General features: G+C 38.0%; 2 protein-coding genes across 3 annotated transcripts; one reads left to right on the forward strand and one right to left on the reverse strand.

Annotated features, from left to right (window-relative positions):
- The first annotated feature begins 18,213 nt into the window (after positions 1-18,213).
- On the forward strand, positions 18,214-40,145 carry LOC114308508 (protein NRT1/ PTR FAMILY 7.3). The gene is made up of 11 exons (XM_082895569.1): positions 18,214-18,296; positions 19,103-19,136; positions 20,079-20,227; positions 22,163-22,217; positions 22,322-22,468; positions 23,833-23,886; positions 23,971-24,063; positions 31,203-31,317; positions 37,512-37,729; positions 37,882-38,441; positions 38,935-40,145. Exons 1-11 carry the CDS (start codon positions 18,214-18,216, stop codon positions 39,803-39,805), a joined length of 2,379 nt encoding a protein of 792 aa, XP_082751695.1. The 3' UTR covers positions 39,806-40,145.
- A 1,673-nt stretch (positions 40,146-41,818) lies between these two features.
- On the reverse strand, positions 41,819-53,701 carry PKP3 (plastidial pyruvate kinase 3). 2 transcript variants are annotated; one of them, XM_028254118.2, is made up of 12 exons: positions 53,108-53,701; positions 50,720-50,968; positions 49,345-49,510; positions 48,969-49,103; positions 48,731-48,841; positions 48,530-48,618; positions 47,434-47,496; positions 46,561-46,736; positions 43,135-43,237; positions 42,514-42,662; positions 42,207-42,315; positions 41,819-42,116 (listed from the first exon to the last, which is right to left on the reverse strand). In XM_028254118.2, exons 1-12 carry the CDS (start codon positions 53,327-53,329, stop codon positions 42,000-42,002), a joined length of 1,689 nt encoding a protein of 562 aa, XP_028109919.2. In that variant the 5' UTR covers positions 53,330-53,701; the 3' UTR covers positions 41,819-41,999. The 2 variants fall into 2 exon arrangements, with proteins under 2 accessions (XP_028109919.2, XP_028109920.2); XM_028254119.2 differs by lacking the exon at positions 48,969-49,103 and having other exon boundaries at positions 53,108-53,659.
- Between the last annotated feature and the right edge of the window lie 18,388 nt (positions 53,702-72,089).

Here is a 72,089-nt window from a genome sequence, read left to right on the forward strand (position 1 = left end):
AATCAGAATCTTGGGGACACCAAACCGCGTTACCACATTCTGCCAGACAAACCGCTTGATGTCTTTCTTCTTGATAGTTGCTAAGGGCTCAGCTTCAACCCATTTGGTGAAGTAGTTCGTAGCCGCGATGAAGAACTTCCGGTTGCCTGGTGCCGTTGGGAGTGGTCCCACTATATCCAGCCCCCACATCGTAAAAGGCCAAGGGCTTGTGAGGGGAAGAAGTTCTCTAGCCGGCTGGTGAATTTGGTGGGCGAACTTCTGGCACTTCTCACATTTGCGAACATATTTCTGAGCGTCTGCTTGCATGCACGGCTACCAATATCCTTGCGAGATAGCACGGTAGGCCAAAGATCTTCCCCCGATGTGACTGCCGTATATGCCTTCATGAATCTCGTACAGGAAAGCTTCTATGCTGTTTGGGTGTACACACTTGAGGTAAGGACCGGTGAAAGACTTCTTGTATAAAGCGGCAGATGAAGAGAGCCAAAATCGCTCTGACTTCGCTCAAACTTTATGCGCTTCCTTTTTATCGGTCGAAAGGGTCCGCTCTTTTAGGAAGAGGATAATAGGGTCCATCCAAGAAGGGCTAAGCTCAGTGCAGAGTACTTCTGTTTGCTCGGGTTCCTTAACACTAGGCCTTGGAAGAAACTCAATCAGGAAGGGACTGGGAGATGTTCTGTCAACCATGGAAGCCAGACCGGCTAACTCATCCGCACGGCCGTTTTCTTCTCGTCCAATTTGTTGGACCCTTATCTCCTGGAATCGCTTGATGTGGTCTCTTACCAGAACTTGGTACTTTGCCATTCTGTTATCTTTAGTTTCGTAGACCCCAGACACTTGGTTGACAACAAGTTGGGAATCGCTGTAAACCATCAGCTCGAATGCGCACAACTGGAGTGCGCTCTTAAGTCCGGCCAGCAGCGCCTCATACTCTGCCTCATTATTTGACGTAGGGAATCCGAGTGTGATAGAGTGTTCAATGGTTAGACCATCTGGGGAGATCAAAACTATGCCCAGCCTGGCACCGTGACGATTTGAGGCTCCATCTACAAAAAACTTCCACATTTCACCGACAAAGAGCTTCCAACACTCCGAGGGGTCCTGGGAGGCTTGAAGGTTGATGGGATCACGGTCGCTCGGCTGTTCGGTTTCTGGTTTGCTGCTATTCGGTTCCATTTCATCCCCCCTCGGCGATGCAGCACCGGACCCAACAAGTTGATCTGCTATGCCTAAGTTCGGCGTCGTATCGTCGGGTTGCAATACTATGCCAGCTGGAGGTTCTATGGCGGGACGCGCAAGTTCCGCGTCGCCAACATTGCCTTGCTGTTGTAGACACCCCATTTTTGACCGTCCTCAAGACTTGGACGTCACCATTTGAACACTCGGTGATCATCTATGTTTGTGTTCGTCCTGAGTTCTCGGAGGTCTCGGCCACGCGCCTTGCCTCAAGACCACTCGACTTGCCTGTTTCATGTTTGATTTTGCACCAAACACTTGTTGTTTTACTTCTAAAGGTGGAAAATGGCTTGTTGGCCATCCCCACACCTCACCGGCCATGGCTTGAGGCCACCGGCCTTGTTTTGTTGCTACTGGCCATTGGTTATGGCCGGCACCCTTTATGGTCGGCCGACCATTGTTTTGGTCAAATTGTCATTTTTGACTAGCCGACCACTGTGCATCTACTTTTGGCAGATATTTTATGCCAGCTGTGATAGTTGGCATCCACTTTGCACCCCTTCCATACACGTCTATGGAGGGATTTCCCTCTTGCTTAGCTTGTTTTGTAAGCTTTGCAAGAGTGAACCTCTATAAGGGGAGGGCTTCTCCTCCCTCATCAAGGGTTAGAGGTTGAGCTTCAGAGGTCTGGATTAGGGTTAGAAATAGTGTATCTATCTATCTCTATATCTCCCTCTCTTTTTGCCTTTGTGTGTGTTTTAGTGTGTTTTGTTCTTACTTTTGTGCATAAACACCTAGTATCACACCTTACCTTGGTTGCTGAAGTGCCAAAGGGTTGTTGTTAAGGTTTTTTGAGTGGATTTAAGCTTGGAAAGGCTGCTGGAGCTCCATTCTTGAAGAGGTCTACAAGGGTAAGAATCTTACCTCTTTATTCCCCATTCTTGCACTAGTTTTTAACCTATCTTGCATCTGTTTTTGAGCTTAGTGTATAACATATAAAAGTTCTGATTTTGTTAGTTTTAGAACTTTGTTTAAGGTCTCTTTGAGGTTTGGGGTTGTTTCCCCCCTCCAAGGCCTTATTAGGCCTTGTTTAAGGCCATCTATCTTGGCCCTTTCTTTGAGCTTTGCATGACCTCTCTACCACTGAAATCCAGAGGATTTTCAGTGGTGGAGAGGTGGTTTTGAGGTCCTAAATGGGAGAGGGTCATCCCCTCTCCATATTGCCTTTGATGCTCACACAAATGGCTTGTGTTGTAGCTTGTATGCTTAGCTTTGTTTAGCTTCTTTTCAATGCATATTTGTGTTTATTTTGTCATGATATAGCACTGTTTTAAGTTAGTTTAGACACACCATGCATGCCTTGCATACTTGTCTTGTAATGCCATGAAATTGCCTTAACATGCTATGTGCTTTGAGCCTTGTTTTTAGCATGATTTTGGCTTAGCTTTGTGAAGCTTTTATGCATATTTTAGTGTGCTTGAGGTCTGATTTTGGTCGTTTGGGTCATCCATGACTTGCTTTGTATAGCTACCATGCAATCTCCTTTGTAGGCTTTGAGTATTGGCCCCTCTAGCATGCTTTCCTTGCATCATTTCAGTGGTTTGGAACCACTTACCATGTCATTTCAGTCCATATAGCATGCTTGTATACTTGCATTTATGACTCCTTTGATGTTTCAAAAGGTTTGTGTTTTGTGCTCCATGTTTGGGTCATTATGCATGCCTTTAGACTTAGGCATTTGGAATGCCATTTAAGTTTGTTTTTGGTCTTGTTTAGACCTGCATTGGGACAGTTTTAGGTCCCCATGGCCCTTTGGGGCTTGCTTCATTTAGCCTTGGTTTGAGTCCCGTGGCTAGCTTTCAAGTTTTGGGCTTGGTTGCATGCTTTGCTTGCTTTGTTTAGTTGGTTTGGCACCATCCTTAACATGATTTTTAGAGTTTATCATGCTTACCATTTGTCCATATTTGTTTCCTTTTAAGTGCGCTTAAAAGGTCATCTTTTATGCTCAAGTGTTGGACCATGTTTGCATGCATGTTGGTATGTAAATTTGACCTCATTTCTATAGCATTTGGCCATTGTTTTGGGTCTAGTAGAGAGTTGTCCATCTTGGTGTAAGTCCATCATTCGCATGTTGTTACATGCTTGCCTTGTATGTTGTTACACACTTGGCCTTTGGCATGTTGTTGCATGCTATACATGTTTGTATGTTTAGATGCTTAGCCTATTAACATGTTGTTGCATGTTTAAGTGGTATTGCATTTGACATGCATCTTGTGTTAAGTTGCTTTACATGTTCCTATGCTAAGTCCCCCTCACATGTTGTTGCATGTTGGTCATTAGCATTATTGTTACATGTCTAGCATGCTTGCTTGCTTAGGTTGTATGCCTAGTACACATTGCTTATTTGCATGCTCATATTGTATACTTAGCTCGCATGCTTAGCTTGCATTTTGCATGCATACCTTGCCTCTTGAATCACCATGATAGAGGTTAGGTCCATTATTTGTTTATGTGTACTTCATTTGACATTGAAATGGCACACTTGGCCTCTTTGGCCATCACGCATTGAAATACGCGATTGATGGTCCGAGGGTCGAGTACCAAACTCCTTTGAGTCACAAACATGATAAGGAATGTGGTGGTGTAGACATTTTCTTTAAAATGCATTGCCATGTCTTGTTTGCCCTCTGCTGCTATCAAAACAGGGTTCTGCAGGAAGATATGGTCGACCGACCATTCTCAGTGCCGGCCGACTAAATATCTTTGGCCGAGAGCTATATAACTGGTCGATAACCACTTTACCATGGTCGGTGACCATTCCTTATGGCCGGTGGCATCCCACAATGATCAGGGAGTGATACTGAAGCATCCTTAGGACTTGTGTATTTTTTAGAGGCACAGAGCAGTGTAAACAGAGGCAGCTTGTGCATGGTGGTGGATTTCCGAGCGGAACCGAGCACGCATGCATTGGACCCTTTTCCCGAGGCTGTTTTACCGCTTTACTAGCTTAGTTAATTTGCTTAACTAGTTAAGTGGTCTGTAAGTATTTAATTAGCTTGTTAGTTAGTTAAATTTGTATTATTCTTTTGGTCCCTCCGAGAGAGAGCGAATTGTGTAATAAGTGTGGGTGCGCGCGTGCATGTCTTCCAACCCCCACTTCTTTCTCCCTTTTACTTACATGCTTTTGATGGTTAGTATTAGGGCATATTTCAATTAGCATCCTTATGCTATGCATGTGTGCATTCATTCATTTGTATTGCATGCATCCGGCTCGGCGCATCATACTAATTGCATAGATTTCAAATCTAACTTGAATACATGTTATCTGTTGCATTTCACATGCCATCCATAGATTAGCCGAGCCTATTCTAGTTGCACTTTGCCTACGATGCATTAGCCATCTTAACATGGACTTGGATCATACATTTGATTACTAACATGTTCCTTGTTTTGGCTTGGAGTACTAGGTGAGTGTTTATGCTTTAGCATCTCGCATGAGTGTGAATGTTAACATGAAAGCATGCTTGCCATGAGGCTAACCGCTTAGTTTATTTACTACCTGAATGCCTGTGGGTGAAGGTTGGATTGTTTGAATTGGAATAATTCATCGAAATCCATATTTTAGCCTACTTGCGAGTAGCAAACCTCAAATCATTTCCAAACAATGGATATGCGATGCTTTGTTCCAAATTAGGCAATCTAGTCTATACTTTTGTGTTATGCGCATCATATAATAAGATTAGCTAAATAACCGGAATAAGAACGCACAACGTTTTCAAAACTTGATATCATGATTAGTAGAGGCCAATCTTTGATCGGGCTAGCGGGGGTGCTCATAGCTGACCTTTTCCAATCATACCCAAGTTCCCGAGCCGAGGCAACTTTGGTGATGACGGACACGTGGCCTTAGGCAAATGAGTCAGGGTTTCCTAAATTCCCTCATAAAAAATATTTAGGTGGCGACTCTGTATTTGGCAAAACAGTCCATGTTTGACACTTCTTTCAAAAAAATCTGTTTTCAAAAACGATTTGCCAAATTTAGACTCTTTGGTAATTTATCAATCTCACATTGCACATTGTGAGATCAGATTAAGAACCATGACAATTTGAGTCTGAATTGTAGTAAGCCCCAAATGAACAAAACGGGATTTCCCTCCCGGGACGTTCGGGGACGTCTACAGTTGTGCAATGTCTGGCGAGCCTGCATTCACCTCCTCGGTTGCCGTGGCAAGATCCACCGGGCATACTGGATGAATTTCAGGTGAGAATTTAGCAACGAAATTGGCCAATGTCTGTGCTTTTATGGCAGTTCAGGGTTGGAACTTGACGTCGAATTGTCCCAATTCGACCGCCCACTTGAGGATTTGATCGGAGAAATCCGCCCGCTCGAACAAGGCTTTGAGTGGGAACTCGGTCAAAACGATGATTGTGTGAACATGAAAATAGTGCGCCAGGCCATCATCAACGCCAAGGCAAGTTTTTCTAGCGGCAAGTATCTCGACTCTGCCGGTAGTAAGGTTTTGCTCACGTAGAAGATGGGGAAATGCTGGATTCCTTCTGACCGGACAAGCACTGCACTAACTGCATCCTAAGAAACGGCCAGATAAAGGTAGAGTTCTTCGCAGGGCTTTAGTGTCACCAATAATGGAGCAGAAAACAGATACGCCTTTAGCTCGGCCAAAGCCCTGTTACATTCCTCGTTCCACGAAAATTTGGATTTTAGGGCTCGAAAGAAATGGTGGCAGCGATCTGATGACCGACTTATGAATCGATTAAGCGCGGCGGCCATTCCGGCCAGATGTTGCACGTCTTTCGCTGAGTTGGGCTGCTTTAATTCTTGTATGGCTTTGATTTGTGTGGGGTCTGCCTCGATGCCTTGGTTTGTGACTAGAAAGCCTAGGAATTTTTCGAATCCCACCCCGAAGGCACACTTGGACGCATTCAGGCGTAGCTTATGCTGTTTGAGAATGGCAAACATCTCGGCTAGGTCGGACAAGTGGTCTGCCTGATGCCTGCTTTTGACCACCATGTCATCGATGTAAGCCTCCATTGTCCGGCCTAGCAGAGGGGCGAACATTTTGGTTACCATCCTTTGGAAAGTTGCCCCGGCGTTTTTCAAACCAAAAGGCATGACTCGATAGCAGAAGAGTCCCCTTGGAGTGGTGAAAGAGGTTATCTCACGGTCGGCGCAATGCATGGTAATCTGATGATAACTGCGGTAGGCATCCAAGAAACTGAGCCTTTTATGTCCGGCCGTTAAATCCACTAGCTGGTCTATTCTGGGCAGAGGAAAGCTGTCTTTAGGGCAAGCTCGGTTGACGGTCTTGTAGTCGACGCAAACTCGCCACTTCCCATTCTTCTTGGGTATTACGACCGTGTTTGAAATCCACTGAGGGTAGTGCACTTCCTGAATAGCCCGTGCTTCAAGCAAGTTCCTTACCTCCTCCGCGACTACCTCGGCGTGATGAAGAGCCGATCTCCTTGTTCTCTGAATGACTGGCCGTGCATCAGGGAAAACATTCACTGTGTTTGGTTTGAGTTTTCTGGATTAAGTTTTTTGAAAATTGACTTTTTTGGTTTTTGTGTTTTTTTGTTTTTAGTGAATATTTTTTAAATTTTAAACATTTTTTTTACTTTTTTAGATGCACCTTACTTAGATGTATCTAAAAAGTAAAAAATTTGTGAAAAAATATTTTAAAAAATTAATAAATACATAAAAATACAAAAAATGTACTGAATTCGTGTATTTTTTTTGTATTTTTGGTATTTAGTGATTTTTTAAAAGATTTTTTTTACAATTTTTTTACTTTTTAGGTGTATTTATGTTAGGTGTGTTTAAAGAGTAAAAAAATTGCTTAAAATATTAAAAAAATTCAGTAAAAACAAAAAAACACGAAAAATAAGAAAGTTAAATTTTCTGAAAAGTGTTTTGGAAAACTAGAAACCAAGCAAGGTGATTGAGTTGGTGGAAAATAAAACTTGGATCGATGCCAGGCATGTCGTAGGGCGACCATGCGAAGACTTCGATATTTGCCATCAAGAACTCTACCATCTCGATCTTTTCTTGAGCGGTCAGCTTGATCCGAGCAAAAAGAACTTGTTTGGACTTTCCGTGTCGATTCGTACTTTTACTAATTCTTCAACAGCTTTGTCTTCGGCCCTAGTGCCCACGTCATCAAGGACACTCTGGTCTTCTGGGCCTTCAATCATTTGCACGAAGCCTTTGGCAGCTCGGCTCCTGTTCACTGCCACGAAGCATTGCTTCGACATGACTTGATCGCACCAAATTTCCTCAATTTCCCCTATAGCCGAGGGAAATCTCAAAACCTGGTGGTAGGTCGACGCTACAGCCTGCATAGCGTGAAGCCAGCCCCTACCGAGGATCAGATTGTATGTAGACGGCACCTGCAATACCCAGAACTCCACCTGCTTGACCACGGATCCGGCTTTGACAAGTAAAATTATTTTTCCCAAACGCCACTCCGGTTGCAAGTTGAAACCTACCAATGGCGAAGTTGCCAGAGCCAAGTCTGTATCTCGGAGTTTGAGTTGTTTGAACGCGTCGTAGTACATAATTTCAATCGAGCTTCCCTGGTCAATCAAGATGCGCTTGACATCGAACTCTTTGACGCGGAGGGTGACCACTAGGGCGTCATTGTGTGGCGTTTGAATACGCTTTAGGTCCCTTGTGGAGAAACTAATCACGTCTTTTTCCTCGATCTTCCCTCTTTTGATTGCGGGCTGGACTGACAAAACTTCTCTCATGTGTTCCGCCTTTTTTATCATTCCTTGGAGCTCGCATATACGCGCCGGCTCCACTATGCTGTGGATCACATTAACCACTCCTTGAGGGGGCGCCTCCAAGTCATCCGGTCCATGCGGATCAGCCGGGATGGATGTGCGGCCTTAACACCCCCATCAATGTAAAGATCTAAGTGTCTGTAATAACCCTCCCCACTGCTTACCGATAAACATTGATTACCGCTAAACTGAACTGATTATGACTGCTAATTGAACTGATTAAAGTACTGAACTCACTGACTGAAAACTGGAACTGAATTGACTGCGTACGTATGTTAATTTGTATTCTATCTGTTTGATTGTTTATTTGATCTGTTCATGTTTTATGTTTCAACTGCTAATTGAAGGCCTTATTGGCGGCCGAACCGAGAATTGATTGATGTTTTATGATCCTCACAATTAATGTGACTTTATGGTAAATTTATCTGAAAACTGATTAGGTATGATTAAATTAGATTAAATATTGATGGATTGCAAGTTGACTTAATTACCAAACTAACCCTAGTGGTCCACTATCTCACACACATTTGAGCCTTACACTTGATCATAACATAACTCCTTCAGCCTTTCTTCTTGAGCCTTAGCCGACCAAGAGAGGGAGAGAGTGAGAGAATTGGATTCCATCTTGAGTTTTGCTTGCTAATTGAAGAAATTGAAGGTTGATCGTTAATTTGAGCTCCTAAATCTTGAATACAAGACTAAGGTAGGAAACTCATCTTCTTATTGTTGCCATTGAGCTAGTTCTTGCATGATTCATGCTTCATTGTAGAACTAAGTCATGTTTTGGTTCATTGTTGTTGAATTGAAGCTCAATCCTTGCATGCATGGTTGTATTGTAGATGTTGAGTTGTTTTCATGGCAAAATGTTACATGCATGTCCACAATTATGTTTAAGTCCATGATTTCATCATGTTTTGGAAACAATTGGCTCCTTAGAGCATCAAATTGAAGCTTTGAATTGATTTGAATTCATGCGTGGTTGCATGTTCTCCATGTTCATGAAATTGGTTTGAAATTGGGTTTGAATTAAACACCCTTGGGCTTTGATTTCTCAAATTGAGTTTTGAATCATGTTATTCCATGTGTTTACAAGTGTTTTTCCAGAAATTAGCCCAAGAGGATTGAAAATTATGCTTTTGAGCTTGAGTTTGAGCTTGGAGGTGCAATCTGGAATTTCCAGATTCTGCACTCCCGCTCGAGCGAGTTAAGTGACGCTCGAGCGTGGAATCCGAGCATCCAGTATCTCGGCACTGTTTTACAGTCCGCTCGAGCGGAGGATTGGGCGCTTGAGCGGAGTCATGTGTCTCAAGCTCGAGCGGGCGTCGAGCGTCCGTCGAGCGGAGATTTCACCCATCCAGTACTTTTACAGTACGCTCGAGCGGGATATCTGACGCTCAAGCGTGTACCTTTGTTGCATGACCGCTCGAGCAGGGAAACCTGAGCTCGAGCGGGACTCTGTTTTTCTGAAAACTCCTGAAACTGTTTTCTGATCACATCTTTGCATCTTCATCTCATCCTAGGCATTCTTAGGCCTAGTTTAAGACATCTTATTGAGGATATAGATGTAGAACACACCGAGGCAAATTAGGGATTAAGTTATTATCTTTCCTAGCTGTGTAGCTTAGTGTGTTCAATCTGTTAACTGTGTAGGGTTGGCGACTGGGGAGACACGCTCTAGCATACTGTAGCCCAAACTCTGTGAGTAACGATTGTGTAAAGATATGTTCACAAATGATTATCTTCTGAACAACTGAACTGTACTGTTTTCTGAACTGATTACTGTTAATTGAATGAATGTATGTCCTATATTCTGAACTGTATTGTGGCATCCTTAGCACCTACTGTTTACTGTTACTGTGACAGAAATCTTTGTCGGTTCCCTTGTTGGAACCACTACTGTTACTGACTGATGGCCATCATTACTGTTCGGTCTTTTAAGACCTACTGTTTACTGTACTGTTATGCTTATGGGTGTACCACATATGACTGTATTGACTGAACGACTGAAATACTGATTTAATGAACTGTTTTCATTACTGTAAGGACATTCATTCTTAACCTCTTTACGCATTATGTTATTCACTGGGCTTTAGCTCACTGCTCATATATATATGTAGGTGTGCAGGCACCAGACCGCGGCTAGGAGCGTCAAGGTTACTCCAGTTTTGTCAAGCCAACTACCGTGCCTCACTGCGAGGTTCCAAGCCTATCTTGCTAAGGCTTATGGGTGTTTTAGGACTCCCCTTTCTGTACTGTCTCGCTGTTTTGTAATAACTGAATGGATTGTATAGACTGAACGTTTACTGTACTGCTAGGTAAGGGATGGAGTCCCTAGTCTGAATAATTGTATATACTGTGCATACTGTTCTGTACTGTTCATGTATATATGTATGAAAAGTCTTTTTGCATATAGACTGTCACAGCTCATTGGACATTGTTTCTTTACTGTTTTGGCTTCCGCCAGGCCCTCTACTCTGTTTTACTGTGCTACTGTTAAGCAGGCCTTTGGTAATCTCGAATTACTGGCCGGTTACGGTGCTAAACCCATAGGGCCGGGTTTGGGTCGTGACAGTGTCCGACTGCGACTAACTCCTCCAAGTGTTGCTTCAGAGGCAAACAGTCCTCTGTCCGGTGTCCTCGCTCCCGGTGATATGTGCAGCGGTACCGCGGATTGAAGCCCTTTTGCACGTTGCCTAACTTAGCAGGAAACCAGACGTAATCCTCGGCACAGATTTCACTAAGTATGCGATAGATTGGAATCTTAAAGACCGTGGTGATACCCGTCCGAACTTTCAACCTTCTGTTAGCATCAGCTACGTCATCGCAGGGGTATTCACTCGGTCATTCCGATGACCCCTTCCCCAGTTTCGATGATTCGACCCACGGTCAGATTTCTTGGCGCAATCATTTGGATGGTTAGTCTCCTATCCGACCGCATGTACCTTGCTAGCCGACCTCTTGTCTATTACCACCGGAGTTGTCTTCGCGGTGGACGCCGCCACATCATCCTCTACTCGGATGTGCTCATTGATGCGCTGCATTAGTTGGCCCATGGATGTCGGCTAGTTCATGGTAAGCGAGTCCCGCAGCCTATGTCCGACCGGGAGACCGCGCTTATATTGGGTGATTGCCAGGTTGATCGGGCAATCTAAAATCTCATTGAAGGTTTCCTAGTACCTGGAGTTGTACGCCTTGAGTGTATCGCTCGACTCCATTTTGACACTGAGAAGGTGGTCCACCTTCTTTAGCGTTTTAGTGTTGGTCTTGAAACGAGTCACAAAGGCTTCCGCCAACTGCTGCCACCTTTCGATGCTTCCCTCCGGCAGCCTCTAAAACCATTTCAAGCCCAGCTCGCCCAAACTCGACGGGAAGATAAGGCACATAAGAGCGTCATTGCGCCTATGTCCGGCCATGACCTGCCAGAAGTGGCTTACATGCATGTATGGATCGGTCTTTCCGTTGTAGAGCGTAAACTTGGGCTGGTGAAAGCCTGCGGGGAGTGGTGTGGTTTCTATCTCAAGGGAGAAAGGGGTGGTGTTCAGCCTCGCCAAATCTGTGTCTAGAAGAATAGGCACGGCTGGGCGGGGTGTTGGCATTATGACCTCTTCACTGGCGTGACCCCCGTAAGATAGCCGCTGGAGCGCCGGCACCCTGTGAGTCTCTCGCTGACGAGCCCGCTCCTTCAAGACTACCCGCAAATCCTCTGAGTGAGCGGAGTAGAAATATCTCGACATCGTCGTCGGACGTGAGGGTTGGTAGGTACTATCTTGCGCACTAGACTTCTCTACAGGCGCGTCGGAATCTCCAACCATGTAACTTCTGATGACAGAAAGGGAGGGAGTGTGTCGCTGGCTCTGACTGCCTGAACGGCATGGTTGGGTGCACTCACTGTGGTCTCCCATCCTAGTAACACCCTTCCCTTTGACATGCCGTTTGAGAGCTTCTATCTCCGCCGCCATTCTCTGGATGACGGTGTCTTAGTCCCTTAACTTGTGCTCTAGACGCCTAGCGTGCGATTCTCTTTGCCGCCAGTGTTTGTCTGGGCTCCGCAAGTGACCAAAACTTCTAGCGCGCTTATCACGCGCATCTTTTGAATGTCTGCCTGGGGAAGTCTCCAGGTCCGCCATGTTCGGAACGGCGGGGAGTCCGTCTCTCCGTCTGGCTGACTCCGGGGTGACACCATTAATGGCGGACAACGGTATTTCGTCGTTGTTCGCCATGCAAGACGATCAGATGAGCTTGGAAGACAAGGTTTTGTCTGTTGAACCCTTCCCACAAATGGCGCTAATTGTACGGGGAACAAATATTCCGCGGAGCCCGTACTCTTTTCGTCCAAGCTCTTTGTCTATCCGATCGACCTGCGAGCACAACGGCGGTGAACTACCCGGCGGTGTGTGGCCGGAAAACCCCTCCGACGGTCAAGTTAGCACTCACACTCAGGGAGAGAGAGGAAGAGAGAGATATATCACAATGAGTGTTTCTCACCAAAATGATGTTCCATACCCAACATGGGGCGCGCAGTCATACTTTTATACTTTCTGCGCTCAATTCTACACCCATTAGTCTCTTGATACGTGGAGCTGCTCTTCTATCTGTCAACACAAATCCAGTAAACACCACTTAACCAAACCGCCAAACAACATTACTGGGAACTCGGCAGCCCGGCAGTATCACCTCGGCTTCACACTACCGGGCTGCATAACGAGTCCCAGTGTCCACTCGCCGAGCTCCATAACAACCGAGCTCAGTAACATTTCGGTAGAGCCGAGTTCTAGACAGGTCAAGCCAGCAAACAGAAAGCCTTCCCGCCGAGCTAAACGTGCGAACCGTGGAACCCGGGTTGGCAGGTGACCAACTCGGCTAAGTAAGCTCGGCCCATACACGGGGCTTGACCCTCGGCCGAGCAAGACCGATTCTAGACGCAGACAAGCCCAAGTAGCTCGGCCCTAACTTGGTCTTGGACCTCGACTGAGCAAAGCCACCTCTAAATAGGCCCAAGTTAGCTCGGCCCAAACGTGCTTGGCCATCTTCTGTCCGGCTTCTACCACGGCCCAAAGTCAGATTATAAATCTCCTTCTAAAAAAAAAAAAAAAAAAAAACTTTTTAGTTAAAACTAAAATAACCAAAAAAAACTTTAAAAACTAACTTAAAAAAATCACATGCCAAACAACAGCTGATCGTTTGAGGGAGACACAAACCAGTTGTAGTCCAAGTTCACAATCGAAAAATGTTTGGTGGCCACAAATTCTGTTGCTCAAATGGCCCGAATATGTCAAAACGACGTCGCTTTGGGTGTTTCGAGCCATTCGAGCCATGTATTTTCGGGCCACCAACTATTGCTGTTCACAAACACACTTCTTCAAACTCATTGGTTGCCCCAACTAGGGCTACAATTTTTAAAAACAAAAAATTTGTGGACGTACACATTAAAAATATATATACATATTTGTTTTTATATATAAACTTGTTTGTGTTTTGATATAAATTTGTTTATATGCTCACATCCTTTAGATATTACAATTAAGAGAACAACAAATATTTAAAAGTTTGAATCTAATATACACTTGATCCCTGATATACCTATTTGGGAAGCGGGTTTAATGGCTTTTTTTAGGTTAAAATTCACAAAAAGATAAAATAGGTTAAAATAGTCAATAAAACAAAATGTCACATTAAACTCATAATCATTTTACTTTTTCTTTCATAAATATCACATCAGTCAAAAACTAAAATAACCTACTTCTCAAATGAAAATCTTCGATTCTCTATTAATCTTCAGATGCTTTTGAAATTTTTCTGTCTACCTTACATCTCTATAAATCCCTCAATCTCAATGTCACATTTACTCCTAGAATTTTCATAGATTCCTAATGGTAGGTAACCCTAAAAAATTCTAATCTACATGCAATTAATAAAATATATTGAATTCTTGACACCACCATCCAACCTAAATACATGTAAAAAAAAAGAAAATAAAATTTTTACTATAGCCCCATGTTCACTTACGTCACTTATCTTGTTTTTATGGGGCTGTTTTGGGAAGAGCTAAAAATGTCAACTTTTGATTTTTTATTTATTTTTGATTATATCATTTATCATATTTTTTACTCATAAAAAGATAAAATAGATTAAAAAAGTTAAAAAATTAATTTTTTATCAACTTTCCAAAACACTCTATAATTTGCACAAGTAGCGCAGGGTTGGTTTGAGAAGTGGATTGGCTTTTTAACTTTTTGACTTTTTTAGCTATTTTAGTTTGGACTAAAAAGCTTGGTTTGGAAAGGATTTTTTGACTTTTTTTGTGAGAGAATAGTGTAATAATTATGGATTAGATGCGATATTTTATTTTTTATGACTAAAATAATCTATTTTGTCTTTTGTGACTAAAATAACTAAAAAAATCTCATATTCTTCTTCCCAAACGATTTCTCAGTGATAAATAAACTTGTCCTGAGAAAGATTGTAAATTAGAATGTTCTAGTTGGATTGTTCCTAGTGTTACACACAATATAAGTAATTGATATACGTGTATTCAAAGTATCGTGTGAGTCTAATGTGATTCTATCTCAATGTTTTTCATCCAAAAAAAAAAAAAAAATTAAATTAAATTAAATTAAATTTTTATACCATATATAATTCGAATATTGAAACTCACTCATCAAATGCATCATCATAATGGGTTGTGTCATGTTGGTACAAGATTATGAAGGAGATAATCATTAAGATGTGACATACTATTGACGAACTATACCACGAATGTGGGTTAAGGCGTGCTGACCACTATGTATATTTGCCTAATCCATTGTATTATTCACTCATTTTCCCACTAAGTACTTAGGACCACAAGTTTTTACATTTTTTAATTTTCTTTTGGTGGTAAAAAGTGAAGCTATTTACATGAGTAAGACACAGTTAGGTCTTGATCAGATTGCTAACCTTTTGTTTGATCTGCAAATCTTATTTTGGGTTCAGAATTTGAACAATCAAGGGAAGCATTGTTGTGACCATGTTTTTCAATGTTAAAAAAGTTTAATAACCAATCATTAAATCACTTAATGGTAGACATAGACTGACTTGGCTAGCCACTCCAATGGATATGTCCGATTAGCTCTCCAAATGATCATCATTCAGTTAGGTCATGACTCATGGCACTAACAACTTTTTTTTTTTTAATTAAAAAAAAATAAAAATTGGGAAGAATCTTTTTTTTTTTTTATTTTATCAATGTAAATCATATGGATGTAAAAGAGCACAAGTAGAACTCACAACAAAAAACTTGATGCTAGGTTATGTGTTCCAAATACATTTTCACTTATTCATTTGAGTGTAGTGTTTGTTTTAAGTTTTTAAATTATAATTTCACACCTACTTTTAAAAATTCCTTTCCAGGTGAAAAATTTTGGCTAACCCAGTCGTCCTCCCAGACATCTGACCGATTGACCGGAACAGTGTTTGTGTTTTTTTTTTCTTGGGCACCTGCTATTTTTATATTGTAAATAAAAAATATTTTCGGAATTTTTTAAATTTTTATATGAGCTTTAAATAGAATTTTGAGATATGTGTTTAGTTATAAGTTATAAATTTTTGAATCAAATAACTTTTCTAATTTCAAAAACTCAAAACTCTCTCCAAAACTTAATTCAAAACTCATAACCAAAATCAAATCATAATTCCAAAACTTACAAACTCAAAATACGACTATATTATCAAATTATATTTAGAAAACTCTACCAAACAGTATCTTTAGAGATCAAAATTTAAGAATAAAATTATTTTTTAAGAATCAAATATTTTTATTGTGAAAAGTATCATTATATTTTTAGTAAAAAAAATTAACCATTAGTGATAAATTATTTTCCTTTTAGAACCAAATTTTTTGTCTCAAAAAATAAACCATTTAGAGATCAAGTTATTTTGTCTCTAAAAGTCTCTTTATAAATGATATTTTTAAAATTTTATCGCTAAAAGTCTTATTTTTGACTTTTTGAGATAATCTTTTAATGACTATTCTCACAACAATAAAAATTAATCTCTAAATGTTTCTAACAATAAAATTTTCATTCTTAAAGATAAAAAAATTAATTTTTAAAACTCTTATATGATATAGTGGTTGGTCGAATAATAAAATGCCCCATTGTTAGAAAACACATCCCAATTAAACTGACACAACTTCCCAGCTCAATCCTATATGCAATACCCAGACCAGGAAAATAAAAATTAAAAATCAAAGAAAACAATTATTAAAAAAAAAAAAAAGGGTTGGAAGTTGGCAAGACACCAACCACTTCTTAGCACTCCCAAACCAAATGATTGTCTTATTTGAGCCCCCCAAGCAAGAAAAGCATTCTAAGATCGTTCAAATCTCACTACAAAAAAACACATTTTTACCGATCATTTTTAGCTATCAAAACAAATTTAGTTGCCAAAAGTATGAAAATTGGCTGTCAAAATTAATTTTAGTCGGCAAAAGTCAACATTTTAGCAACTAATTTTTTTTTAGTAGGGGAATGTTGATTATTGGCGACTAAAAAAAATTTAGTAGCTAAAAAAAATACAATTGGCGACTAAAAGAATTTTTAGTCGCCAAAGAACTAGTTTTGGCTACTAAATAGTTTGGTAGCCGAATGAAAATAAAAAAATTATAAAATACCTTTGGCGACAAAAATTTTAGTCGCCAAAAACAGGGGATTCACCGACTAAATTACTTTTTAGTCGCCAAAGACCCACTTTTGGCTACTAAATAGTTTGGTAGCCGAATGAAAATAAAAAAAATTATAAAATACCTTTGGCGACCAAAATTTGGTCGCCAAAAACAGGGGATTCACCGACTAAATTACGTTTTAGTCGCCAAAGGACTACTTTTGGCTACTAAATAGTTTGGTAGCCGATTGTTTAATAATGGTAAAGTGTTCCTTTAGGTAATGGTAATTTCTGTAGGGTTGTAATGAAAAATTAATATTATTAAAATGTAATGAATATTTTTAAAATGTAATAATTTATCATTTAAATAAAATTTTCAATTTTTCAATATCATTATCAAAAGGAGGGTTAAGTGTGTAAAAAAAATTCACTCATGACTTATAAGTAAATAAATCTGATTTGTAAGACTTATTGATATTATTTCAGATTTTAAAATTTTTCTTAATTTTTTAATAATTAATTTTTTCAACTTTTTTTAAATATTTTAAGCAAATTTGTTTATTTTTTAGACTCACTTAATTTAGATATATTTAAAAAAGAAAATATTTGTGATTTTTTTAAAATACAAAATAAGTACTCACTTAATTCACTTAATTTAGATATATTTTTTTTTAAATTTGAGGGATCTATAAAAGTAATTGGCAATTTGATGCTAATTGAACTGAAGGCCTAAACTGGGACTGTGCGTATATATTTTTTAGTTATGCGTTAATGATTTTGACTGCTAAGATATGCTTGAGAAAATGATTTTGACTGCTAGTTACAACTGAATAATAAATTAATTAAATTCACTTGACACGTGATTACTTCATCTGTCGTTATCTATGAGAAAATATACATATTGCATGTTCTAAAATTCTAAAAAATTGATTAGTGCCTAGTTAGTCATGCAGGAGTCCCAAAAAAAAAAACACGGGTTGAGCTGGCTCATAATTTTTTATTAAAATTTTTTTATTAAAAATATAAGAATATAAGAAAATATAAGAATATAAAATATAAGAATATAAAATTTTAAAATATATTATTATATTTTTCAGTACAAAAAATATTAGGACAAATATTTAAGATAATTTAATTTTTGCTTTTTTTTTTAATTTATAATTTTATTACTTATATTTTTATTTAAATATAATTTTAATATATTTGTTACTTTTATTTTAATTTTTTTTGAAGTTGTTATTTTACTTTTACCAACTAAATATTAGTCAGCGATTATAATTACAAAATTTAAAAATTGTGCTTCATATCTGAGGGAAACTTCGGAGGGAAACTTTATTACTTCTTTCTCTTCTCTCTCTCTCTCTCTCTCTCTCTCTCTCTCTCTCTCTCTCTCTCTCTCCACCATTTCACAAAGAAACAGAGTAAGTAGTGTTTTCTTCGTATTCTTTGCGAAGCTCTGAATCGCGAGACTACAAAATCGAACGAAGACAGGTCTTCATTGGCCGTCGAATCTGCTGGGCAAAACCCTAGATCTGAGTTGATCTGTTTTCGATCGGCCTCAGCATTCTAAATATTAGATCCATTAGATCGGAGACCATGCCAGTGGCTGCTTCCACCATATACTACTTGAATCTCCACGGCGATGTCCTCATCAATCGTCTCTACTGCGACGACGTTGGGTTAGCTCCTCTCTCTCTCTCTCTATACATACATATATATATATATATGTATATTTATTCAATTATAGGTTTATATGCTTGAAATGTATGAATTACATATGAAGAATAACTTGCATTGAGTATATATTTGACTTCCTTGATGTGGATTGACATACATATATATATTTTTTTCTTTCTTTCCTCTTTTGCATAGTAACTCGAGGAATTTTGCTGCTTAAGTACTTTAATTTTTTCAAGGACCAAATGTATTTTCCTTAGTTATGGTTCGTTAGTTTGTTCCACTCTTTTGACTTACCCTTCTTTAACTGAAGCAGATTTATTGTTATTTATGGATCAAGTTGGGATAATACTTAAGATTTTTTTTTCTTTAGCAGACGGTATAAAGAGAAAAAGGAAGAAGTGGCAGAGATGGAGGTTGATCCTGAACGAGATCAGCGGATGGTTTTTGCTTATGAACTTTTTATTGCTGTATCAATTACATTTTATGTCTTGGGCAAACCTAAATAAAATCCAAAATTTGGGAATTTTTTAACTGTATTTTTATACAAGAAATTGGAACTTGCCATATTTTATTTAAAAAAGTTCAAAGGGTGCTAAATGAAATTCAATTACTTAGTCTTTACTGTGTTTGAACTTTGAAGATCTATTATTTTATTTTATATAGGTAAATGAAGCTGGCCAAAATGAATCAATTTTCACATTGATTTTAATTTCTATTATCTTTAGCGTACGATTTATAAGATTTTGGTAGGCAATCAAAGCCATCTATTGAAGACCCACTTACTCTGTGCATGCTTGCCTTGCAGCTGCCTTGCAGCTGCCACCACCCTCACGCGAAAGGTATGCTAAAATGGGCAACTTGTTATTGTCTGTTTGTCGATAGTTTTACATTGCAAAATTTTAAAGGCATAGTTACAGGTCAGTCTGATGAATTTAATTTTTAATATTAAATTTATTATTTTTAAAAAGTACAATTAAACTATTTATACTTTTTACATCATCATATTTCAATAACGCTAATAAATTAAGAATAAATCAAAATTCACAAATAAAAGACAAAATATCCCAATTATTTATCATTTTAATAAATTTTTCAATATTATTACCAGTACTAATGAAATAATCAATTCACAGACACAAAACATATATTTTAAAAGTTTGAAAAAAAATTTCATTATCAAAACGAGGGTTAAGTGTGTAAAAAAAATTCACTCATGACTTATGAGTAAATTTATAAAATTTTAAAATATATTATTATATTTTTCAGTAAAAAAAATATTAGGGCAAATATTTAAGATAATTTAATATTTTTAATTTTTAATTTTATTACTTATATTTTTATTTAAATATAATTTTAATATATTTGTTACTTTTATTTAAATTTTTTTTGTTACTTTTAATATATTTTTTTAATATATTTTTTACCGACTAAATTTTAGTCGGCGATTATAATTACAAAATTTTAAAATTGTGCTTCAGACTTCGGAGGGAAACTTCGGAGGGAAATTTCATTGGCGACTACAAAAATTGGTCGGGAAAGAAAGGTTTAAGATTTCCGATTTCATTGGCTTCAGATTTCAGATTTCGTTTTTCTGTCTCTCACTCTTTGACTCTCTCTCTTTCTCACTCTCTCACGCCTCTGCCCTCCTCCAGCTCTCTCTCTCGCCTTTGTCTCCATCGTCGTCGGGTACGGCAGGTATGTCCTCTCTCTATTTTGCCCTCTCTCTATCAGTCTCTCTTCCTCTAATTTCAGCCTCTAGGGTTTTCGTCTTCCATTTGCAGCTCTGTTCTGATAGCAGCTCTGTTCTTGACACTGGCGAGCTCGGACGCCCCTTGCTCAGAGGGGTCCAGTGGCGTATAGATTTGGGAATTTTGCCTTCTTCCTCCTCCATCGATGATCTTTGCCGAGTCACCACAGATTCACGTCGGAGGTATAAATGGATGTTTTCTTGATTATATATATTGGGAATTCTATAAACGTATATATATATATATATATCACTACAACATTTTCTTAGTTTAGTGACATTTGAAAGTGCCACAAAACTATTCTTCTAATGACATTTTTTGGTCTTGTGACATTTTGAACAAGTGCCACTTCTATTGGTGCCACGGTAGATACGAGTGCCACGGTAGATACTTGCAAGTGCCACTGCACCATCATGACTGAAAACTTTTAATGACATTTTAATGTCATGGTAGATATTATTTGTGGCACTATCAAGCGCCATTAAAAAAAGAGTTAGTGACACTTGTAAGTGTCATTACACCATCAAGACTAAAACCTTTTAGTGACACTTTAATGTCATGATAGGCACTATTCGTGACGCTATCAAGTGCCATTAATGACGATAATTCGTTGTAGAATAATTTGATCCGCTTTTGTGGAGACTCGAACCGCCAACCTTCCGCACCATAAACCTTATACACCACACTCTTCCCACTACACCTCTATAGCACCACATGATTATATATGCAACATATATTATTTATATAGTACATACATCCATATTAATATAAAAGTATATGTATAAACATAATTATGTTATTGAACATAATTTATGTAAAATAAACTATTTACTACCAAAATAAAAAAAGGACCACTTTTGGCGAATTTTTAGTCGCCAATTCTATACTTTTGGCTACTAATTATTTTTTAGTTGCTAAAAAACTTAACTTTTGTCGACCAAAATCGGATTTGGTCGCCGAAGATGCACTTTCAGCTACCAAAATTTTGGTCACCAAAAAATTTTATTCCCGCCTTAGGATTTTGGTTCTCCCGTGCTAAAAATGACCACTTTTGGCAACTAAACTTATTTTTTAGTCGCCAATTATAGACTTTTGGCTACTAAAATTTTTTTTGGCACCAAAAAGTTTTACTTTTGACACTTGTTCATTGAAATGTCACTAGAGCCTTTTATGTTTGTCGTTTTGTGGCATTTTTCAAAAACGTGCCACTAAATATCATTTTTTGTGGCATTTTCTAAAAATGTGCCACTAGTATAGTGCCACTAAAGTATGTTTTTGTTGTAGTGTATATATATGTCTTTGTAACTTGGAGGCATAATTTGTTGTTTTCTTGAAATTACTCTACGTAATCGTTTGTGTTTTGTTAATGGGTTGAAATGATCACCTGGGTCAGCTCCAAAATACTTGAAATTTGTTGTGAAAGTTTCCATGATGAGCTCGTTTTAGTTTATAGAATTTCCTTATCAATTTGATTCCGATTGCAGTTTAGTTATTTACATGTGAGTGCATTTATAGTGTGCAGTTTTTTATCATTACGGTCCAGTGGCGTATTTTATTTATGGAAATTAAGGATTCAATGTCCTCCGGGTATAATCTTTTAGTGTATGTGTTTGTTTATATATGTTTTCGTGCTCCTCTTAGCTCAAAATCAAGGCAGACTGTGAACTTTTTGGGGCCCTAAGCAAACTCTCAAGATGAGGCTCTCTCTATATTTTCGTTCACTGAAAACTAAAGTTTGCTTGACTAAAATTACTAAAATTTGCTTACATAGTTTAGCAAAGTCTACTTTACTGTAAATATATATATATATATATGTATGTATGTATGTATATATATATAAAGCTATAATAGCAAAACAAATTGATAGCACCAAATTCAAATGCTCTTGGTAAACACTAATTGATAGCACATTTTGGGGAAGAATTATGCATTGAGCTCATGTGATTGGAACACTCTTCATTGCTCTATGGAGATGCAAACTGTGCTCTTTATTTTTATTATAGTTTCAGATGCTATCCTCTGATTGTATTTTGGAGCAGGGGGTCTTCCATGCAAACTAGAGGGTATAGTCGAATCACCACTTGTAAATGGATACCGTAACAAGTGTGAATTTTCAGTTGGATATTCTGTACAGGGAAAACCAACCGTGGGGTTTATGCTTGGGAACTTCAGGTAGTTATTGAATTTACCTTTTAGGATTCACTTCTTTACATTTTTCTCTTGTTTATCATAAAGAAGAATTATTTATTTCAGGGAGGGTGTGACAACTGTTGAAGAACCTACGAACTGCCAAAATGTTTCCACATTGCACATTGCACTTTGATGATGAGTTAGTAAACAGTGAATTTGAGAGGATGGCTCAAGCATTTGCTGTGGGACCTTCTACTGATTCTCCTTTGCCTCTAACATCATTGGTAGTTCAGGTACTAACTCTAAGTACATGTACTTGTTTGGGTCTGATATTTTAATTTCTTTATTAGATGGGCAGTTGTACTCTATAATCTGTCTGTTACCAGGATTCATGAAAACCTGAGCTTTTAAAGACCCAGCATGCAATGGAAAAATAAATGTGCATGTATGGTGGAACCATTATTCAATCAATTCATTTTTTTTTTTTTTTTACATTCTAAGATTATATACTGTGTGCTTCATAATATACTGCTTGGATTTCTTGGATTGAGTCACAGATGAAAATTTTATACTGTGTACTTCAAAATATGTGAAGTGTGTATTTTGTTTCCATAGCCACATACTTCAGAATAGGATGGAGAATTCTTTGCATTTCTTGTTAATTGGTTACTTTATTGACATCATTTTTCATATTTTCATTGTTACCACCAAGTGATAATCTGGTTGAACAACAGAATATAGTAGTGTGAATTGTAGCTTACATATTCTTCATGTAGAAAATGCTACATTGTGAAGCTTCTTTATGATGTCAAATTCTAATGGTTGTAGAAAACAAATTGCATCTAGATACCTACAGTTCTATATATAGGTTGGTGAAGTAAGTTCGAAAAATTGAGTTCTATAGATACCTTCTTTTTTTTTTTTTGAGAAATGAGTTATAATTGATAATGTAAATAGAGTCTTAATGTTGCATTAATCTTCTTGGAAAAATTATGATGGCACAAAACATTTTCATTAATTTCTCTCCCGAGCAAGCAGTGTAGTAGTAAGAATTTGATGATCAGGTTTATTTTTCACAACATATACTCAACTGTTAGAGTGAGTGTTTTTGTTGTACTGTGCTATTTTAGCACTGCTAAAGCTTCCACCAAAATACTTCATTACTGAAGAGGCTATGGTTTGTATGCAGAGACTAGCGTCTGATTTCCTTTCAAACTACATATTCTTAGCTGTTCAAAGCGTTGGTTCAAGTACTGATTTGATTGTTCAAAGAGTTGAATTTGTTCTTGACTCTGACAAGAGAAGCCACCTCATGGACTAATTTAGTGATAGTTTATCTTCATGCTGCCTAAATATGCCATTGCAGCTGTGTGGTACTATGTGATAATTTATATTCTTGTCTTCCCTCAATTATGTTCATAGGAACTAATTTAGTGACAATTGGTTGGTTACAAGTTAAAACTGGAGATGTGAAAGGCAATGCAGAGCTACGGGTGGAACTTCAAGAACGTTGAATTGCTTGTGAATATCTCACACAACGCGCTGTAGATGCTATTCTCTGAGATTCAGCGAGTAGGTTCAGTTTAAATAACTGGCCAAGCAAGTAATATGAGGATTTTAAGTTGTGATTGATTTTATTTATCTTTTGCTGTCTCAGATATACAATGAACAAATCGGAGAATTAATTGATCCAACCCAACGAAACCTAGAGGTGGGTATTACTCTATCTCTCTCTCTCTTCAATACCTTTTTGGATTACTTTTATGTGTGCTTAATGGTGGTTAAACTGCTGCAGATAAGGGATGATACCAAACATGGATTTTATGTTGAGAATTTGACCGAGGAATATGTGACCTGTTATGAGGGCATAACCCAAATATTAATTAAGGTAGCAAATAATAAGGCATTCATGTTTTGTTCTTTTTTCCATGAGCATGTTTCTTGTTGTTTATTGAATTAGTGCTGCAGATTGCTACTTGTTGATACTTCATGGATAAATTTTTAAATTTTTAACTTGTGGGGAACATTAGAGTCCAGGAATGAAAATTTATGAGTTGCTGTTAATGATCAATTTGTGGTGTTTCTTATCCCTTTGGTATTCTTTACAGGCACGAAGCTAAGCTTGCTGCAACGGCTAGCCAACCCCTTCCTGATGATGATGACGATGCATTTGACTAATGCTCATGGCTTTGGCTTTTTGCTATCATTTTTCGTGCTCCTTTAGTTAATATGAGCAATGCAAAAAAAATTTCAACGCTATCGAAGGATTTGTGTATGAGAGGTGAATGTATCGCGGAGAAGAGACCATTTTAGTTATTTTTTCGCCATTGTTTCAAGTCTGGTTGTGGTTGTGCTTTGTGGTAGAATTCTTTAGGCTGCCATATGGATGTTTTGAGTCACTTCAAGTGTTTGCTTCAAGATTTTAAATTATCTATGGATTTAAATTATTGACGTTGGATTAGACTTGGACTGTATGGAATTTGTAATATATATAGAATTGGACGTTGAAGATTACTTTTTTGGATGCTTGGAATTGAAATGTGTGCACGTTGTTGAATGCTTTAATGGTTGATAATATATTTTAGTGTTGATGGATTATATTGTTTTATACAGGGTATAGGTTGTAATATAAATGAATACAGGTTGTTTACAATTTTTTTTTTAAAAAAAAAAATAAAAATAAAATTATTTGGCCATCAAATGTTTTGGTAGCCAAATAGGTAATCAAATGTTTTGGCTACTAATAATTTAGTAGCAAAAACATAGCTCAAAATGTTTTTGCCACCAAATAATTAGTAGCTAAAAGATTTGAGAATGAAAGAAAGAAACTATTGGCGACTAATACTTTAGTGGCCAAAACATACCTTTTGCCGACTAAACTAAGATTAGTAGCCAAATGTGTACTTTCGGCGACCAATTATTTGGTAGCTAAAAGTGATACCTTCCCCGACCACAACAAGTTAGTAGCCAAAAAGCCTCATTCGGCGACTAATACTTTAGTGGCGGAAACATACCTTTTGCCGACTAAACTAAGATTAGTAGCCAAATGTGTACACTTTCGGCGACCAAACAAATTTTAGTCGCCAATATTATCGCCGACAGGGTAAAGGCGACGAGCTTAGCGACGAAAAATTTTGGTCGCTAAATCGTTTCGGCGACTAAATAAGTGACTTTTGGCGACTAATATTTTGGTAGCCAAAAGTGACATTTCTTGTAGTGTCTAGAGCCAAATTTAATTTCTTAGAATGGATGCACAATTTTAAATGTCTTTTTAAAATATTACGTTGGGTGTTTGTCCATCTAATTAACACAATGTTTAAGAGTAGCTACTAAATGATGTCACGTTATGTCAATTGTAGACACACTAATTTTGAAATATATTATTTTAAATTATTTTGTTATATATATAAGATAAATTTAATCCAAGTAATTAATCATGGGCAAGGCCAAGGAACGATGAAAAAAATAAAAATATAATAAGAAATAGCATAGTTCTTTGCCCTGCATTTTTAATTTTGTTAATTTTATCATAATTGCCGTACATTGTCCTTGATGTCCATACAAAAAACATGATCGGTATATCCTAAGATGTAATTTGCGTTTTTGTCAAAGCAATCTAAGATCGCTATATTGTAAAATATTTAATATATTATCTTAATTCATTTAAAATGTAGACGTTGTTGTACAAGAGTTAAATTACAAACACATATCTTTCTACGAGCACTGTGTTTTTATTAGCTTGAATATACTTGAAGGTCATTTGGGATTAACCTTTTTAGTTACTCTTTTGTAGACTTTTTTTTGTCTTGAAAATTTATTTTGAACTTTCAAAATCTACCCAACTAGACAAAAAAAAAAAATTTTAAAAATATTGTAAACAAAGTCCAATAAAGATTTTTCAAAAAAAAAAAAAAAAATCATTAGTGAACTTTGTTTTTGAATTTTTTTTACTCTTAAATCTTTCAACACTAGATATAGATCCCAAAAAAATAAAAATTTTGACACAAATTTAAAAATAAAAAATAGAAAAAGATAAAAATAAATAAATAAATAAAACTTTTTTTAGTTGCATGTGGAAGTAACTGCGAGGGAAAACCACCTCTGAGTTTAAAATCGTTAAGGTAATTGTGTGATGCAATTTACAGTTTTACCATTCAAATAAATAGAAGAACTCAATTAAACGGTAAATAATTAAGGAAAAATATCAAATCACTGGTATTTATAATAAAAAAAATAATTACAAATCAATGATAAATTTTATAAATATTAATAGTTAAAATATAAACTTTTTCATATATCTATAATTGTTTTTTATAAGTGGACTGAATTATAATTTCCCAATAATTAATACCTTAAGTTATAATTCGGAATAGAAAACAAGAAGACAGGAAGAAGAAAATTTTGGTTACCCAACTTCAGTTGTTGGGGAGTTTCTAATTACACCACACTAATATCTCTTTACCCTAAGACGAACATGCCTTTCTTTATAGAATACAATTGTTAGAGCATCTGCATCAAACTCTTCAAAATCATTTTTTAGCTAAAAATTTTAAAAAATCAACCCCATCATACTCGCTTGCAGCTCGTCAAAATTTACGATCGCTACAGTAACTCATTACAATAAGCGAGGCACTGTTCATCACTATTTGTGTGTTATCGGACGTCCGGCTAGTCAACCGGTCAACGACAAATTTTTTTTTTTTTGCTTTTTTTAAGAATTGTTTGGTTGGTAACTTATCAATTTAATAAAAAAAGAAAGACTAACAAACACAATAAGAAAATAATATTTAATAAAAATAAGTTAGAATAAAGAGTTTCATGCAGTAGATGCTAAAAGATGACTAGTTAAAATAATAAAATAGTTTTAATTTAACTAAAAATTTGAAGAGTTTGGTGTAGATGCTCTTACAATACATTAAAGAAGTGTAATGAAAAATGTAATGAGTGTAAATATATGCTCCCTTTGTTTTGGGTACTACACACCACGGAAAAATATTAAATAATCTTAGAATATTATGTAAAATTACCTATATGGTATTCCAAAAAATTAATTATTTGACAAAAGTGAATTATTATGATTAACCTATAAAATTTCTTGCTACGCTATTTGGTTTACACCACCACATAAGTAATACTACATAGTACATGAGAAAAAGGTGATTAGGGACATATACTTAATTTAATGATCAATATAACTTTTAACATAATTCAATAGCCAATATTTTTTTTTGTATTTATATAATAAAACTGGCTTTCGAATTGCTTGATATATCTGTTTAATCCCAGCTCAAATTCAATTTGAACTTCTAAATTGCTACTGAAGCACTAAAAAATATGAACTACGCTAGTGTTTCTCAAGTTAGGCTTGCCCGAATTGCATCTGTATCTAGAAATATTTTTAATTCTTTTTTTTTTTAAGGTCAACTTATATATCATACAACTATTATATACAAAATACTTTGCTAATAATGGCCAAGAATAATAGTTACTTTCCTTTCTGTTTTTTTATATGTTAACAAAGGGGAAACAAGGTAATTAAGCATATTAGAACTTGTGAGCAATATGTCATAGCAACTTGAGGTATCAAATCTATCAAAGAAAGTGCATTATTAGCTTAAAATCCAACATATTCACTAAAAAGATAGATCATTATGATATCTTAATTGTACTCTTTGCTATCAATTGGCAAATTATGGAATCTTATACTTGATAATAATTGAGCAGCAATGCTACAGGCGTTAGATGCAAAAACCAAAACATAATGATCAAATTATTAATCAACATATTCCATAAGATAATTTCAGTGGTCAATAGAATCACCTTCTTATTCCTCTTTGAGATTATACTTATAGTTCATACTTCAAAAAGATTTGGAAGTTTCGATGTTTCTTGTGCAATTCCATCCACACTACTTTGCACCACATTATTTGTGATTGTTATCCAATGTTGTCGCAAAAATTTACACAAAAATAAATAAATTAAGTATTTGCAATGGCAACAATGGTATATATTTATTGTTTAAAAGAATCACAGAAAATCTATTGTCTGTGTTTATTCAAAATACCGATATTGTTAATACCTCACAAAAATGACGTCATTTTGATTCACATTCGTTTTGCAATTGTATTTTCATTATTTGCAATAATCATTAGTGGGTCTAATAACACTAGGCTGATGTGTTGTTCTGAATTGAATGGGTTAGTGTTGCCCATGTTGCTGGGTTGGTGTTGTTAGTGTAGCCTATGTTGGGTATGGCCTGGGGTTAGCATTTGTTTGGCTTTTTGCATGTACCTTCTTGGTGAGGTTATGCTTCTTAAGCTATGATGCTTTGATCTTTGGTCTTTTTATTGATGTAATTTTACTGTACTTGTTGTATATTTTATTCATCAATATATATATATATATATATATTTTGTCAATCAAAAAAAAAAAAAAAAAACTAGGCTGATTATGAATCCGGCTGACACTCTCACAAAAACTAAAGTGGATGTCTAATTCAACTTAAGAGAACTATTTTATTTGATCAGCAAAATAAAAGTTTCATTGATGTACCAAATGAGAAACAAGCAAAAGAATACATCAAGAGGAGCAAAAAAGGGGGAGAACTTAAGTACATAAAATTTTATAAGATTTAGTTATTGGTCACTAATTTGAAAATCGGACCGACCGGTTCAACCGATTGAACCGATAACCAGTCTAAGTTTTACTCTGATTTGACCTTCAAACTCATTTGAGCTCGAAAACCGGCATTTTTCAAAAAATTAGAAAAATTCGCTACTAAACAGATAGAACCGGTGCCAATTAATTGGAGCGAACTAGCTAAGCTCATCATATAAGGTCAAGTTTTGAAAAATAATAAAGTTATATACACTAATTAGTGTACTAATAAATAATGTACCATAATTTTATTAATTTTGAATTGTTATAATTTGTATAATGGGTGGAATCTATAATTTTGAAATTGCAATGCTATAACATGTGTTATTACACTAATTAATATACCAATTGGTGTAAATAATACCATTATTTGATAAATGTAGGCCCCAAGGCTTGAGAACTCTAGACCTCAATCCAAGCATCTTGCTACTTATACAATTATGCCACCAATACCAATAATCCTTGTTGAGAAATTAGTAGATATAATTTATTTATTATATTCGAATAGTTTTCTCTCATATACTAATCTAATTAACATTTTTATAATTAGTATCAATAAAAAAATTAAATGTATAAACAAATATAATTCATATATATATAATGTAAATTTGATACCTATTTTCATTTAATTATATTTTTTTATATATTTATTACATAATTATGACGTCACGATTTTATTTGACGATTGAACCAGTGACCCATCTACCTAATTTATTTTTTAATTTATTCACTGATCTAATTTTTAAAACCTTTGGAAACTTCAAGGACGAAAAAAAAAATCAATTTATTTTATTAAACCGAAAACTATGATTTTAGCAATAACTTGCATGCGTAGCTAAATAGAAAAAATAAAAAGCAATTGTCGCATGTTATGCACAAGTGAAGAAGTTGGTACTAAAGTGTCCAACCAAGGAATTTATTAATGAAATTAAAATTTCATATCTTTACAGCATCTCCAATCCAATCAAAGATAATATATTAAATTTAAAATTTAGTGAAAAGTGCCAAATGAAACGTTCTAACTCTTTTATCAAATTCATATCAAATAGAAGGAACCTTTCATCTTTCATCAAATTTAAATTTACTGTTGAGCCGAACATCCTCTCGGATGTCCATCAAGAGTAATTTTCATAGTTTTTTTTTCATGTCCTGACAACTTTCAGGACATCCATATGTCCTCTCGGACAATTCAGAATGTGAATAATTTTGATAAAAATTCTCATTTTAATATTGAAGTAAATTGTATCAAATTAAATTTTTCATCAAAATTTTCTGTTAGAGATGGTCTGAGGAACGATATATAGAAAAAATTGTCTCATTTGTCATAGTCACACCTAGTGAAAAAGAACCTCTCACAATTGTTCAAATAAAAAATAAAAAAATAAGCACCACCATCACTTATCAAAAGTACAGTCCCAACAATTTGCATCATCTTCAAGTGTGTTCTGGTGGATGATGATGTTGTATAAATAAATAAATAATATATATATATATATATAAATATACAAATAGTTTGGAATTATTTGAATAAATCAGTTTTAAGATTTTGAATGTAGATATCCTAACCATTAGTTGGTTTACGAACGTTGGAAAACAATTTGACCTTTTGAATTTCCTAAGTTAGTTTTTGTTCGAGTTCCATAAAAAGAACTCTCTTTAACAGTTCATATACACTTTAGTTTTTCCTTATAAGTTTTTTTATTGTTTTCATTCTGAGTTTTCTAGGTTAAGGTTCTGATTTAAAAAACAACTAAGGAATACAGTCTTAATATTGTTTTCTAGAATAAGTCATTGTATACTGAAAATATAATTTTCAAGAGACCTTTCTATATAATAGTGGAGAAATTACTATCTTAAAAAAAAAAAAATCTTAAATGTGTCTTACCCTTGAGTGTTTTACTTTTCTGAATTTATTTTTTTTTATACACAACTTATTTATTTTTTATACAACAGATGATTTGGCCACCTGGGGCCCCATCCTTTTTACATGATTAAATCTCCACCATCCATTTCACCCGCTCAACCTCTATATATTCTCCTCTCCCCTCACCCTTGTTTTGTCCCAACTTGTTCTGCCTTCTTTTTTTTCCCATCTCCCAAACACCAACTTTCTCTCCTCTCCTCTATCATCTTGTCCTCTAACCCAGTTCCCAATTTTCTTTTCTCATCATCAACTTCAATGCGTTGCTTAGTGGCCATGCAAAAGAAGGTTAGTAATCATTCATGACCACATTTTTTTTTCTTCTTTTTCTTCTCTTTCTTATGCATTTACTAAACAAACTTGATAATCTTGTTATGCATACATGAGTAATAATTTAATTATTTCACTAAATGAATTTAATTTTTATTTTATTTTTTTGTGGGTTTTAGGGTAAGATCGAAGGAGAAGAAGGAGAGTGTACTTTTGATGGAACTGTCGATCTGCATGGTAGTCCTGCAATCCGAGGAAGAACTGGAAAATGGTTTGCTGGAATTATCATCCTCTGTAAGCCCCAAATTATCAATAATTACCAATGATTATTATTATTATTTATTTTTTAAATAAATAAAATATTAATTACAGGTTGAAGTTACAGAAATAACCTCTCCACTTTAACGAGAATCTCGTATATTGGGTCGTTTTTTTTATTTTAAGTCTTGAAATCTTAGTCTACCTATCTTCAATAAATTTAATGCTTGAGAATATATGATACTTCGTTTATCTATGAATATATTCACACAGACATATGTATATATTAATCTATGCGTATATACTTACATTTTCACAACAGACATATTCACTTTTATATATACTCAGCTTTTCATACTATTCAGTTTTTAGCTCTTTTATTTCTTTTTCCATGAGAAAGTTTAAGTAGTTTGTTTCTTGTCGTGGACTGTGTTTGGTTATGTGTTCCATATATATATTTTCACCTACTTATTTGAGTGTGGTGTTCGTTTTAAACTTTTAAATTATAATTTTACACATGCTTTTGAAAACTCCTTTCTATGCGAGAAAATTTGGCTAATCCAGACGTCCAGCTGGTTGACCAGAATATATATATATATATATATATTTTCTTGGGCACATGTTATTTTATATTGTAAATAAAAAATATTTTCGAAATTTTTAAAATTTTTATATGAGTTTTGAATAGAATTTTAAATTTTGTGTTTGGTTCTAAGTTGTAAATTTTTTAATCAAATAACTTTTTTAATTTCAAAAACTCAAAACTCTCTCCAAAACTTAATTCAAAACTCTTTTCAAAACTTATAATTAAATTATTTTTTCACACTCAAATCATAATTTCAAAACTCAAAAACTCAAAATGCAACTCTATTATCAAATTATATTTAGAAAATTCTACCAAACGCTACCTAACATCTTCAAAAGAATCATACCCTTCGTTTGGAATGTGGGTTGACTTTTTATTTTTTAATTATTTTTGTCTGATGCAAAAACACCTTGTTTGAGATAGGCTTTTTGACCTTTTTAACTTTTGTAAAAAAAAAAAATGATTATGAATTAGATATGATATTTTATCTTATTTGACTAAAATAACCAATTTTGTTCTATATAACTATTTTAACTAAATAGTATCCCAAACATTACATTCAAATCAACACAGATTGTCTGTTTATGTTTTGAGTGTTTTACAAACCAAATAAATTTATTTGAAAAATAAATAATAATTATTGTGCATATATTATTTCCATTTAAATTTATTTTATTGCTTGTATGGGGTCCTAAAAATGTTATTACACAATCACTTTCATCATATCCCAACTTTTGACATGACATTTTCTATTTTTAAATTTCTATCTCTTTGTCTCGCAACATTTTTAGTTGCAACATCATATTTCGAAATTTTCATGTGTTAAGATTCTCACTAATATTAGAACAGAAAATCCTTAATTATCTTTTTTTTTTTACCGCGGGACTTGCCTTAATGTAGTTTGGTTCCAACCCTGAAAGGGGGATAAAATATTTTGCATAATGAAAACATGACATGGCTCAACTGAAGTGATTTATTTTGAAAAATGTTTGGTAGCTCAAAATTTTGTGGCTCAAATGGCTCAAATCTGTCAAAACGATGTCGTTTTACACTCAAAATCTGTCAAAACGACGTCGTTTTGAGTAATTTGAGCCATTTGAGTCACAAAATTTTGAGGTACCTAACATTGTTGATTTATTTTTTTCATTTATTCTCTATCATGGAGTAAAAGTGGGACTCAAAGGCTCAGCTCGAGATACTGAGCACTAAAACTTCATTTGAAAACATATTATTTTAATAATTTTTTAATTTTTTATAAAAAAATATATAAAAATATAATTAAAAAAAAATTGATACAACAATTTATAGTGATTTTTTTATTTTTTAACTAAAATATTTAGTATCCAAAGGAGACCTAACTCTTCAATCCAATCAAATTTTGATCCCAATTTTACCACACAAGTAAAAATTAAAAAATATACTATGCCAACTCAAACAGGTAACATATTAGTTACATAAAATACTGAGAAGGGGAGAGAAAATGAAAATGGGTAATTAAAAGGAAATAACTAATGTTTGTGGGAAAAAGATTGTTGGGAGTGTCTTTCATAGGTGTATCTAATTCGATTTCAACATCAAGTGGGAAAACAACAGAACATACCATGTAGATGAACAGATAACATATTTGTCAGTCAAACATATGTAAGTGTGGAAGCCTTGTTGCATGATGACAGTGACACTCATGGTTTTAGAGAGAGAAAAAGTTTTGAAAGAGAGAGAAAGGGTGAGTAGAGAAAAACCCTAGTTGATAAACACGTAACGGTACTCCTCGATAATAAAAAACTATCCTATCATTTCTAGAATAATATTATATATATTAATTAATGTATTAAGTAGTGTATCAATATTAGTTATAATCTTTTTATTGATTTCACTGATTATACAAATTACAAATATCAAAAACAAATTAAATTATGTCACATCATCAATTAGTATATTAATTTATGTATATAGAATTACACATCTTTTTATGTTCTCCAATCACCCACCATTAAATTATAAGTCTCACATCTTCCATCAATCACAATTGGCCAATTTGGAAACTTAACTAAAAGTTAAAATTTGACGTTTAAACTATTTTAGCGCACGTCACTTATCTCTCTACTTTTTTTGTATATTTTTTCTACATAAAGTAGAACAAAAATTAAAAAGTCAGTTTTTAACTAATTTCCCAAGACAATCAAATATTATTACATTGCATTTAGTTAGAAAATTTGAAAAGGGATTTAAAAATAAAAAGAAAAAAAATAAATAAAATGTGAATAAAATATATCTATATTTTATTTAATTTCACACATTTTTTTTTTTTTAAATCTCCAATTTAAACACAGTATTAAAACACCACTAACTGTGTTCTAGAATCAACTAATAACTTCTCCTAGTTGATTGGAGCAAGGATCCTCTCCTTGGCTCTCTACTTAGTAGGCTATTGGGTCCACTTTTGAGCTCAATTTTAATGATTCAAATCGTTTATATTTTAAGATTGGTTGATTATATTATAATTGTAAAAAATCAAGTCAATCAGATATCGAAAACCACGTGTTTGGATTATCAAACTAAAAATCTTTATTTAAAAAAATTAATAAACAATTTTATTATTTAATAAAACTTTTATTTCGATAATCCAAACACGTAATTTTTTATATTTAATTAATTTAATTTTTAACAAATATAATATACTTGAAAAATTTTAAAATATAAACTATTCAAATCATTAAAATTAGCCTAAAAATAAGTCCAATGACATATCAAATAAGGAGCTGAAGTAGAGAGATCCAAACGAGATGTTTACTCAGTTGATAGGTTGTGTACTTGGGTTTCAGAGGCAGAGCACTAAACTCTGCTAGTACTCCCTCCGTCCCAAAATATTGGTCTCTTTTGGGGAATTTAATTTTTTTTGATAGTACACTTATTGCATTTGAAAAAAGTTGGTTTTCCAAAATTACCCTTTTGATAGTACATTTTTTGGGAATATCAATGTCATAATTGTACTTTTTAAATTGTTTATTAGTTTAAAAGAAGGGCAAAATAGGAAATTTACATTATTTTTGTACTTGATTTATAAAGAGGGACTAATATTTTGGGATAATGAAAAATAGAATAAGAAACTAATATTTTGGGACGGAGGGAGTACTAGAGTAAGTGCAGAGAGAGAACGTGGAGAGAGAAAACCATGCAATGTGTGGCGACGACAGACATACCGACCTGACATGTAATCAGTCTATTGTTTTGCATGACTTGGGTTCGTGCCACGTGTGGTCTTCTTTTTTTGTCTTAGTTCAATTCACTGAGAAAAAAAATCTTGCTACCCTTTCGTTTAATTTTTAAAATTTAATTCTCTTTCCAAATTATAATTTGAATCAACATCTAGAATCGAATAAAATTTTAAAATACAATTTAAAACTTCTTTCTTTTTTTTATATTATCAATCAATCTCTTTTTCTCTCGTATCTCTCTTCTCATATTCTATACATCAATCAATAAAAAAAAAAATACAAATTATCTCAAAATTATTTTCAAAACTTATAATCAAACAAATTTTTTTTTTCAAATTATAATTCAAAAACTCAAAACTTAAAATATAATTGCACACTCAAATCATAATTCAAAAAGTAAACCAAATGGAAATTAAATAATTATTTGATTTTTTAGTTTATAGTATTTTTTTTATATTTCGTGAATTTTTTAATATTTTAATTTATTTATTTACTTTTTTAAATTCAATAGATACATTTAAAAATTCAATAAATATATATAAATATAATGATTTTTTATATTTCTTTGTATTTAGTAAATTTTGTAAAAGAAATTAAAAAATTATATTTAAGTGTATAAGTGAAACTAAAAATAAAATTAATTAATTAAAAAATTAAAAATGTTCACTAAAAATAAAAATACAAAATGAAAACTCTAAAAATAGTTTTTAAAAAATCCAAATCAAACAGAATAAAAAAGAAAGTTTTAATTAAAAAGGGAGAAAAAAAAGTTTAATTAAAAAGGAAAGTAAAAGCATAGTCCCCCCACACATGAATCTGCCAATTGGGTATGCCTTAGGTTGGATAATGACACGAAAAATCACTTCATCGAGATACTACTGGGCAAAGGAAAAAGAAAAAATAAACTAAAATAAAAATCTTTGTTTGAATTTTGTATATTTGTGCCAGTATTGTATTCCATTTTGACAAATAAAATAAAAGTAAACATAATCTATAAGAATACGATACTAAAAACTTATCTTGAATTCTATATGCATCTCGTGATGCATATGATTTTATGAATAGCTAAATCAAAGAGAGAGAAAATGATAGTCCGATTTCCAATCTTTTCACTTCTTTTAGGAGTCGGGTCTTAAAAAATTACGCAACTCACTATAATTAATTGGAAATCAAAATTAATCTAAAATGGTATAAAATTAGGAATGACAACGGGACGGGACCAGGGATCACACTCTTTGTCCCCGATTCCCGAAACTACCATATTCCCCAGTCCCGATCCTTGACGGGAACCCATCACCCCCCCACCCCCGCCCCCTTACGGGGATCGGGTTTCCTCGACCCCCGTTTATCCCGTACTCATCATCAGCAACATCATTCAGCAACATCATCAAAAAAAAAAAAAAAATCATCAACAAAAACATCATCAACGGTAGCAACATCATCACAAAAAAATAAAAATAATAAAATAAAATAAAATAAAAAATTCATCAACATCATCAAAAAATATAAAATAAAATAAAAAAAATAGAGACAGATCTGGCGGAGGAGGGACGAAGTTGATGGTGGCAGGATCTTCTCAAATCTGCCGTGGCAGAAAGAGGAGAAGGTGAGAGGTGACGGAGCCGACGGAGGAGAAGGGCGCTAGAGGCGACGCCGACGGAGGCGGCGGTGGCCTAGAGGCAGAGGAGGAGGCGGCGAGAGAAGGAGGCGCCGATTGCAGAGGGAAGAAAGAGAGAGAGACAGATCAGAGAGTGAGGGTGAGAGTGATGAGAGAGACAGATCAGATTGTATATAGAGGGGGATTATATATATGAATGGGATAGAGGGGTATTATGGTAATTTTATTTCGAGAAAAAACGGGGCCAGGGACCGGCTGGGTCCGGGGCTGTGAAAGTGATCCCCGTCCCCGGCCCGAAACTGATCGAGGATTTAATTTCAAATACTATCTCCGGTTCGTCAAGGGTATTTTTTGAGAAAAAACCACTCTTATTGAGGACGGGGGTTGGGTCCCTATTGGGCCGGGTTCAAATTGCCATCCCTATATAAAATGGACTATTCTACAATTGAACCAAGAACCCAAGCAAAAGGGTGGTTACAAAAAATAAAATAAAATTTTAATGGAAATTAGAATATATTCTTCTTTTACCTCCTTTTACCATAGCAATTTGAACACATTCTATATTCTTTCCTCAAGCTGTAAAACCATGTTAAGCTTCCATGAAACATGTACATTTCATGTCCTTTTTCTTCATCCACCACTAATGTTGTCACAATCCCAAATCTATCATATATAAAAATAATAATTATTATTATTATAAAATAAAATTAAAAAAAAAAAAATCATCTGATCACTTGTCCAAAAGACTTACCATCCAAACAAGTATCTAACTCTTTTTTTCTTCTTTCTATTTTGTTAATGAATCAAACAGTGAATCAAGGTTTGGCAACCCTAGCATTTTTTGGTGTTGGAGTAAACTTGGTGTTGTTCTTGACAAGGGTGCTTGAACAAGACAATGCCGAAGCTGCTAACAGCGTCAGCAAATGGACCGGGACCGTCTACATCTTCTCTCTCGTTGGGGCCTTCCTCAGTGACTCCTATTGGGGACGATACAAAACCTGCGCAATCTTTCAAGTCATCTTCGTCGTTGTAAGTAACTGCAATCACACTCTGCTCATTTGCATAAAATGCTAGAGACCAGAAAATTTTCACACAAAAAGTGTCCAAAATACAGTACTGCTCGGTCCATTTTGCATTCTTATTGTCTCATTCTCATTGCATTCTATTTGTGTCCATTGCAGGGCTTGATATTGTTATCCCTATCGTCGCACCTTTTCTTGCTCAATCCGAGGGGATGTGGGGATCGAACGACTAAATGTGGGGCCCATTCGAGCTGGCAGATTGGGTCGTTCTATCTCTCAATCTACATGATTGCTCTTGGAAATGGAGGGTACCAACCTAACATCGCCACGTTTGGGGCTGACCAATTTGACGAAGAGGACCCTAAGGAGGGACGCTTGAAGGTGGCCTTCTTCAGCTATTTCTACCTAGCTTTGAATATCGGTTCACTCTTCTCAAACACCATTCTAGGGTATTTTGAGGATGAAGGGATTTGGGCTCTAGGGTTTTGGGCATCTACTGCCTCGGCTTTCGCTGGACTAGTTCTGTTTCTTGTTGGTACCCCAAGGTACAGGCACTTCAAGCCCACTGGCAACCCTCTTTCCAGATTCTGCCAAGTGATCGTCGCCGCGGCAAAGAAATGGATGGTTGAGATGACACCAGATGAGAAGAACATGTATCAAGAGAATGAGGAGAGTTCTGTGAGTGGTGGCAGAAAGATAGTTCACACTGATGAATTCAAGTGAGTGTAAATAGCATTGGTCTTTTTCCACCGTTTGTTTGTATAAGCGAACAACATTTTTTAGAAAATGTCTTCCATATTTTTGAACATTTGGTATAACGATAATCGAACTTCAACAGAAAATGTTTTTTGTGGCTAGCAGAAAATGAGTTGATTTTGGCATAAAATGTTTTCCGATTTTTAAAGGTGAAAAATGTTTTCTGAACTAAAATCTTATCAATATTACCATCATACATTCACCACCACTACCACTGTCATTGCCCAAAAACCATCACCATCATACAACAACAAACACGACCACCAGTCCTGCTGACATTGCCCTAACACCGTCACCACCACCTCACTGCCACTGCCACCACGATCACATCACTTTTAGGGTCACAACTAAACACAAGAAAAGGTTTTCTACTGAAACAAACTGAACGTTAGTAAAACTCAGGACCATCAAACAACAATCTAAACGCTCATGTTCATGTTCATCTCTATGGTGCAGATTCCTTGATAGAGCAACATTGATTACACCAAAGGATTTGAACAGCCAGAAGGACAACCCGTGGCAGCTCTGCCCCATTTCGCAGGTTGAGGAGGTGAAATGCATACTCCGATTAATGCCCATTTGGCTATGCACCATAATATACTCAGTGGTTTTCACCCAAATGGCTTCACTCTTTGTTGAGCAAGGTGCCGTCATGAAGTGCACAATTTCAAACTTCCGAATCCCTCCGGCTGGCATGTCTAGCTTCGACATCCTAAGTGTAGCACTCTTCATTTTCGTGTACCGCCGAGTACTCGATCCACTCGTGAGCAGAATCAAGAAGAAACCGGATTCTAAAGGACTTACAGAGCTCCAAAGGATGGGAGTCGGACTCGTCATAGCAATAATGGCGATGGTTTCCGCCGGGATTGTCGAGTGCTACAGACGCAAGTACGCTCGGAAAGATTGCCTTAATTGCGAAGGCTCGAGCTCTCTGAGCATATTCTGGCAAGTCCCTCAGTACGCTTTCATAGGAGCCTCTGAAGTTTTCATGTACGTCGGCCAGTTGGAGTTCTTCAATGCACAAGCGCCAGATGGGCTGAAGAGCTTCGGAAGTGCACTTTGCATGACATCGATTTCACTAGGGAACTATGTGAGTAGCTTGCTAGTGACAATGGTGATGAAGATATCGACCATCGACAACATGCCAGGATGGATACCGGGAAATCTGAACCGAGGTCATCTAGATAGATTTTTCTTCCTCCTAGCTGCTTTGACAACCTTAGATTTAGTTGTCTACATTGTTTGTGCTAGGTGGTACAAGAGCATCAAGTTTGAAGGTAAATTTGTAGGAAATTCCGAGGAAGACAATGAACTTTCTGATGTATGAGGTGGAAAAATGCAGGGTTCTAATAAGGAAGAAAATAAAAATAAAAAGAGGAGATGATGTTGTTACAGACAGGTTTGGGCAGACTAGATTTGAAGAAAGTAGGTAGTTGTGTGAGATTAAGAGAGAGACACTTCTAAGTCAGCTCTCTTACAGCACTCTTTTTATCCAACTTTACAACACCTACCTCAAAGAATTTAATCAGTCAAACAGGGTGCTAGGAGAGGTGGGTTGTTTTTGGTTTATGGGTATTTTGGGAATTTCACACCTCACTCTCATTTGTTGGTTATGTTGTAAAGCATAGAATTAACATGTGTTTGTAGGGAGTTCCAAGTGTGACTAATCGCCTCTCTTGGTAGTTTTGTCTGTTAACACATTTATGTCATGGGTGTTGTAGTCTTGGGATGAGATGCGACTATTTTATCACAAGTAAAAGTACATTTGGTAGTACTTATTAGTTGACTTATTTATCCTACAACCGTGCTGGGACCCCAACACCCCAACTCTACGTGAGGCTCTGGAAGTGGAAGATCAAAATATAAATAAATAAATAAATAAATAAATAAATAAATAAATTATGGACCAATCAGAAAACAGTGGGGTGGTGGGGTCACCCCCACTGAGGTCTAAGGCATTTTCCTTTATCTTATTTGTTTTTAAACAAAAACGACCTGTGAAATTTGCTTATAACTTATTTGACTTTTCAGCTTATTTAGCTAAAAAACAAATAATATTTTTCTTATGCTACAACTCAGTAGCTATTTTTAGCTTATTTGAAATCTTTATATACATATGGACAAAACAGTTTTGTCTCCTTTGTTTTAATTATAATTTTGCGGGAATTTTAGATATTTGCGCAACAAAAAAACTATGTGACAGACAGGTTATTCAACCAAACAGGTTCAACTCTTTTCACACATTATCAAAGGTTGCATTAAACATATTTAGAACTTATTTTAATTCTTTTAAGCTAATAATTTAACAAGTTATAATCATTAAAACTAATTCATAACTATTTGGCATAAACTAAATAAGTGCACTTATTTAAATAAATGCATTTATTTGGGTTACATCACTTCTCTATTTTTTGCACATCTTTTTATAAAAAGTTAAAAAATATACTTATTAAATCATCCCAAACAACCCTGGCCAAAATCAACCTACTTTTCATTCACAGATAAGGGATGGCATATGACTACTTCTTCATCAAGGTAAAATTAATCTATGTTTTTCTTCAGATTTTATGACTCGGGACAACTTATCCAGAGAATCTTCCATCCCACATGCAAGTTCATTTTGTCCCAGGATGTGGGACAACTTGTCAAGGTATAAGACTTTCGTCATAAAATGACTAAAACACCCTCATTAGTATAACTTAGACCAAGATTTGTTATTCCAGGATAAGTTAATCACTTCTAATCCTATCCGAGAATTCAGCATAACATGCTAATTGTTATGTTGAAATATTTCATGACACTGATGCTAGTATAACTGCTCCTACAATAATAAGGTCTCGAAGAAATTCATGAAGAAAAAAGGCAAATCCTACAAGATATTCTATAAATACGGTTTCAACTAAGAAGAGTTCTAACCAAAAGGAGATCTCTCTGCACATTGTCACTAATTCAACCCACAAATAAAATGCATCCCAGGGGCTACCAAAACTTTGGTATAGATTCTAGTCTGATCAATTAGAGGCAAAATTTGACTTCAATGAAGTTCATAAAAGCAGCAACAATCATAATGTTCAATAAAGTTCAACAAAACTATTCTCAATTATGATAGTTAGCACAAGGTAGACTGAGATGGTATTAGTCAACTGCACAGAAGATTCCTAGCAAGGACAAGTTCTATGATACGAGCACAAAATGAATATCAAAAGATCCCAAGGCCAAGACTTAAATAAAAGACATTGCTCTATATATCATAAATTTGAAAACATTAACGGCATTGGCAATGACAATAAAGAAATTTAACAATTCAATTATCAGAATACGCAAACAATTGATTGCAAAATTTTGGGGAAGGACTGTTATGCTATAATAGAAATTTTCAAAAGAGTAACATTTTTATGGGGTTTCCTATAATTTTTTCTGCAAACCACGTGATTGTTGGAAATTCAAAAAGGCAAATGATCCTGATTAAATATTAATACATGAAACAATGTCTATTAAGGAAATATCTCTTCAAAGGGAAGCTAATCAGCTTGAACCTTACGAACTTGGATGTGATGAGTAGATGCCCGGCGCCAGATAGGTTGTGCCCCACTTTGGACAAGAGTGACGTGCTCGCCTTCCTTCAACAGACTTTTACTCTAAACCATGGACAATACAGAAGAGTTTAACAGTTTACCTAGACAGAGTAATAAGTGGAATAAGAAAGTTATTAGGAGAGAGTCACTAACCTGTAGCAGTTTTAGAGCTCGAGAAAAGGTCTCCTCAGCATCGTCAGAAAACTGCATATATATGGGCATTACACCATGATAAAGAGCCAGCCTCTGCTTAACCCTTTCTCTGCAATATACGAACATGTATCATCAAAATTGAAAATATGAGAAAGAACAGTACTATGTCAACCATTCTAATACTGCAAGGTATGTCCCATGTCTGTATTAGTTATAAATGTCATAATCCAAATTACAGAACTTACTAGAAATGAAAATCAAATAATTTGCAAAGAGCGTATCATGAGCTGATGCTATCTGAACTCACTCATTTGTAAAGGCAAAGATTGTCGAGGAAGGGCGATAATGGCTTAGAAGTACAGCCATGGAACCCGTTCTTGTGAAGACAATGATGGGAGTTGCAAGGGTGTTTGCCATTGTGGTGGCATGAAAAGCAAACATTTCACCCATATGACTCTGTAATTAAAAATGAAAAAAAAAGAAAAAGAAAAAAAAAAAGAGTTCGTTAGAAATGTAACCTTATTTTAGAGAAAGCATTATAACTATAAAAAAAAAACAATAAATAATGCTTAGGAAAAAATAATAAAATCCCTCTTATTTAGCACCTCATTCAGCCCAGGAAAGTTAGACGTGGCGTCGCTTTTTTTGTGGCAGGCTAAAAGAAGTGCACACGTGATGCACACGATTATCACATAAAAAAGAGAATTATGACAACGAGAAAGGAAACATTGGGAGAATCAGTTGACGTCGAGTACAATTTTGAAAATTTTGAAATCACCATTAAGTGCTTATCTCCTTTTTGGGGGGGTAATTATATGAAAATAAGTACCATTTCACATAAGTATATGAGGAATACCAAAAACAATGATATGATAACCGTTCCTGGGAAAAATGGTGGCTTGGCTTTCCATGTAGTACTGATACACACCTTATGGGCAGTAGATTGTCCTGGAGGATTAAAACTATCAGGTAGACTAGTCTCAGTCCTCAATGCCACAGTATGCATTACTTTGACCGCTTTCAATGGATACCTGGAATCATGTCATAATGTGAGATTAAATGAATCCTAATGAAGTAACAAGCATCATATTTAGCACACATTGACACATCCAATGTTTTTAAAATTCCAAAAATAAATTACACTAAATATAAACTTAATTTGCTATGATAATGCTAAAGATGAAAGATTAGAGCAGTGTATATATGCATAAAGCATAAAATTAAAGAGAGAGAGAGGGGGGGGGGGGGGGGGGGACACCAATAAACATGCTCATACATTATGTAAAAGAAATTTAATCATGCCACAATAAAAAGCCAGCCCCTCTGAGTGAAGTAATTCACATATCCAATTTGCTGATTTTCTATTCTGACTTAAAAATCTTTTACATTCAAGCAAAATTGCGATTCACCAGATTTAAAGTTCCCAATTAGATCTCATTGTTCTGATGTAATAATTAATCCAACAAAAATACTGTACTGTAAACCAATAACAAAGCTGGGTTTCCCAAGAGGCAAGTGTAAAAGTGTTACTGGTAAAACCAAGGCTAGGCTGCCTATCTCTAAGCGTGCAAAATTTAATCAGATCTGTGATGTAGGACGAGTAAGGATTACTTTCCTACAAGTAGTGAGCCCGGTTTAAGTATATTGGCAACAGCAACAATAGACTTATAGGGCTGGATTTGGTGGGATTTTGTGACTGCAGAAATATTTAAAAGAATAAGAGTTTAAGGGTTTGTAAAAGGGTAGGGTTTTGGGACTGAAAACACAAGTGTTTAGGAGCAGTTGGGTGGTTGTTCTAAACACTGTGAATAGTGACGTGAACAGTAACCTTGTTGGATAGAAATAGAAGAAGAAGACGAGAAAAAGAAAGAGAAGTGTTTCACCCTCACAAGGGATAGGTCAATCACACAAACATAATCTCAAATTTTCATAATATTAACTCTGCTATTGAATCATTGAGATTACACATATATTTATAGGCTAAAGACTCTCCTAATTCTATAAGGACTATTTCTCAAATTTAGAAACTAAAATATATAGCAACTACTAATATTCTAGACCAACTATGACTTCAAATTCTACTTTAATCATAAGAGGAAACTTTAATGACTTCTAATTCTACTTCAATATCAAAATAGGAAACTTGGACTTTTGGCCACTAAGATTATTTTAGACGTAATAAAACTCATATTTAATAACCCATTTAATAACTTGACCCAAAATAAAACTCATGGGTGACCCCTACAACCCATGTCCAACAATTATTGGAATTACCATTATACCCATAATTACTAAAACCTATTATAATGACATCAAGATTAAAAATTATTCCAAATCTTTAATTCTTGATGCCTTAAATGTGCTTCATGTGAAATTCCAGATTTGCTCTTTTTTTTCTTTCCATGATCTTCACCATTCTCCCCTCCATTCGAAAAAACTCGACCTCGAGTTTTATAATGTTGGAGTATAAGGATTATAGAATTTTGCACTTGTAACCATTCAACTTGATTGTTTGGAACGAACAATGAGAAAATCAAAAAGTTCAATGTTGTCATCACTCCATTAACCGCATCGAATTTGTCAGGAATAATAAACTCAATGTGAACTTCATTTTTCTTTTGAAGAGTAGAAAGTTCAGTTGCATTCTCATCGTTCTCTTTGGCTTCCTTGGCTTTAGAACATTGATCATAATGATCTTTCACACTTTCTTTAGTAAGCAAATTAATTTTCGCCTTCCTTTCTTCAATATCCTCAATATTAGCAGCATGTTCATCTTGTTCTTTCATAGTTTCTTCAAAATCTTTAACACTATCATACTCTTGTTCTTGGATATTAGTCTTCTCTAAAACAGCAGCCAATAACATCTCCATGGAAGCTTTCAATCCATTTAAAGTTGTTTTGATAGTATGCACATCACTCTTTATTGTTGCAACATCCTCCTTAATTATCGCAAAATCCTCTTTTAACATCGCAACATCTTCCTTAGTAGCCTCATAATCTTTTGAGGAGGCTTCGAACTTGGAATTCAATTCAGCGTTTGTCACCATCGTACTCAATAAAACAACTTTGTCAAAAAAAAAAAACCCAAAAGTGGTGGAGACTAAAAGTAGGATCTTGAAGCCCTGATACCAAACTGATGTAGGACGAGTAGGGATTACTTTCTTACAAGTAGTGAGTGTGGTTTAAGTATATTGGCAGTAGCAACAATAGACTTATAGGGCTAGATTTTGTAGGATTTTGTGACTGCAGAAATATTTAAAAGAATAAGAGTTTAAGGGTTTGTAAAAGGGTAGGGTTTTGGGACTGAAAACATAAGTGTTTAGGGACAGTTGGGTGGTTGTTCTAAGCACTGTGAACAGTGACGTGAACAGCAACCTTGCTGGATAGAAGAAGAAGAAGAAGACGAGAGAAAGAAAGAGAAGTGCTTCACCCTCACAAGGGATAAGCCAAACACACAAATACAATCTCAAATTTTCATAATATTAACTCTGCTATTGAATTATTGAGATTACACATATATTTATAGGCTAAAGACTCTCCTAATTCTATAAGGACTATTTATCAAATTTAGAAACAAAAAATATTTAGCAACTACTAATATTCTAGACCAACTATGACTTCAAATTCTATTTTAATCATAATAGGAAACTTTAATGAATTCTAATTCTACTTCAATATCAAAATAGGAAACTTGGACTTTTGGCCACTAAGATTATTTTAGACGTAATAAAACTCATATTTAATAACCCATTTAATAACTTGACCCAAAATAAAACCCATGGGTGACCCCTACAACCCATGTCCAACAATTATTGGAATTATCATTATACCCATAATTACTAAAACCTATTATAATGACATGAAGATTAAAAATTATTCCAAATCTTTAATTCTTGATGCCTTAAATGTGCTTCATGTGAAATTCCAGATTTGCTCTTTTTCTTCTTTCCATAATCTTCATCAATCTGACTAGCTAGATGTATTTTAAACAGTTAACTGAAATCATCCAAACAAAAAATATGATGGTTCTAAGTGTGAAGTGTCTCTTCCTAGGAGTAGGAAAAGGTGGCTTGAACACTTAAAAATTTAATTGAGCCAAGCTCAAACAAGGTGATACTCAGTTGGGCTTAAAAGAAGAAAAGCACACCATGTGAATTTTTTTCTTGAAGGAACTCAACCTACGTTGACGTGGCAGGCAATATGAAATCACCATATATTGACGGATGGAAAATCAAATCAAAAGTTTTACTTGATGACCATTAGCTTCACCAAATAAAAGTGTAATTGCTACATACCTACAATCGGAAAATGAAATTTATTATGGATGCAAGACGTGTGAAATGAGGAAACTTACTTTCCATGGGCAGTTTCTCCTGAAAGCATGACTGCATCAGCACCTTCCCGTACTGCAATTGCAATGTCAGAAACTTCTGCTCTTGTTGGCGTTGGATGACCAATCATGCTTTCCAGCATATTTGTCGCTACAATAACTGGTTTCTGCATGCTGCGACACCTTCTGATGATGTCTTCCTGTTTACAAAAGAACATGGCAATTATTAAATTGTCATCCTGATTCTTTAGCCAGAGAAACTTAAAAATGGAGAACTTATACTGCATCTGACAGCATTTTAGCTGAACTAACAAGAACACCATATTATAATAACCATATACAGCCTTTGGTTTGTGCACAGAAGTAAAAAGGCCTAAAAATTGGTCAACAGTGCAGCACCCACCCCATCATTTGGAAGACCTTCTTGAACTGATAACCCTACTTTCTCTTAAATTATAGTGATAATTATACCATTTTCTAATTCAATATTATGTTCAAGCAAATAACTGTGATACAAATGTTACATTCCTAATTATATTGACATTTTTCCAACTTAAAAGGCTTCTTCCTAAACAAAAGAAAGATCACACACTCACATGCACAAAAACAAAATAGGGTCGGGAAAAGAAAAGAAAAGAAAAGATACCAAATCCTTCAACCCCCAGTCTCCAAAAAAAAAAGGACAAAAGAAAACTAGAAACCAAAAACCAAAAACCAAAAATCAAAATACGAATAATTCAATAGGGCAAACCATTCTTCCACGAAGTTTATTTTAAAAAAAAAAACACCCTATTAAGACTATTTATAGGTTTTCATGTGTGCTCGTGTGTGTGCGTGCGCGCGCGCGTGAGAGAGAGAGAGAGAGAGCAAAAAAGAAAACTTGTTAGAATCAATTACCTGCAATAAAGGGACATCCTCAATTGGAAGTTCAGCTCCAAGATCTCCACGAGCCACCATTGCCTATCAGCAATTACAACCACAAACCTTACATGCTGACAATATGGCATCAACAATCTAACAATACACCAAAAGAAAAAAGAAAAGAAAAAACACTGCAATATGAAGTTCATCTAGCTGCAGCAAATAATTTTCACCTTTCAATAATGACAAAGAAATGAACATGTGTGCAAGCATCAGATAATAGCCAACAGAAACACCATGATATATGTAAAATTACTTTTGAGAAACAATTGAATCATAAAAGAAAAGAGAGGATATGATTTTTGTGTAATATGCCACACATACAATCGCATATACATGCTGCTCTAAGTTAGAATTGTGATAAATGAAATCCAAGAATTTAACTTTGAACATGGGATTCTTACAGCCATTTTGTTTGCTTATAGTTACTTTAAAGCCATTTTACATTTGGAATTTCAAGGGAATTGGTTTTTTAATTAAATGGGAAAAAAATTCATACAAGTTTTTCATTTGAGAAAAATAGCAATAATAAAAATAAAACGTTGACTTTTTTACTAACAAAGAAGAGCACAAACATACACTGCCACAATTCACATAAGCAAATCCAAGAAACAAAGCAATACAACAAGTCCTCTGGGAAATTGTGTCCCTCTAAAGTGCAATGAAAATTGGCTCTTCATTCATGTGACAAAATATCCACATAAGGATTTGCAAATAAAAAAAAGGTATTGCTATCAAAATTTTTGCTCTATCTATTTCGATCTTCAACTTTGAGAGTATGTATGTAATCTATATATACATGCTCATGTTTGCATACACACACACACACACACACACATGAATGCATACAGGTTTGTACACATGTTTCAAATCCATAGCTCAAAGAAAACAAATATATGCTAGACTAATAAACAAGTTTATTTCTAATATCTTTGAGATTTAAAAAGTTTATTTATGAAAAAAAGAAAAAAACATGTTTGGCACCTGAATGAACTGGTCAGTAGAAGGCATAAAAGCACAAACTCGCAAGCATAAACATTTACAAGAAAACATTACAAATACCATAACTAACCCCATCAGATGCAGTAAGTATTGAATGAAGATTTGGTATAGAGTCTGCACTCTCAATTTTTACAATCACATGAATATCTGCATTGCAGCCTGCAAAAGAAATTTGTAAGTTCAACGAAGGGAAAAACAAAACAAAACAAAACAAAAAAACAAAAGAGAACAGTCGAAGTATCCCTTATACGAAAATGGACCAAAACATTACTTCTAAGATAATCTTTCAACTCATGGACCACGTTGGCATCCTTCACGAAAGAAACAGCATAGAAATCAACTTTGTTGTCCACCCCAAACTTGATATCTTCCCAGTCTTTGTCTGTAGAGATGGCATGAGCAGGTGGCAAATTATTAGATACTACAAGCTCTTTTGATAACATGAAAGAAGACAGATTGAAAAAAAATGCTTCATATCAACAGCGGTACAACATAAAAACTAAATAAACCTGTTATCGAAGGCAGAGTTGCACTCTTTCCACGCACATTTAAATGTCGCCTTGATTTTAGTTCTCCACCATCAATTACTTCACATTTAACCGAATCCTTTGTCTTGGATTTCACAGCTAATGACATCATCCCACCTAGCAAAGAGACAGATTTATTAACTTCGATTATCAAGTAAGCAAAATGACCATTTAATTCAAAATGTTTGGTAACCAATAGAAGAAAAACAAACTAGTGATGATGATAAAAAGTAATCAAAGGATGAAAATCACAGGTAACATAAAAGCGCAAACTCAAGTCCAGGGTATAAATTTTCCAATGCAAAAATACATGCATATTTATAGGAGTTCGCCTATGCAAAGACAAGGTCATACTTACCATCAACCAGTATCGTGTCCCCAACTGCCACATCATTGACAAAGTCATCATAATTTACGCTGACAGTATTTTCGGTGCTGACTCCCCTTTTAATAGTGAAATTGAACTCTTGCCCCTCCTTGAGCATGATTGGTTGAGGTACATCTCCACTTCTGACCTCAGGACCCTGCAGCAAGAAGGTTAGAATGTAATACAATAATTGCACTTGTGGAAGTATAAATAATAAACAACATATTACGAGAAGATGGAATAAAATATTTTACTGAGCCAACTCAACAAAGGGCAGAAATGAACAATTCCTATTTAATTGATAGAAAATACATTGGAGAAAAAATCTACATAGCGCGCCCCTCCATTCAATGACTCATTATTACCTTAGCATTCCACATGGACTGTGTTATTTCAAGATGGTACACATAATATGACAGAGCAGCAAAGCTATTTTCCAAAATCAAATATTTGAGCAATAAAGAGAACAACCCTTTCAAATGGTTCGTCATCAAAGAAGAGGGATCCTATGACTGTTTCCTAACCTAACAACTCTACATTGAACACACTCTTTTTCAACCTATAATGAATTGCACCGTTAACTTTAGCTTCCATAAATCAGTCAACTGAAAGCATTGCTCACTGGCATCAGTAGGTAGAGCTGACACAATAATGCAGTTGATAACCAACAATGTATGAACTCCTGACATATGCTCTATTGTTTTGTAAGAATGTGTACATCCTATAGGGTTTGAAGTTTGTTGTTGAAGAAGAAACACAAGTGAGAGATTGTTCCAATCTCCTACAATTAAAGTTGTTTGATAGAGATTGCTTCATGGAAGGCTCTTTAGCAATCTAAAGTTCCCTACAAGGTGGCTTTCTTCAGGTGGACTGTCATCTTGGAGAAGATCATCTTAACCATGATGATCTGATAAGCAAGTGTCAGTCTCGCCCCAGTTGGCGTTGTACATGCAAAGGTGCGGCGGTCAATCATTTGTCATTGCATTATCTGGTCACAGTTGTGGTCAAACTATGTCCTTTCTTTGGGATTCACTGGGTTAAGGATTCTTCTGCTGTCAAGGCATTGTCTTCATAGGGTGAAAAGAGGATGAGGAGAATGGCAAGGCCACTTATTTCTCCAGAAAAAAGGAAAAATATTTCTTTCTTTTTTTTATCATAATCAAATTGGTTTATTGTTCCAAGTGAGGAGAATGGCAAGGCCACGTAATTCTCCAGAAAAAGGGAAAAATATTTCTTTTGTTTATCATAATCAACTTGGTTTATTTGTTCCAATTGTTATGCTAGTAACAATGTTAAAACTCATATTAGTAATTGTAGAAGAAAAATGTGACTAAAGAAATAAAAATTTTACTAAAAACAAACATACCTTGGTGTCCAGCATTATGGCCACTACCTTGTCTTCGAATTGAGCATTGTACTCCTTAACCAGATCAATGGTCTTCTGGTGTGATGCATGGTCCCCATGTGACATATTTAAACGTGCCACATTCATCCCAGTTTCTACTAGTTTCCATATCATCTCACGTGAGCTTGTGGAAGGACCTATTGTACACACAATCTTTGTTTTCCTTTGGGCATTTGAGGTTGTACTTGCCTGCTCCACAGTATCACTAGGCTGAAGCACAATAGAAGAGTTCAATTTATCTAAAAAGATTAAAGTTGGGGTTAAATGTTATTGCATAAAGAGAATGAAACATAAAAGAATACAAACAATTGAGGTAGACTGAAATCTATGTGAAATAATTTATGTACCTTCCACGAAAGTCAAAGAGCTCTCCACACCTAGGAAGCATAGATACGGATACGAGATACAGATACGACAAAACTTAAAAAATAGGATACGGATACGGCTGGGATACGTTTGTGAAAAATACATTTTTTAAAATTATTAATAGTGAGTTACACATAAGTTAAAGAACGTTGAGAAACCACAACGTAATTTTATAATGCAAAATACTATCTTTTAAGAATTTTGTATTAATTTAAGCTAGTAGCTTGTTTACTTTTTAAATTTTTAATAGGTCTTGCAAATATTTCATTTCAATATCAAGTTTAATATATTTATATTACAATAATAGAATAATTCGCAATTTGTCCCTATGGTTTTTTCCTTTAACACTAGTGAAAAATATTATATTCAAGTTTACTTGCTTATTTATTTATTGATATTTAATTTTACCATTATTATATTCTCTTGTTAATGCTTGCTTTCTATGTAGTTATATGGGACATGCATGAAATAATTAAGATACATCAATTTGATAAATTCTATTATTTAACTCACTATACTCTTCTTATCGAAGAACTTAACAAAATATTAGAAAAATATTCTTATATTTATACTTGCAATTATATTATATTATATTATATTACTATGCAAGAATGTTACAATTCTAATTTCATAAAACAAGTAAACATGACTTGGAGTATCCGATACTTCAAAATTAAGTATCCGATACTCCAAAATTAATGAAAAAATAATTAAGAAGTATCCGATATTTTTAATAAGTATCCGATACGTATCCGCGAGTATCTAAGGAGTATCGGTATTCGATACGGATACGATACGGATACGTCACCCTATTTGAAGTATCCGTGCTTCATAGCTCCACACATATGAATCCCATGAATTCAAAATTATTTGCCACTTGAGATTTGAAAGAACCAAGGGGTTGTAACCTGTGTGGCTAGCCCTTTGGCCACCAAGTAAGGGGAGGTCTTGGATTCCATTCTTAGGAGTAGAATAGGGGACAAGACTTAGGTGCTTGCAAGAAGAGGGTGATGTTAATCTAAAAACTAACTACTAACTTTTGCCGATCAAAAAAAAATGAAGAAATGGTTCTTCAAAGCCCTTGTCTATCTATCGCACAATATTATTTCCCAAGTCTTATTTCCTTGCAAATCTCGATAAGGCCTAGAAATCCCCTATGTTACATGGATTCTTCTAAATTTGTGAAGTACCGTACCCATGTAAAACACTTGACGGATGCTTCTATTTGCACCACAATTCTAACTCATTACACCTGTCATTTCTAGTTTATTTTTATTACAATTTTATCCCTACATAAAATTACTTTTACGCACTCACACAAAAATGTGGAACCCTAATTTCTCTACCTGCCCACCCCTTCCCACCACCTGCTACCCTCCTCTGCCTCCCTCCACCGCCTCCCCAACAAGCCTTCATCATCCACCTTTCTATGCCCCATCCCCCACCGCTGTTGGCCACCCCCAAAACCCATCACCCTCCCTCGCAACCCCTCCTTCCCCTGCCAACTACCACCAGCAACTCCCTCCTCATCACTCTATTTCTTCCCCCTCTCTGCCACCCTCCCCTCCCCTCCTCTGCCCCTCCCGACCCCCCACTCCTTCGCCACCACCTCCTAATTTATTTAAAGACTTGTTAATTACTTGTCATAATTATAAAATAACCACACAATCTATGCGGTTTTCTTGCATAAGTATTCAATCTTGGAAACGCATATTTCTGGAAATAACTCATGATTCTCAAAAATCTTAAACCGAAAAAAATTACAGAATACCGCAAATCACACTATGGGTTGAAAAAATTAGTACCAATAGCTACAATGATATATATGTCATACACATGCATGCATGTACAGAAAGTTATGAAAAGGGTGAGAATGAGGACTCTGTTTCCTAATTTTGAATTTCAGCAAAACCCAGAGTACAAAATAGTTTGAAATCAAAATAGAGGGAATAGAAGAAGTGTGAATTAGAGAGAAAGTCTCACAAAGCCGTTAAGAGGACCGTTCTGGGACGAAAGGTCAGCGTCATGGCTCTGCTCGGCGATCTTCATCGCCCGAACCGCGAAGCTTTCCTTGCACATGCTTCGTTTTCGGGTACGCGAAAGAGGTAAGAAATCGGTCAAGTGTTTGGATGAGAATCGATCAGAGAGCTTGGTGGCTTCGGATTTCAAGGCAGACATTCCCGTGGGAAGATTGATCGTCGCCATTACAAAACAAAATCAAATTATACAGAAACAGAAACAGAAACAGAGAGAGAGAGAGAGAGAGAGAGAGAGAGAGAGTTGAAGAGAAGAACAAAAATGAAACTCCTGAGAGGAACAGAGAGAGAGAAAGGAAGGGGTTTTGTAGCAGTTTTTGTGGTTGATTACGAGAAGGAAGACAAGGGGAGGCGGAGGGAGAGACAGAGAGAGAGAGAGAGTAATGTATTGTATGTGGCGTGGGTTTATGTGAAAGAGTAGGGCGACACGAGGAAAGGAGTGAACTTCGTTCAACGAAACAAACAAGAGAGATCTTGCTGCACATTGGACAGTTGTAGTAGGGCTGGACCACCCCTCTCCAATCTTTTTATCAAAATTTTTATAGACTTTAATATATATATATAAAATGAGAACAAAAAAATTTTTAAAAAAAATCAGAACTTTTTTAATAAAATAAATTTTTAATTTTTTCAGTTTAAATTATAATTTTTTAAATTTGAATTATCAACCTATTTTTGTTAACTAAAATTTACAAAAAAATAATGTTTTAGTCATTAAATTTTATCTAATTGTACATAAAATGTCTAAAATATCAATTTTTGTTAAGTTTAATGACTAAAATATATTTTTTCCTTATCGATTTTACTTAATGAAAATAAGTAGATGGTTTAAATTGAAAAAAATATAAAAGTATATAATTTAAATTGACAAAATTAAAAATTTATAATTTATTTTATTACAAGGGTTAATCCTATGATTTTTTTAAAAAATAATTTTTTAATTAAATTTAAATTTGATAAAAAAAATACTAGTAAAAATGAAATCTAATCTATTCATTAAGTGAAGAATGAATTAAATTTTTCATTAAATTTTAAATAACTTTTAAAAAAAAATTATTAAATTATTAAAAGATGAAGGGTTTTTTTTTTTAATCAGAAAAATAAGATGGATTGGAGATCAATTTTTCTTACTTGAATTGTTTAAAGGTCGTTTGTGTGATAAGTTACGTAATTTTTTTATAAAATGATCAAATAAATTATTCTTACCATTGAAGGTGAGTTATATCAAATTCAACATTTGGTCTAAATTATTAAAATAAATTTGATTGAAAAAATAAATAGATGTATACCATATGCACTTACCACTTGGAGATACCCTTGAACATTCCTCACACTACTAAGCATTCGTGTGAGAAGAAGGGTTGAGGTTGGGTTTGGGACTATTTTAGTTATAAAAAGATAAAATAACATTTTCAGCTAAATAAGACAAAAATTATATCAAACCCATTATCATTACATTCTTTTTCTCATAAAAAGTCAAAAAAATCAAAAAATCCTTTCCAAACGAGCTTTTTAGCCCAAGGTTAAAATAATAAAAAAGTCAATCCACTTTTCAAACGAACTCTAAATTTTTAGAAAGGCTATGGTGTATATCATATGCACCTACCACAAAAATGTGTAATTTTACCACAAAATTTCATAATATTAATTATAAAATGCGTAATTTTGTCACAAATTAGTGTAACAAAAATATCCACTATCTTGTGGTTGATGTTGCAAAAATTTATAGCTTGGTTATGAAATTTTTATTATGTTAATTTGTGACGAAATCATACATTTTATAATTGATAGTAGGAAAATTTATGATAGAATTACACATTTGTTTGGTTGCATATGATATGCATCTCTGGGCTTTTTCCTTAAGTTTTTGATAGTTGTCTTCTTTAGGTTTTAGAAACAACATAAAAAAGATGGGTTCTATTGTTACATTAAATAAAAATAATAGCCTGTTTACCAAAATTTTAGAGCAACTAAATTAGAGTAAAAAGAAAATGTGCAAATGTGCAAAATACAGTAAATAAAAAGGCTATTATTTTATATTTTTTTACAGTGCGTGAAACACACGCACTGTATGTGCAAATGTGCTTTATCTTCCCTTATTAGGTGCCACCTATGTAGAGCTGCTTTTAGAGCAACTAAATTAGAGGTCTGAATCGGAACTATTAATATTTTCACAGCATTGGGATGGGAGTGGGAATATTAACAGTTCCGATTCAGACCTCTAATTTAGTTGCTCTAAAAGCAGCTCTAAACAGGTGGCACCTAATAAGGGAAGATGAAGCACATTTGCACATACAGTGCGTGTGTTTCACGCACTGTAAAAAATAAAAAAATAAATAAAAAATAGAAATCCCGCTCAAACAACAGTAAAACAGAGGTATTTCAAGGTCTATTCTAGATGTGTCTCTCCTTCGCCGTCTCTCTCCTCCATCGTCCGATGTCTTGTCTCTTCTCCATCATCAGGCATTCGTTCTCTCCCTTTCCGTCTCCGTCTTCTTTTCCTTCTCCGTCTTCCCTCTTTGTTCATGGATATAGGATTTCTCTTACAGGTTTGATTGTTAAGAAGACTGCTGGAAGGAATGAAATGTTGGAATCTGATAATTGATAGGGGCTATGAACTTGGGTTTGCATCTTATATTCTGTAGATATTATGATATTGTATAGACCTTTTACAATTCTTTGGTATAGGATGATCACCAAGGCATCATGTTGGAAATGAATAGCATTGATAGCCCATGGAGAGTTGCGGCTATGTTATTTTATAGACCTTATTTTACAAGTCTTTGGTATAGGATGATCATTCACAGATCTGTTCTCTATGTTTTGTCCTTCTCTCTCTCTCTCTCTCTCTCTCTCTCTCTCTCTCTCTCCATACTTATACATATACATACATGTATATATATATATTTAGATAAATTTCTGAGAATGATGAATTGATATATATTTTGAGAATGATGAGTTGATAAATTCCTAGGAATGATGAATTGATAAATTTTTGAGAATGATGAATTTATATACATTTACACACACACACACACACACACACATATATATATATATATATATTGAGAATGATGAATTGATAAATTTCTGGTTAATCATTTTTAATCGATGATGAATTGTTGCTCAATCTCTGCTACATGTTGAATTCAAGTTCTGGAGATTCTGTTAATGTTGTTCGTCCCAGTGAATGGATCGGGCAGGTCCAAGCTCCTCAAGCCCGCGTCCAAATGATCAAGCCCACCGGATAACCTGTAGGCAAGTTCAACGGGGAACGAGGTAGTCCCCCAATGAACTCTCCGACGAGCAAGTTAGGAAGAGAAGTAATGTGTAGAAAGAGAGGTTAGGGATAGAAAAGCTTAACCTTTTTCTTGTCTACAACGTTCGCTTATATCCTTTGGTAATCATTTCGCTACCCCTTCCGACCTGCTCTCCTTACCGAAAGCCTATGCTGTAGCTTACCTTGCTCAGGGTAAGGGGGTCCTGTTCCGGCGGAGAGGTATTGTCATAATAAATGCTGTGATGGGCTCCATTAATGGTGATGTGCAGTGGCAATAACTTTGTAGATCTTTGTCTGCTGATGTGGTTCGTCCTTCTCTTGCCATGTGTCTGAATGTCAGTGGCTCTTTATGCCATGTTGGACTCCAGCTGTCCTGGACCTCATCAGCTGGGTTATGCACTGGGCTTCAAGTGATGGGCCATAGGTGATTCATGGCCTTTATGGGCTTATACATGTCAGTAGTCCCCCATTCCCGAGTGCAGCTTCAGTCCAACGAAGGGAATATTAGTGACATAGATGAGTGTGTTAGGGATTGGCAGAAGGGGTGATCGAGGGGGAGGCGACCGCGGTGGTTGGCCGAGCGGGAGGGCCGACCACAAGGAGCGCCGACCGCGGTGTTGGCCGAGTGGGAGGGCTGACCACGAGGAGGGGCGACCGCGGTGTTGGCCGACTGGGAGGGCCGACCGCGAGGAGGGCCGACCGCGGCGTTTGGCCGAGCCGGAGGGCTGACCACGAGGAGGGCCAACCGTGGTGTTGGCCGAGTGAGAGGGCTGACCACGAGGAGGGCCGACCACGGGGTTTGGCCGAGTGGGAGGGCTGACCACGAGGAGGGCCGACCACGGGGTTTGGCCGAGTGGGAGGGCTGACCACGAGGAGGGCCGACCGCGGCGTTTGGCCGAGCGGGAGGGCTGACCGCGGGGAGGGCCGACCGCGGTGTTTGACCGAGCGGGAGGGTCGACCGCGAGGAGGGCCGACTGTGAAGGTTGAGGTGGAGGGGCGTAGGGCTCGAGACGCGGCGGGTTATGTGGTGAGTTGAAGTGGAAAAGACAGGGTAAGGGGAGGGGACAGTGGATCGTGGACGTACACGTGGCAACATCCCGTAGGGGGGGAGGTGAGGCGTTGGATCAGAAATGAAATGGTAAGTCATTATGGGTGTTGAGGAGACAGTTTTGGCGGATGATTTTGAAAAGTTTTCAAACTGGCAGAAATTAATTGAGATCCTTGGAATACAGGCAAACCGTGGGCTTTTGGCATTATTCGATTCACCTACCTGTTTACGAAAAATCAAAATATTCCAAGTGTGGATTCCTTTGTGGCTCACAATACACCTCTGTAACACTTTTGCGATTTCCTTGTTCCAGCCGCCGAAGCGATTCGCAAACAAACCATATAAATGGCCCAAGAAGGGAATGCGATTGTTAGGGTGGACCCGCTTGGAGAGGATGATGCTGTGGAGCTAGCGGCGCAGTATAGGACAGAGAGGGTGAGGGAGTCGGTGGTACGATCCCACGGTTCCACCATGATAGCAGCTCCAAAGCCAATCAGCCAGGCGGAACCAGATCATTGGCACACGAAGGCTGACAAATCCACGATTACTGAGGCGGAGTTGGAGGCTATCCACGAAAAATACCAGATCCCTGGAGAAGTGGAGTTATTGTTGCCGACATCAACGGAAAGGCCGTCTGACGCCAGGCCAAGAAAGTTTTCCCTTTATGAGGAAGCTCTGAAGGGTGGATTGAGGTTGCCACTGCCGCAAGTGGTAGTGGATGTGCTTAACCGTCTGGAGGTAGCACCTGGGCAACTAATGCCCAACGCATAGAAGATCCTACTGGCCTGTGCAAGTGCGTGGCCGAAGGCAAATGGAGGGGAGGCCATGACGGTAGACGAATTCTTTGCGTGTTATAAGGCTTCGGGGTAACAGGAGACGTGGGTCACTCTGCAGGCAGCAGTGGGGAAGGGGTTGGTGGCGGGTCTGCCGTCGTCGATCAAGGGGTGGCGACCGCGATGGTTCTACATGTCTGCCAATAGGGGGCATGGAGCGCGCACCGTTTGGAAAGTACCCATCAAGTCTGTGGAGCTAAAACTGGGGGCAGCTACGGAGGGGAGGGTGAAGAGGGTGAAGGAATGGAGGGCGAGAGAAAAGGCCAAATGGGACGAGCTCGTTCAGCCGTCGGCATTGTTTGAGGCGGGGTTGGGGCCAAAGCCAAGTAGTGGGGACCTCGACTGAGCGGAGTTGGAGGCGAGGAGAAGGGTTCAGGAGGCGGAGGATCAGGCCATTCTTGCTAAAGCCCAACAATTCAAAGAGTCCCAGGCCGACCGACCACCAAAACCGGTTGCGAGGGAGAGGATTCGACCTCGCCCCAAACCCTTGGGAGAGAAAAACTTGGGCGATTTTGTGCCGCGGCCACCCCCAACAGACCCTTTGAAGGAAAGGTCCTTGAAGGAGATGGAGTGAGGAAATGCCTGCCCAGAAGAGGAGGAGGGAGACAAGTGTGAAGGAAACCAGTGCGGCCGAGGGGGCTGAAGGGGGAGAAGTGGAGGGGGTCCCAAGAAAGATAAGTGGCCCAGAAGTGGTGGATGTTGCCTCAGAGGGCATGGAGGTGGTGCCAGTGGTGGCGGCGATCGCCGCTGGGGTCGCAAAGGTCGCCCCCGAAAGGTAAGTGGAGGACGAGGTTGCTGGCCCTGGGCCAAGGAGGGGGGAACAGCCCCAGGGGGGGCTTGCACCTCAAGAAGGAGGAATCGGTGCGACCACGGCGGTCTACCATGCTCGTGCGGTGGCGGGGCGGCTGGAGGAAGAAGAAGGCCCAGCCAGGGCAGGGGCAAACCGTCTTGTAGGGATTGTAGAAGAGGCAGCCCTGCGCTCGGCCTCCAGATTCAACGAGGCTGAACTGCTAAGGGGGTTATACTCCGCTCAAATGGAGGTAACCACCTTAGCAGGGGCCCTGCTGAGGAAGGCAGGGGCTGCCAAACTCAAGGCAGATGAGGCCAAGGCTCAGCTGGCAAAGTTAAAGAAGAAGAGTGCAAGTTGGGAGAGTGCCCACACTGAGCTGCCAGCGGTTAAGGCAGAGCTGGAGGATACACGCCGCCAGGTTATGTCGCTCGAGTTCCAACTTGCTGGCGAGCAGAAGAAGTTGGGCGAGGCCCAAAGAGCCTGCGCCGTCGCGGTCGAGCGATATGAAGAGGCTATGAATAGTAATGAAGAGCTGGTGAGGCAAAAAGATGAGGCTGATGGCAAAGTGGGCGATCTCCAGAGGGAACTGGAGGGCGAGCGCACCAAGGCGGTGGAGGAGAAAGGGAGGCTTCAGAGGGAGTTAGAAGCAGAGAGAGTGCAGGTGACGGTGGAGAAGGAGAGCCTGAAGAAGGAACTGGAGGCGGAGAAGGCAAAGGCGGCGTCGAAAAGGGCGGCCCTGCAAAAAGAGCTGGATAAAGAGAGGGCAAAGGTAGCCTCTAAAAGGGCGGCTTATCCCGATCTGTGCGTCGCAGCAGTGGAGCAATTCAAAAGGTCTGCTGAATTTCAGACGGCGGTTGATTTCTCGGTCGCGAGTAGCCTGGCTGGGCAAGAATCTGGGGGGCTGGCCCATTGAGGACGACCACTAGAGGCAGAACTAAAGCAGAAGTTGTTGAGAGCTTCCAGCAGTCAGACTTTTATAAGTACAAAATGGCTGAGTACTGGGACAGTGGCTGGAAGATGTTCAAACGTAGAGCTGAAGAGCTGTTCCCAGACTTAGACCTTAGTAGTGTAACGATTGGCGAAGACGATGTGGCCCAGACCCCCCTGGATGAGGGCATTGAAGAAGAAGACCTCCTCTTCAGTGAAGAGGAGTAACTGGGGAGGAAGGAGAAAAAGATACTTTGTTGTTTTGTTTTTTTTGTTTTTTTTTTTTTTTGAATTGCTATAATGAACTTTTGTACATGAATTGCTGTAATGAACTTTTGTACAAAGTTGTGAATAAATAAAATTTCAGTTGTGTTTGTTATTTGATTATTTCTACTTGTGGATCTTAGATAAATGAGGCGTGGGCGAAGTGTGTGTAGAACTCCTTGTTAATAAGAGTGAAATTGAAGCTTGTAATAAAGACTCAATGCAGAGTGAAGTTAAGAATTCCACAATGCAGAGTGAAATTTAAAATGTAATAAAATGATAGGTCTGAGAAAGTTAAATGTAATAAAATGATAGTGAAATTTAAGAACTCCCCAACGCAGAGTGAAATTTAAAATGTAATAAAATGATAGGCCAGAGAAAGTTAAATGTAATAAAATGATAGTGAAATTTAAGAACTCCCCAACGCAGAGTGAAATTTAAAATGTAATAAAATGATAGGACTGAGAAAGTTAAATGTAATAAAATGATAAGAACGTCTTTGGAATTTGACTAAGCAAAGAGTGGTGTGAAGACTTGGACCTGGAATTGTGACTAAGTGTGTTAGTTAATTCCACAAGTATGAAGTTTCGCATGGGTGGTTTTGACCGAGCCTTACATGTTAGGTCTGGACGAGTGCTTCACGCTCAGTCTGGATGGAGCTTTTAGCGCTCGGTCCGGCAGAGGGTGTTAACGGTCGAACTGCCCGAGGCGGCTCATGTTCAGTCTGGATGAGGCTTTAAGTGCTCAGTCTGGCTGAGGCTTTAAGTGCTCTGTCTGGCTGAGGCTTTTAGTGCTCAGTCTGGCTGAGGCTTTTAGTGCTCAGTCTGGTTGAGGCTTTAAGTGCTCAGGCTGGCTGAGGCTTTAAGTGCTCAGTCTGGCTGAGGCTTTAAGTGCTCTGTCTGGCTGAGGCTTTTAGTGCTCAGTCTGGCTAAGACTTTAAGTGCTCAGGCTGGCTGAGGCTTTACGTGCTCTGTCTGGCAGAGGCTTTAAGTGCTCAGTCTGGCTGAGGCTTTAAGTGCTGCAAATAAGAATGTTACTGAGATAACATATAGATAACTGAGATATATAATCAAGAAGTTACATTGCGTGGGGGAATATCAAGAATGTGTGAATTTCCCGAAAAGAAAATACAATAACTGAACAATACAAAAAATAGGAGCTTATTGAAAGTAACGTTTAAGGTGTTCAGCGTTCCATGGGTGGGGGAGGTCTCGACCTTCCATGTCCTAAAGTTGGTAAGTGCCTGGTTGGGGTCGGGCTTTCACAATGTAAGGTCCCTCCCACTTGGCTGCCAATTTACCCTCAGTCGGATTTTTGGTAGCAAGAGTTGCTTCTCTCAAGACAAGATCCCCTACAGCGAACTCCCTCGGTCGGACCTTGCGGTTGTAGTGTGTTCTCATTTTCTGTTGGTATGAGGCCAGTCGGACAGCGGTGGTCTCTCTGTGTTCTTCAATTAGGTCGAGGTTAGCCCGACAGAGTTCTTCAGTTAGTGCTGGATCCGGATGTGAAACCCTGGGAGTAGGCAAACCGACTTCTACTGGGATAACCGCCTCAGCGCCGTATGTTAAGCGGAAAGGGGTTTCCCCAGTGGGAGTCCGAGCTGTAGTTCGATAAGCCTAAAGTGCATTCGGTGGCTCCTCAGCCCAAAGTCCCTTAGCAGCTTCTAGCTTAGTTTTGATGATCTTCAGGAGAGAGCGGTTGGTGACCTCAACTTGGCCATTGGCCTGGGGATGGCCAGGGGATGAGAAACAAGGTTGAATCTGGAGGTCGGCACAGAACTTCCTGTACTTGGCATTGTCAAATTGTTTATCGTTGTCGGAGATAATGGCCTGAGAAATGCCAAACCTACAAACGATCGACTCCCAGATGAACTTGGTTGTGTATCGCTCAGTGATGGTGGCAAGGGGTTCTGCCTCTACCCACTTGGTGATGTAATCAATGGCGACGATCACGAACTTGGTTTGGCCTCGGCCAGTAGGGAGTGGACCGACCAAGTCGATCCCCCATTTGGCGAACGGATAAGGGCTGCAAAGTGTGATCAACTCTGTAAGGGGTGCATGGGGGATGTTGGCAAAACGTTGACACTTATCACATTTGAGCACGAAATCGGTCGCATCGCGATTAAGAGTGGGCCAGAAATAACCAGTACGGAGTATTTTGTGGGCTAGAGACTTGCCGCCCGAGTGATTGCCGCAGATTCCCTCATGAATTTCTTGCATCACATAAGTTGCTTGAGTCGGATTAAGGCATCGCAGATAGGGGCGAGAGAAACCACGTTTGTACAAGATGCCGTCGACAAGGATGTAATTGGACGATCGTGCCCTGACTTTGGCGGCTTGCTGGTGGTCATCTGGAAGTTCCCCCGCTGTCAGAAATCGAAAGAAGTCCGACGCCCAAGGGATGGGCTCATTTTGGAGGAATTGTACTTTATGCTGGTCGGGGGAAATGGCAGGGTGGGATAGGTATTCAAGGCGGACACCACTGCTGAGGGCGGACTGGTCTGCGGAAGCCAGCTGGGCCATCTCATCTGCCTTAGAGTTCTCCGCCCGAGGAATGTGCTTGATGTGGAAGGTGTTGAAGAGGCGAACTAGGGGAAGTGCAAGATCCCTGTAAGTCCACATTGTGCCCTCCTTGGCGTCGAATTCGCCTGTGATCTGTCCGACTATGAGCTAAGAGTCGTTGAGCACTCGGATGTGGCTGACACTAATGTCCCTGGCTAGGCGAAGGCCTGCTATCAGTGCCTCATATTCGGCCTCGTTGTTACTGGCCTCAAACAAGAAATGGAGCGCACATTTGAAATAACCACCCTCAGGGCTGGTGAGAATGAGGCCAGCCCCACTACCTTGCCTGCAGGATGATCCGTCGACGTTGAGAGTCCAAGAGTGAGGGTCTTCTGGCTTGGTGGAAGCTGGAAGGGGTGGAGAGGCAGTGGTTGGGGTAGGATTAGTGAATTCCAAGATGAAGTCGGCGATAGCCTGTCCCTTAATTGCTGTTCGAGGCCGGTAAGAAATGTTAAACTGGCTGAGTTCCACAGACCACTGCATAAGTCTGCCGGAAAGTTCTGGTTGCTGCATGACCTTTTTCAAGGGTTGGTCGGTGAGGACCACTGTGGAATGGGCTTAGAAGTAAGGACGAAGTCGTCTGGAGGCGGTGACCAAGGCCAAGGATAATTTTTCTAACAGGGGGTAATTTTGCTCAGCTCCCCTGAGAGCCCGACTGATGTAGTAGACCGGCCGTTGGACAGAGTCGTCTTCCCTGATAAGAGCTGCACTGATGGCGGTGCTTGAGACGACTAAATAGAGGAAGAGGGACTCGCCCGTAATCGCTTGTGAAAGGAGGGGTGGATTGGCCATGCACTGCTTTAACTGCTGAAAAGCCTCTTCAGATTCAGTTGTCCATTCAAAAGTTTGCCGAAGAACTTTGAAGAACGGTAGGCACTTATCTATTACGCGGGAAATGAAACGGTTGAGGGCTGCAACTTGGCCAGTGAGCCTTTGAACCTCCTTGACCATCCTGGGTGACTGCATCTCGACCAAGGCCTTGATCTTTTCAGGGTTAGCTTTGATGCCCCGCTGACTGACCATAAAACCCAGGAACTTCCCGGATCCTACGCCGAAGGCGCACTTCTCTGGGTTGAGCTTCATTCGGTATTTGCGTAGGGTAGCGAAGGTCTCCCACAGGTCGGTCAGATGGTCAGTGGAGAGTTTGCTCTTGACTAGCATGTCGTCAACGTATACTTCCATATTCTGACCTATTTGGTGATGGAAGACGGCATTGACCAAACGTTGGTAGGTGGCCCTAGCGTTCTTCAATCCGAATGGCATTACTCGGTAATGGTAGGTACCTCGGTCGGTGATGAAGGATGTATGTTCCCGATTGGACGGGTGCATCAGGATTTGGTTGTAGCCAGAGAAAGCATCCATGAAGCTGAGCATTTGATGACCGGCCGTGGCGTCGACCAACAGATCTATGCGGGGCAGAGGATAGCTGTCTTTGGGGCAAGCTCGATTCAGGTCAGAGTAATCGACACAGAGTCGCCATTTGCCATTGTTCTTGCGGACGAGGACCACGTTTGACAACCATTTAGGGTAGTCGACATTTTTGATGAATTGGGCCTCAAGGAGTTTGTCGACCTCTGCGGCTATAAAGGTATTGCGCTTCGGATGAAAGATGCGCTGCTTCTGGCAGTAAGGTCAGAAATGAGGTTCAATGCTGAGGCGATGAGTTATGAAAGAAGGGTCGATGCCTGGCATATCTGAATGAGTCCAGGCGAATACATCATTGTGCTCGGTCAGAAGGGCAGTAAGGTCGGCCTTAGCTTGGGGGGATAGCTGGCTGCCGATCTTAGCAGTTTTCATTGGGTTGGTAGGATCGATGGGAATCTCAACGAGCTCCTCCACCGGTTCGCCTCTGACCAGCTCATCCTCATCTCGGGCGTCAAGTCCTTCAATGACCATGGCCTCCTTCAGCTTGACTTCCTTGAGTAAGGCGACATAACATTCCCTGGCGATGGTCTGCTCTCCCCGTACTGTCCCGACCCCCTAGTCGGTGAGAAACTTTATGGCGAGGTGGTAGGTTGAAGTGATAGCTTGGAAAGCGTTGAGGGCGGTGCGACCGAAGATGATGTTGTAGGCAGAGGGACAGTCGACCACAAGGAAGGTGAGTAACTTGGTAGTCTGCCGTGGGTATTCGCCAATAGTGATGGGGAGGTCGATGGAGCCGATGGAGGTCACCCGGTCGCCAGTGAAACCGACCAAGGGGGTTTTGATGGGGGACAGGCTTTCCTCCCCAATTTTGAGCTGGCGGAAGCAACTGAGGAATATGATGTCTGACGAACTGCCGTTGTCGATGAGAACTCGTCTGACCTTATAGTTGGAGAGAAGGGCAGAAATGACGAGGGGGTCATCATGAGGATAACGGATGCCTGTACAATCGGCGTCCGTGAAGGTGATGGGCTCTGTCCACTGCGTGGGCTGCTTGGAAGGTCGGTTTACCGTGTCTACTGCTTTGTCCGAGCCTTGCCTTATTTTCCTAAGCTCTGCCTTCTAAGCGGAGCGGGATGGTCCGCCACAAGCAAGGCCACCAGAAATTACTCGGATTTCACCAACTGGCGGAGGGGGATTACCTGGGGGCCGGGGCTATTGTGGGAGGCGGTCATGGCCTTGGTCAGGTTGGGCTGGCTACCGAGATGGGATACGTCGGCGGTTGTTTCTGAGGGGCTCAGTTCTTTGCCTCTGTTGTGGGCGGGTGTCCGTGAACCGGCTGAGACGCCCTTGGCGAATGAGGGTCTCGACTTGATCCTTGAGGTTGATGCAGTCATCAGTGTTGTGGCCGTGGTCCTGGTGGAAGCGACAATATTTGGACTGGTCTTTCCGGTTGGAAGGGGTCCGTGAAGGCAGGGGCCATTTGAGGGGGTAATCCCGTTGGATTTGGTAGAGGACTTGTTCCATGGGAGAATTGAGGGGCGTGTACCGCTCGAACCGACTGGGCGGTCGGGCCGGTGCCGACTGGTCAGTGTGAGGAGGTCGGTCGGGGTATTGGGGCGTTTGGCTGTTATATTGGGTGTTTCTGGGTTCCGAGTCTTTTCTCTTTTCTCTGGGGGGCAGGTTTTTGGATATTGGCTCTTGGCGAGCGGCTAGTGAATCTTCGGCATTCATATATTTCTGGGCTTTGGATAATAGGGCTGCCATAGAGGTCGGGGGGTTTTTGGAGAGGGAGAAGAGGAAATCGGACGATCGCAGCCCGGCTATGAAAGCCGTAAGGATGACCTTATCGTCATTCTCCGCTACTTGTAGGGCTTCGGTGTTGAAGCAGGTAACGAAGCTACGTAGTGACTCCCCCTCGGTCTGACGGATATTGAGGAGTTGGGTTGTAGGGCGGCGTTGGCACTGGGCTCTAATGAAATGGCTGAGGAAGGAGTCGCTGAGATGCTGGAAAGTGGAGACAGAGTCCGCTGGTAACTGACTGAACCACAGTCGGGCTGACCCCTTCAGTGTCACGGGGAAAGCCCGACACATGATCTCGTCAGGGAAGGCATGGAGGATCATGAAGGTACGGTAGGTCTCCAGATGGTCGACAGGGTCTGTCGTACCATCAAAGGAGTCAATGGTGGGCATCTTGAACTTGGCGGGCAAAGGTTTGTCCCGGATGGAGTCAATAAATGGTGAATTTGCCGTGGTAGAGGGTTTATGCTGAATGTTCTGCATGACCCCTTGGAGTTGGAGCTTTATTGCTCGGAGCTCAGCGTCCCAGAGTGGAACATGGTCCCCATGGTCAGTCAATAGAGGTTGGACGCTGCTGGCCTCCCCTTCAGGGGCTGGTGCTACGACCGACGGGTGTGGGGGTGGTGGTGGTGGATTTATGTATGGGTGGAGAGGTTGCAAACCTTCCAGGTTGGGTGGATGGAGTTGTGGAGCAATATGGCTCGGGGTTCTTTCTTGGTTGGGGGGAATATCTGGAGGTGGTGGAGAAGGAATCGGAAGGTTCCTTTGGAGTAAAGCATTTATCAAGGCCTGGTTTTGCTCGGCCATGCGGTTGATGCTGTTGGTAAGCTCGATAAAGTACTGTGGTGGGTTGTTTGGATTGGGGGGGTCGACTTGATGGTCGGCAGCATTATTGTGAGAAGCCATGGATCTAGTTGTGACCATGCACTTTGACGGGTAGGAGAGAAAGGTTGTTGGAACGGGGCCTCTGGCGACAGTGAACACAACTGGCGCGAGGAGCAAAGCATTCCCACAGACGGCGCCAACTGTTAATGCTGTTCATCCCAGTGAATGGATCGGGTAGGTCCAAGCTCCTCAAGCCCGCGTCCAAATGATCAAGCCCACCGGATAACCTGCAGGCAAGTTCAACGGGGAACGGAGTAGTCCCCCAATGAACTCTCCGACGAGCAAGTTAGGAAGAGAAGTAATGTGTAGAGGGAGAGGTTAGGGATTGAAAAGCTTAACCTTTTCTTATCTTATATCCTTTAGTAATCATTTCGTTGTCCCTTCCAACCTGCTCTCCTTGCCGAAAGCCTATGCTGTAGTTTACCTTGCTCAGGGTAAGGGGGTCCTATTCCGGCGGAGAGGTGTTGTCGTAATAAATACTGTGATGGGCTGCATTAATGGTGATGTGCAGTGGCAATAACTTTGCAGATCTTTGTCTGCTGATGTGGTTAGTCCTTCTCTTGCCGTGTGTCTGAATGTCATTGGCTCTTTATGCCATGTTGGACTCCAGCTGTCCTGGACCTCGTCAGCTGGGTTATGCACTGAGCTTCAAGTGATGGGCCATAGGTGATTCATGGCCTTTATGGGCTTATACATGTCAGATTCTAAGGCCTAGAATGTGAATAAATCTATTAGATTATAAATAGAAAGCAAAGAATGAGAATTAAAAGGAGGAGGAGGAGAAGGAGAATGAGAGAAGGGGGCGGTGGACAGCGGGGGAGGAGGGAGAGGAATAGAGGGCTTGGCGGGGTAGTGTCGGTCGGCGATAGGGGAAAAAAGAAGAGGGGTTACTGCTGCGTGTGATAATGGTGGTGTTAGCTTTTTGGCTTTCGAAGGTTATTATTGTAATTGCGAGCGTGCCAACAAGGATTAATCAGTTCTTACAGAAAATTAATTGCCAACCAATTATCAGACGATTGTGTTTTAGTTCTTTCAGCCTCACTGAAAAGGACTTTTACTGGTGGCTTGATTTAGGAGAATTAAACAAAATGACAATTAAATAAAGAACAGTTGAAGCATTTCATTAAAATGAAAAACTTACAATGATTCAAACTCAGCCTCGTAGAGGTTTACAGTAACAATCTACTTGAAACTACTCCTATAAACGAAGTGCAGTGCAAGAATTTAAAATGCATGAATGTAAAGAACAGGAAATGCAAGACTGGAAATGTAAAAACTGGAAAGGAAAATAATAAGTATAATAAGATTGGTTTTTTGGATCTGAGTCTGGGGCTCTTTTTCTGGGCCTTCTCTGCTATTTATACTTCTCAAGGATGACCATCGAACTGTATTTCCAACCGTCAAACTACTCCTCCATGATCGCTGATCATGTTGCCTTATAATTAGCTCTACTATGCCATCACTTGCAGTTAGGTTTCCCTCCTAAATTTGAATTCAAATGTGGGTAACCGTTGAAACCACATCACCTTACATCTCTTTGTTGATCCACTGCTAATCAGATCTCGTAATAACTAATACTATCTGCCACGTATACGATCAGGATTGAAGACTTGAATAGTCTTCCTGTATTACCCTTATTCTGTCACGCGTCGAATTGTAATTGGCTTGTACAAAATATGTAGCCAACATTACCCCCCGCACTAATATACCCAATACTTGGTGATATTAGTAGATCAAGGTCTTTTATCCACGTCTTAGAACGTGCATGGGCTTTGCATTCTTCCAGAAATGCAACTGTCATTTATCATCTGCATTAAAATCTCCTTCAATCTTTTGAACACCCCCACCACCTTAGTATTCGAACAAACTAATACATTTTTTATAGCCGAATTAATTTTCTCCTCCATTGATCGAGCACACGAAGAGTCATATGATGATGCTGTTCCTTCTCGAAAGAACCTCCATTCATTAATTAGCCACCTTTACCCACCTTTCTATATTTAGGTCATGGATGCCTTGGTAAATTATCAACCCTTGGACTACGAACACATTGCCCTTAATCCTTTGATTCAGAAACTTACAAACATGGACATGGGAAGTTCTTCTTCTGACTCACCCTTGGACTACGAACAAACTGCTCTCAATCCTTTGATTCAGAAAGTCGCAAATACGGACATGAGAAGTTCTTCTTCACAACCCTCTGCATGGGGTAAGGCTGCAGTTTCTTCTTCCTCTGGGGCTTCTGACTGGACAAGCTGGTCAAAACCTGAGGTCTGTGATTTAAGGGAGTGAATCAACCATCACTTTGTCGAGTTTACTGACCCTTTAGAGTTCCTTTCCTATGTGCGAAGCTCGGTGATTTATCCTTACGTGCCCATCGACCGTCGACGCAGTTTGGAGGAGAATTTGCTTGTAGCATGGTACACATCCTCCATGCCTACAAAAATAGTGCACACTGCCCGACGCTTCGAAGAGGCACAAGGGTACAATCCATCGTTCTTAGCCCAAAAGGCAAAACTTTGCTTTTCTGACTGGCTCGATTATATTAATGCCCTTGTTTCTTCTGTCCTTACTCTTCCCCCTAAAGTGGAGGCTTCCATACCTTCTCCTTTGCCAACTCCTTACTGGACAGAGAGACTGAGGCTTGGTCTCTTTGCGGATAAGGTCTTTCCTCCTTACAAGCATCCACCTTCTCCTACTCCAGCTGAGCGGAGGCAAGCCCAACTCCTGCTTGCGGCCTTCTCTTACTTGCCTTTCAATGTTCTTAAGGACGACATCCCTCTCAAGAACCTTCGATGGGCTTGTGACATTCTGACTCGGGGTAACGTCCTCAACCCTCTTGCCCAAGCAAAGCTTCACATGTTTTTGGACCAACTTCCATTACTCCTCTACTGGCATCGGACCTCTGTGGCCACTACTCAATCTGTAGACCAACTCTCATCCCTTCGAGTTCACGCTTAGTACGAAGCAGAGAACTTCATTGAAGAAAGCTTCAACAATAAAGATTCTGCGTACAGGGATGACTTGGATATAGACGAGTTGGAACAAGGATTGAGAGAAACAACATTTGAAATAAAGGCTGAAGAGCTCTTTTATGAAGTGAGAACACATCAGCTTATGCAGCCAATCCTAGAAGAAATAGAGGATAAAATAAAGAAAGAACATAAATTCATTGATCATAGTTGGACCAAATTTCATGATCTTGTTATTTATTCTATTCCCTACTTTTATGAGCTTGAATTTGTACCCAAAGAGGGCCACTCAATGTAATTGCTTTTGCTTTAATACAATTAAGACTTTTCTTTGTTCGGCATTGTTTCATCTTGTCTCCATTTGTCTTTAAAAGCAAATTTAGGCCTTCGAACTGGACAATCTTATCCTTCGAATCCGGACTCAATCGTTTTAAATGAAACACTAAAAAAACCAACATGAACTTTTCCAATTTATGGAATAAAGTTGTCAGTTTTGCTGATTTTCATTTAAAATCAGTGCTGCGAATTTTAACAATCTTACCCCTTAAAGCTTGTTCTAATCATAACCAATATATGGTCGTGGTTAGTATAATCAATCAATTTTAAATTGACCTTCTTTCCTTCGAACAACAGTCCATACTTTCAAAAATATGGAAGCTCCTTTTGAGGGCTGCACTGTTTTAGTTCGAAAAGACAATCTCTTTATGTATATATATAAAAACCAACTAATGGTTTTGATGCTTCGAACACCAATTCCCATCTTTAATGGGTCTCAAGTTTTGCTTCGAAGGACATTACTCTCATATAAGAAACCTAGAACAGGTATTTAATCCCTTTAAAGTAAACAAATACTTGAGCATTTTTATATCCTTAGGTATGGAATGTGCTTTGAAGTCGGCTTCTTTGTTTCAAAGTCATTGTTATTTGACTTTTGGCGCCAAAATCTGGTTTCGAAGCCAAATATTTTACTTCGAAGCTGGCATCAACATCTGGGATGTATTTTTCCCTCCAAAAGTATCAATATTGAAGGAAACTCTTCGTATCTGTACTTTTAGTACTTCACGAAGCACATGATACATTTTCCAGACACAAAGGTTTTTAAAACCCTTTTATTTCGTGTTTTGAAATCACTTGCTCGCTTAACACACAAACCCTTTATCTCTACTAACTCTTTACTCCCTTTCCCAACTTCATCCTCTGACAAAGCTTTCAATCAATGGCTTCTTCTTCATTGAAAGTACCAGTTGTAGAGCGCGCGAGCCCGTCTGTAACCCTAAAAAGGGTCATTGAGGCAGAATGTAAAAAGTACAAGGCCGGTGAGAAAAGTGTCATCGATGGACGCATCTTCATCCCTCGACGTCATGAGCAACATGACTATGTGCTTGGGCCCATCTTCAAGGAGATTCTTACTGAGCTTCCAACGTTATATCCACGTCTAGAAGACCACTGTCTCCTTTACGAAGGTAGTCTTGACTGGGGAACCTGGAGGATGAACCGTCCCCACCGATGCTGGCCCATGGTGAGACCGGAGTGGCAAGAATGGTATGATCGGGTTGTCCCTTCTAGGACTTTGGACCTTCAAGAGCTCAGCCTTCTCGATCCCCTTTGACTATCTAGGTTTACTATCTCAGAAGACCCTTTCCTAATTCCTATTGCCCTTTGCTTCTGAAATTCTTCTTTTAATTTTTTTCAATTTAGATGTGGGATGATGACCCCTACTGTTCTTGATATTTTTCATCTATTAGGATTGTCTCCCATTGGTACCTCCATTGGACTAGATTATCCTGACTTACCAGTCCCCTTTTCCCTCCCCTCCCTTAACTCGTCCTGCAGTGACTTTGTCAAGGCTGAGAATAGAAAGGAGGGCCCTGTAACTGATAAGGAATTCTTTTCTTTCATAGTATATTGGCTTTGCAAATTCCTTTTTTACACTTTTTCTCAAAGAATCATGCCTGAATTTGCCCCTCTTACCAAAGCTCTTGTCCTACGGAAAAAGGTGGCCTTAGCTCCATATGTTTTAGGTCATGTTTATAGAGCTTGTTCTCTTTTTTATGAGAAACCCTTGGATGCCAATCAAGGAGGTCCATTTTGGATACTTCAGCTTTGGCTTTTTGCTTATTTTGCTAAGCTACAATCTAAGTGCCTTAAATTTTTTGAGCCAAACCCTCTTACTCATGGCATGAGGCTAGCCAATCATTCACTTTATC

Source organism: Camellia sinensis, chromosome 11 (genome assembly GCF_055761805.1).
Source record: "Camellia sinensis isolate YWXY chromosome 11, ASM5576180v1, whole genome shotgun sequence".
NCBI lineage: Eukaryota > Viridiplantae > Streptophyta > Magnoliopsida > Ericales > Theaceae > Camellia > Camellia sinensis.

Excerpts from the sequence above, each read along its gene's own strand:
- LOC114308508 (XM_082895569.1), top strand. The coding sequence starts at position 18,214 with ATGCCAGTGGCTGCTTCCACCATATACTACTTGAATCTCCACGGCGAT. Across the intron at positions 22,469-23,832 it reads TAACATCATTGGTAGTTCAG|ATATACAATGAACAAATCGG; the intron begins GTACTAACTCTA and ends TTGCTGTCTCAG. Across the intron at positions 38,442-38,934 it reads GTTCACACTGATGAATTCAA|ATTCCTTGATAGAGCAACAT; the intron begins GTGAGTGTAAAT and ends TCTATGGTGCAG.
- PKP3 (XM_028254118.2), bottom strand. The coding sequence starts at position 53,329 with ATGGCGACGATCAATCTTCCCACGGGAATGTCTGCCTTGAAATCCGAA. Across the intron at positions 47,497-48,529 it reads TACTTACTGCATCTGATGGG|GCAATGGTGGCTCGTGGAGA; the intron begins GTTAGTTATGGT and ends AATTGCTGATAG. Across the intron at positions 42,663-43,134 it reads GACAATCTACTGCCCATAAG|AGTCATATGGGTGAAATGTT; the intron begins GTGTGTATCAGT and ends TTTTAATTACAG.